At 35.1% G+C, this 72,089-nt stretch overlaps 3 protein-coding genes and 1 long non-coding RNA gene across 4 annotated transcripts; 2 read left to right on the top strand and 2 right to left on the bottom strand.

Moving 5' to 3' along the window:
* Positions 1 to 6,841: 6,841 nt before the first annotated feature.
* On the top strand, positions 6,842 to 19,679 carry LOC122277613 (actin-related protein 2/3 complex subunit 2A-like). Its single transcript, XM_043087689.1, has 10 exons — positions 6,842 to 7,091; positions 8,135 to 8,201; positions 8,396 to 8,603; positions 10,653 to 10,822; positions 12,978 to 13,055; positions 13,309 to 13,441; positions 13,520 to 13,611; positions 15,319 to 15,375; positions 19,105 to 19,176; positions 19,331 to 19,679. Exons 1-10 carry the CDS (start codon positions 7,030 to 7,032, stop codon positions 19,364 to 19,366), a joined length of 975 nt encoding a protein of 324 aa, XP_042943623.1. The 5' UTR covers positions 6,842 to 7,029; the 3' UTR covers positions 19,367 to 19,679.
* A 7,858-nt stretch (positions 19,680 to 27,537) lies between these two features.
* Positions 27,538 to 32,094, bottom strand: LOC122276607 (espin-like). The gene is made up of 5 exons (XM_043086457.1): positions 31,756 to 32,094; positions 30,013 to 30,624; positions 28,558 to 28,981; positions 28,297 to 28,374; positions 27,538 to 27,788 (listed from the first exon to the last, which is right to left on the bottom strand). Exons 1-5 carry the CDS (start codon positions 31,764 to 31,766, stop codon positions 27,735 to 27,737), a joined length of 1,179 nt encoding a protein of 392 aa, XP_042942391.1. The 5' UTR covers positions 31,767 to 32,094; the 3' UTR covers positions 27,538 to 27,734.
* A 14,907-nt stretch (positions 32,095 to 47,001) lies between these two features.
* LOC122277450 lies at positions 47,002 to 50,159 on the bottom strand. The gene is made up of 3 exons (XR_006229013.1): positions 49,827 to 50,159; positions 49,138 to 49,209; positions 47,002 to 48,810 (listed from the first exon to the last, which is right to left on the bottom strand). It is a non-coding gene; the product is annotated as an uncharacterized LOC122277450 (long non-coding RNA).
* Positions 50,160 to 64,954: 14,795 nt separating this feature from the next.
* On the top strand, positions 64,955 to 69,578 carry LOC122277585 (leucine-rich repeat receptor-like serine/threonine-protein kinase BAM3). The gene is made up of 2 exons (XM_043087620.1): positions 64,955 to 67,966; positions 68,810 to 69,578. Exons 1-2 carry the CDS (start codon positions 65,341 to 65,343, stop codon positions 69,145 to 69,147), a joined length of 2,964 nt encoding a protein of 987 aa, XP_042943554.1. The 5' UTR covers positions 64,955 to 65,340; the 3' UTR covers positions 69,148 to 69,578.
* Positions 69,579 to 72,089: the final 2,511 nt, after the last annotated feature.

Here is a 72,089-nt window from a genome sequence, read left to right as displayed (position 1 = left end):
GTGATAGAACACTGCCTCTGCGTTGACCTGTAAGTCAAGAAAGTACCCCAAAAATGGAGAAGTTTCAATGTGGAGAAATACCTAGAATGGCTCTCAAATGCTATGTTAGTGAAAAAGGCAAACAATTGGAGAATGTGTGTAGATTTCACCAACTTGAATAAGGCATGCCCAAAAGACAGATTTCCTCTTCCACGGATCAACCTCAAAGTAGACTTAATAGCGGACTACTAGATTTTGAGTTCTATGGATGCTTATTCTGTCTATAATCAGATATTGTATTACTATCAAGAGAAAACGTCCTTTATAATGGACAAGGGACTCTATTGCTCCCAAGTAATGCTATTCGGCCTGAAAAATGCTGGGGTGACATATTAAGGGCTAGAAAAATGCATTGCTGCCCATATGACTAACCCAAGATGGGGGGTAAATTGGGTTAGTCTAAAAAATAATAATAATTATAAATCAAATACACAATATAAATGTTAATAAAATATTAAGCATCAGTAAATATAAATAGTAAGGATAAGAGAGATGAAAATTCAATATTTTAACGAGCTTTAGTTCCACTGATTACGTCCTCGCCTCAAGCTGCCATTTGAGGATTTTCAAATTTACTATTCAACTCCCTTCAGGTGTAGATATAAACATATTACACATTTAAATGATATCGCTTCAAAGATTCTGTGTAGAATACTTTCTACACTTACAATCACCATATGAGTGGTGATTCAGCTATTCCCTATATAAAACTTCTACTACATTCTCAAGGGTTATACATACTATTTTACTATTTATACAATAGTTAATAGTGGATAGATTATCAGATTATATTCCTCAATGAGTGTAATGAAAAGTACAGTGTAAATTATATCTATCTCAAAATGAACATCGGTTTAGGGATGTTACAAAATGATGAACCGGTAAAACCGATCGAACACTAGTTTGAACCAAACCGAACCGGTTGCTATATATACTTTTGTATTTTTTATATTATATGCTAATTATATATTTATGTTTTATTATATATATTTTTTATATAAACCAAACTGTCCTATTTTTTCTTAGTAGGCTTAAAGAAACAATACATTTATTCTTGAGCTAGCCAATGGCAGAATATACCAAAATTTTGTTTAAAACGTTCTCAAAGAGGATGAAACTTATGTATTGTTGAACTTACAAATGAAAACAACCTCACAAATCGTTACATGTAGTGCTGCAAGCTTGAACACAAACTCTAATGACAAGACCAACAACTTTAAAAGCAAGCACACAAAATAACCAAAGCTAGAACCAAAGTGGACTCTTGGTTTGCTTTACTTTCTATTCTTTGGTTTGGAGATGTTATTGAGTCATAATCATGTATATTATATGTGTGTGTATATCTTTGTGCAGATGGTAGTACTCCTGCATATGATTTTGTGGTTTTATCCTAGGGGCATGACATGCATTAAGTTAAGGAACTACTCCTGTTGATCCTTTCCCTTTATCTTTGGCCTTATTATTGAAGGGTAATTTATCAGTGAAAGCCCATTAAAGAAGCTGAAATATGTGGTAGAACATTGTCACTGCTAAACCAGAAAAACTAAATTGAAATCGAAAAAATAAAAAATTTTGGTTTTAGTAATGAATTGGTTTGATATTGGTTCTTAAATTTTCAGACCAATATATTTAGTTCTATTACAAAATATATCCAAAACTAGAACCAGACTGGTTATACCCCTAACTAGGGAGACCATAGTGGGAGGAGAACTGCTACAACCACAAAGAGATCCTACAAAAGTAAACCCATAAACTAACGCGACTTAATATGATATGTCATATCTACTTTACAGTAAAAGTAACTTTACAATCTAACATATCATATTAAATTATGTGAATTTGTGAGTTTACTTTTATGTGATCTCTTCGTAGCTAAAATATTTCTCTAGCGAAAGATGCCCCGAGCTTGGCAAAGGAACCATGAGTTGATTCTTTATAAACTCAATAGAAGCATAGTCACTACCAACAACCATTAATGAGTGGCTGGGCTAACAGAAGCATAAGCTTCTAGAGCTTCATTGGCAAGATTAACGATGGGTAAGGACTCGTCCATGAGGGAGGAAGCCCATGGATCTTCCTTTCTAAAAGTAGCAGTGGATGAGGATTTGCCCATAGGAGAAGTGGTCACCTCTTAAACAATCTCAGGAGTTTTCCTATCGGAAACAATGGCTTGTTCTAATGAAGGCAAGGCTAACAAGTGCTTCAACATCCTCCCCATGGTCTCAAGGTCAGGATTTTTTCCACCAAACACCAACACTTTGATAGATCCACTCACCTTCGAAAAGGAGGACGACAACTCAAACCTTGCATATAAGGCATTGGGAAATGACCCCAAGAAGACATTGAATCCTGGACTCCTTGGTTGATCACATCCACAAGGCGAACAAGATTTGACAGTGGAGGGGAGTACTAAGTTTCTTAATGACTGCCAAATTAAAGGGCAGTTGATGGTTGTGGATGCTCTATACCCCTCTCTAGAGTAGGAGGGTCACTATAGACACATGACCTACCATTGGCCCTATCACTCTCTAGATAAGGCCTTTTTTCCTTTGGGATCCAATGGAGTAGAAGAAGCCCTCCTGTGCCCACGAGAAGGTTTTGGACCCATTGAACAAGGCATCTGGCAGCCTACAACTAGTGTGACCAATTTGATTACACTAAGAAACAATCAACATTCTCTCGAGTGAGGATCATGTTAGAGTTAACAAAGTTTGGGTTGTCTCTAATTCATGAATAAATGAGATCCCAACACTCTGTCTCCCCCTAGTGGGAGTAACTTCAAAATCATGATCATTGGGAACATGACCCTACAAGGCCCTCATAGGAAACTCATGATAGTTTGCCTCATCAATAGGAAACTTCCAGCCAACTCCAAGGATAAGAAAGAACTTCTTGTCCCAATCTTTGACGTGGGAGTAATGGGGTTTCAAATGTAAAACCTTGTAGCTTGTTCATGAACGAAAGCTATATTGGTTCCCATCATGACGCCTAAAGCCACGGATGTAGAAGAATTCATAGGCAGTGAGGTTAGGATTCTCTTCTCTCGTAGCCTCCAAGGCCTACCTCCAAACAATACAACATGATAACATTATCCTCTGAGCATTGAGTATGAGTTGGACAAGGGTCATGCCCAAGAAGTTTAAAGTGTTGCCAAATGGGTGACAGAAGGGGAGCCTTAACCCCATTAAAAACATGCTAATATATAGTTTGGCGTACTCGAAAACCCCTTTAGAGTTGACAATGCTGTTGCGAGAATCGATAAGGGTCAAATTACTAACTAAGGGATACCATATCAATCTTTCATAGAATCCAGCTCCATTGGTAGTGGTGATAGTCTGGCGACTTCCTTTGAAGGTGATAGGTCGCGAAGGGTCAACATCTTGGGATCCATTTGGAGAATGACATGGATGAGAAGACAGGGGAACACAACGGGAAGCATTTCTAGGAGCCATTTGTGTAAAAGAGTGAAATGATTTGAAGGTAGAAAGTGGTGTAAGCAGACATGAAGAACATGAAGACAAAATGAGGAAGATTAAATGGACACAGAAGACACTTAGAGCAAGATAGGAGAGCAATGGAGTTTAAGAAGAATAAGGTGATGAAGATTATGGGAAGGAGGAATGGCAAAAGGCGCAATGGATGGAGCAAGGAAGGAAGCTACGTATCAACAATAGAGAAAACATGTCAAACAAATCTTGAATGATATGCTGTGGAAGGAGATGTATATTAGACAAGTTAAAGGATTTCATGCTGCACGATGAAGTAAATCATAGGCGAACTGTCAGACAAAAGGAATGTATGAATTGCGTGCTCTACTCAGGAAAGAGATGTGTCTATAAGAAAAGGATAAGATTTGAAATGAATAATGTGAAAAGAAAAGATGAAAAAGAAGGAAATTTCCGCTAGCAAATTTGTGGCAAGAGTTTATGGGGTAGCTGTTGGATATAAATATGTTCAGTAGGTGAGGAGAAGTTCAGGTAGTTAAAAGCCACAGTCACATGAGACTCACGTGGTAGTGGATAGTTAAAGGGTTAAATTACACGTCGTAGGAGTTTAGGGATAAAGTCATCCACCTCTATCTCTCTAATGTTGGGATCAGTCCATAAAGATAAACTCTAGAAGATCTCAACCCATATGGAAACCTGACTAATTGTATCTCAACGAGAAATGAATCTTTGAAAATGAACCCAAGCAAGATATCTGCATTGGATAGGCGCCATCAGCGGTTGAATTGTGCTAGAGAGTATAACATATCAAACTGAGCATTGAGAGTTGTACCTATAGAAAGGTTTTGCCATATTAGGTCACCTTAACCTTGTAAATAGCCTATCATGTATGCATCATGGATTTAAAGACTCATTGCTTATTGGAAGAGCATAACTCTTCTCTAACTTAAGCATAAGAGGCATCTCCCATTGGTTCCTCAAGCTTTTCTTTATGGTTGCAGGTTGCCACAGGCATATTAGGAAATTGCATTAACAATTCCCATCTCTCTAGTTTTATTCCGGCATTTAGATGACATTCTTTCAATTCAAATATTTATTCCCTTCTAGTATCAATTATGTTTATAGAGAAGGTAGCGTCTCAGTGACAATCTTGCTTCCTTTGAGTTAAAGGGTAACACAGTTAGTTTCTCATCTCTCTTTGAATTACCTAAATATATGATTGTTCTTATCTTTATAGGTTGTGCTGGTATCCCTTACTTCTAACATTAGTTTTCTGATCTATTTTAATTTCATTTTCTTCTATTTGATTGTATCTAGATTTGAAGGGTTATTCATATTTTTTATAAGAGCTTGATTTGAGAAATTCCCTCCTTAACCTCAAGCTCTTATTTATATGAGCAAGGCATAGCAATAAAATCAGGACATCAAACTCCTCAGAAAAATAACTAAAGTGCTAAAATTGGAAACCAAGGTTCTTTTGCAAACCTGAGGAGAACTTAGGGACTGACGTTACCTTGAACCATTAATACTAATCCGAACCTTACTCTAATTTAATCTTAACTACGTATCATGACGTTTTACAATTCTTTCAACTATTTGCCCCCCCTCTCCCAAAAAAAAAAAAAAAACTAATGTTTTAAACTAGTTCTTTTTCCTTTCAACTTTCATGTTCTCTTTCTAAGTAGAATTTTAAAAAATAGGACTACATTTTAAAGATTCAGATCGTGACAGTTTGAGTAATATTAGACAAACTTTTAGAATGTCCAAGTTTCGTGCACTCTATTAAAAAAAAGTGGAGTCCACTATTAAAAAAATAAATTTTTATGTGAATTCAAGATTTATCCACTTTTTATAAAGGGAATATGCAAGACTTGTACACCTTAAAACTACAAACATAATTTTTTTTGGGCAGTTTTGGACCGTCAAATACTAGGGAGGGAGTTCTTTCATCTTTTATGGGGTGAAGATATTTGGATAGTAAGTTGAGATGAGATGAAATTTGAAAGTTAAATAAAATATTTTTAAAATATTATTTAAGTTTTGAAATTTGAAAAAGTTGAATTATTTATTATATTTTGTTTAAAAATTTAGATAAATTATAATGATTAGATAAGATGAGATGAGATAAATTGAGATGATTTCTAAATCCAAACAAGGCCAGAATCTGACCTAAGTTTCTAGGCTTTCCGGGCTTCTAGTAGACCATCTTCAACAATTACCGCTTGTTAATTTTTTTTTATTATTAAATTTTGTTTCACTTTTGAAGATGTTTATGAATACAAATGAGTTATCTACATTTTCCTTATTTAAAAAAACCTTCAAAAGGTGAAAACAAATAAAAAGAAATAAGTGGTTATTGATTGATAATGGAGCTTTTATGAAAAAAGAAAAAAGAGAAAATAGATAACTCATTTGTATTTATAAACATTTTCAAATATGAAAAATAGAAATTAAAAAAAAAAACAATTGAGCAATAATTAAAGGGACTAAAATAGTATTATCCTTGCTAGAAGTTGTAGATGATCTTATTTTAAAGAATGTACATTGTAGCATCTTGTGATTTAAATTACTTTAATACCACATCCTTTCTAAATGTGCACTCAATTATCATTATTTTGTGAATTTGACACCCAATTCATATTCATTTGAAGGAAAAAAGAGAAACGTTTTTGTATGTTTAAAAAAACAGTTGATGAAATTTTTCGAATTGTTGATCAAAATCATCTCAATCCAAATATGGGATTAATAATTAATTCTATAATATTTATTGAATTATATTTTAAAAAAATTCTATTCATCCTCATACACCACGTATTTTTTTTTTCTCTTTTCAAATGTGTTGTATATGGATAATAAGTATAAAAATTCAATCAGTTTAAGAAGAATAAAAATAAAAAATAAAAAAATGTATTGTGTGAAAATGATGATTAGCAAAATTTTATATTTTAAAATGGATGATATTCGGAAGCTTGACAAAACAAGCTGATTCCATGCTTTCTCTTATTTAAAAAAAAAATTTATATACAGTTAATTTTACATATTTCTTACACATTCTATTAATATAATTAGCTATATTTTTTTTAATATTAAATAATCTTTTTTAGGTATAAAATTTCTAATTAAATTTAAATATGAATAATGCTATATATAATCGTGAAGTGTGTAATATCATAATATTATGTAATTATTTTGAAAAAAAATACGAGTTATTATTAAAAATTTATTTATTTTTTATATAAATTTAATATTTATTTATTTTTTTAAAATTATTATATAGCCCTCGTATACTGACGAATTCAAGTATTGTTACTCTTTAAAAAAAGATTTCACTTTTCAAAATGCTACCTGTCGTTTGCGGACGTGGAAATGTCATACAAACTCTTCCCGTTTCTCTCTCCCCCCGATCAAAGCGGCATCAACCGTAAGACCAAGACTTCGGACAAGAAGCCAGGAATCGAAACCCATCACGATATTGCAGATCCCAGACCCTGGCAACACTGCCTTCCCCGACACACAGCGAGAGTGAGAGAGCGAGTTGGAATCGATGATACTTCTGCAATCTCATTCAAGATTTCTCCTTCAGACCTTGCAAAATCGAGTTCAGAAGTGGGTTTCCTCTCTCTTTCTCAAATCAAATTTTATACGGTTCTCTCATTTTAACTTTCGGAATTAGAAGAGTGATTTACTTACACCTGTAATTCTTTAATACACATCTTAGGTTGTCAATGTCTATGAAATCATTGTTGTGGCCATTGCTTACCATTTCCGAAAAGAATACCTCACTCCGGTTACTAGGACTTATAGTTGGTCATTACTTATGTTCATGAACCTATGTTTTATTACTTTCAGATATATGATTGGAGTCTTTTCTGGCATCCCTACATTTATTGATAGGCATAATTTTTTATCGCATGTAATGATATTGCCAACTTGTTTCTACTGCTTTGTTTTCATATCCGGCCTTCCATTTTCCAGTCAAGTGGATTATTTATTAATTCGAATGGTTTTCTTTTGAAAAGATTAGTTGCCAGAGGTTCAGTAAGTTAGGTTTGGTAAGTGAGAGGATTTTTAGTTTTAGATAAAAGTTTAAAATATTATTTTTCAATATTATTATTATTTTGGGATTTAAAAAAGTTGAATTGGGATTTGAAAAAATTGAATTATTTATTATATTTTATGTGAAAATTTGAAAAAATCGTAATGATGAGATGAGATGAGAATTTTATGTTTTATCTTAGTGGTTTGCTTAAGATGATCACAATCTTAACTATTAAAGGACAGTCACCAATAATCAAGATCTGGGGAAATTTTGGAACCTCGTAAACTAACGTGTGCATTGGTTTTCAGGAGAACAAGCATCTAATGCTTTAGCTCTCTTATTTTTATTTTGTGACAAATAGACCACACACATGCATGGATTTTTATTTTATTTTATTCTAATCGTAGTTTTTACTACCCAATTCGATTACTAATTGATAATTTCCTTAGTTTCTGTGATGATGCTGATGCTTGTTCCAGCACTCATTAATCTTTTAGCTTCTTATCTAGTGGTCACTTACAAAAAGAAAAAAGAAAAGAAGGAACTGAAACTTGATCTTTCTTTGCTTTATGGACTTGCACAGCATGCTCATTTCATTATTTTCCTGCAGTCTTGAAAAAGGAGTTGAATTGGATTACCACTGGGTCGAGTTTCATGATGTTCGCTACCATATTCAGGTAATTTAACGTTTGAGCCTTTCAGTTTAACATTTCTGTGAAAGAAAGTGCATAATTATGAGTAAACTTGTAATGAAGGATCTTATATTAATCAATTTGTTTATCTATCCTAATATTTATTTGAATCTGGTAGTTTGGTCATGTGGGGTATGAGTATCTGGTTTTTTCATCTGCGTGCCAAAAATATATTGTAGGTGTCAATGAAGAATTCACACGTCTTGCTGCTGTCAGTGTCATTACCTACCCCTCCCCCAGATGCCATCTTCTTTGGTGGACTTCCTTTTGGAGCTATTGAAGCAATAAAAGCTGCATATGGTGTGGTTGTACAAATTCTTGATCCTCCGAGGGATGGATTTAATCTCACTTTGAAACTGAATTTGTCCAAACTTCCTCCAGATGAAGGTTCAACGAGTTCCTTTTCTAAGGTCATTATTAGCTTGCTGTTGATATGCTGAAGCATTTAGGATCCCTTGTTAAACATCTCCATCATTGCTCGGATTTTTAAGATTATGCCTAAAATATTTCTTTTACATCCTGAAATTTTTTTTTTTTTTTTAACAAAAATTTTATACCATTCATTCAATACAAGGGTAATTTTTGTGTCAGTGATCAGTTACAACGAACTTATTAGTGAAATGTTTAGGAGTTGCAACTGAAATTTTATGACATGTGGGTAGAAGTTAAAAATGTTTGGAACTATGTCTGACTGTGCATATTGTAATATTATGCAGTCCAAGGAAATCAACATATGAATTAAAAAGACTATCACAGTTTGATCATATATGTTGTATCGACCTTATGCCTCTTGTATTATTTCTACGGGGGTTGATTAACTTGTATTATTCAGTTCTTTTGCTGCACTGATTCTGGATTGTGTTTCTTTTAGGCCTTATTAGATGTTTTCATTTTGATGGTTTTAGTGTGGTTTATGCAACATGTTTTGAAAAGTAAACTCCTCTCCCATTGGATTTGCCTCTAAACCTTGCCCCAGCAGAAGACTGGAAGAAATCAATGAGCAAGGATTTTCCTTAACTTGCATGACGGATTGAAATATCCAGCTGTACTTCTAGGCTTTGATGTATAGCTAAAAACTTAGATTAGGTTTAGGTGATTATCTGCAAATAGCAGTTCCTTTCTCAATTGAAGTAACATTTTTATGCAATATATACTCCTTACCATATTCAGGATTTCACTCCTCAAGTCAATGCTTTGTGAGCTATTATGCTTTCGTATAAATTTAATGTGCAACCAACTTGAAGACTAGGTGAATGCAAGAGAGTATTGTATAACCTGTGAATTTTGTTTTTTGGCCGTCTCTCATTGGCAAGTCACTGTGCCTTTTCTCCTGGGTTAAAGCCAATTTCTCAAGTTAAAAAATCATGCTTGAGGCTAGAACTCGGCACTTGTTAGAATTATCCTCCCCCTTTGGTTTTTAAGAGTGTAATACCTCATATTGAGAGAGCATAGGTAGTGAATGGGATCCCATATTACTTGAGAGGGAGAAGTTTTTATAATGATTCCAAGGAACTTCAATTATACCATTGACTAGCTCTGTTGGATTATGGCTCAGATCTGGCTTGGGCATTCATTGGGGTGTTACAAATGATATTAGAGTCCAACAGGAAATGTGGGACTTGAGCCATGTCATCTATATAATGGAATGACTTCATGAGGACATCGGGAATTTAAGGGGGAAGATCATAATACTCCATATTGAACGAGTATAGGTGGTGAATGAGATCTTACATTGCTTAAAAATGAGAAGTTCTTGGTGTTTATAATGATTTCAAGGGGATCCGGTTGTATCATTGACTACTTTTTTTGGAGTATGGCCTAGGTGTGGATTGGGCCTTCCTTGGGGAGCTACAAAGTGGTTGAAAGAATCTCTCTCTCTCTCTCTCTCTAGAAATGACATGAAAGGAAGAGGATTACCCTGTAGGACATTCCTTTTTAAAAGAAGATCTTAAGGGATTTTTTTCTTTGTACACTTGTTTTACCCTAAACACTTCCTTTTTCATTTTTTGGTTCTTAACCCCTTGTGAATGGACAAATGGAAAAAACCTATGTAAATATATATTAAAAGAAACAAAAGCAGAAAGTACAATGTATGAAAGTATTCCATAGGTTATCATGAACATATTATTTCTTTTGGTCAAGATGTAGGGTGTCTGAGCAGACAGAAATCCTTAACGATGCAATCAAACAAGCCATCATGTGAAAAATTTGAGCGTGCCTTCACCTTACATGTAGAAATAAGATATAACAGATTGTTTTATATAAATTCTGTTAATTATATTTTTGCATAAGATTGTTTTGAACCATAAAGGATAAAAAAATACCTTCCATTAATTCACTTATCTATTATCATTTGTGTATTCTGTCATTATGTGGCTGAGTTACCATTTTTTGTTTTTGATGTTATTGAACTTTTTCATTGTTGATGTTTTGCAGAGTACAGACATGCTCTTTTGGTTAAGATTGCATCTGTGAGGGAAACGGTCCTTGGTGCTCCGTTGAGAGTAATTCTAAAACAACTTGCTTCAAGGACTGTTGCTTCTAATATGGACCGGCTTGTTGCCATTCTGCATAGGCCAAATGAGTCTTTTTTCCTTCTTCCTCGGGTAAAAATATCATCTTAACAGGTCAACAAATTTTTGTTGCATAATTTTTTTTCATCTCTAGAAGTTTGAAGATATAATTTGATCTTCATGGTTTTATTTTTAGAGACGTAGCTTTAACTAGAAAATTATTCTTTACTCTCTTTCTCCCCTTGACAGTGAAGAAGGCATAGCCCTGTGTACTTGGGCAGTGCCCCCCCACCCCATGCTGTGGTAAGCCCTCTTCGTGAGGTAGGGAGAAGGGGACCCCCACCCTATGGATCTCTCCCGCCCTGTGGGCCCACATTGGGGCAGTGTGTGGGGGTGGGGAAACCCTTCCCCCTGCTCTGTGTGCCCATCCCGAGGGGTAGAGTGGGCCCTCTTCTTCCCTCAGCAGGGGAGAAATGCTCCCACCTCACTCCCCCACAACTAGCTAGGGGACTCCTCTCCCCAACAGAAACTTCTTCATTTATTATTGTACTTTTTTAAATTCCGTATGATTATCTTTGTTTTTTGACACGTGGTACACCACAAGTTAATCATTATCCATGTTGTATATCACATGACAAAAGCTTGGCAGGGTTTTTAGAATCAGCCAAAACTTTGTTTTTGCTTAGGAAGAAAGTCTTATTAATGAATAGATCTAAGTACATAGGGTCTATACAATAGATACATTTAATTAGAAAGAGCAAAAGTTTTATAGAAGTCTTGAAAACTAAAGTTGGAAGAACATATGTATGCTGAAAACCAGTGATAAGTTTCCAGGAATTAGTCACTTAAACGGTATTTGATGGTTTTAGGGGTATCCAAAATACTTAAGTCTTTTGCAATCAAGAACGAATCTAGGGTTCTTATATTGGGGGCCCAAATCATATATAAAATTTCGTCTAGAACAAAGATTATAACAGAACTCAAAAGTGTACATGAAAATATATCTGGTCAGCTACAAGCACAACCAACTTCAATTGGTCCTCGATATATTAATGAGTAGATCTAAGTACACAGGGTGTATACATAATAATATATCATCTTAACATGATTAGATCTAAGTACTTATAAAAAAAAAACTTGAGTAGATCTAAGTATACAGGGTCTATACAATAGATCCCCAATGTTTAGCCTAATCTCAAACATTAGTGGTCCACAATATCAAATTAAGCACAATCAAATCAAATTTAATATTTAAAACATGTGATAATCTGAGTTACACAACTTGAAGAACCAAAACTCACAGTATTCAAGTATGCACACTTTGAATTTTGATTCAAGTTTTCTCAATTTAATCATAATTAAATAAAATTACTCGGTTGAATGTTCAATTCCAACATCCTATATAACACAACCATCAATTTTGTTATCCACCCGAATCGTAAAAGTTTTTAATTTTGACTTCTTAGTAATCAAAGATTTATTTTAATTTTCTTTAAGTCAAAATTTCTAACTTTTTTTACTTATTGAAATCTTAAACTTTAAAGTTTTTTTTTTTTTTTTTTAAATGTAACTCAAATTAACTAAAGTTGACCCCATAAAATGAAATTACACATCAACATACCTCCATGTATTAAATTTGGAGAAAAAAATGTCAGTTGAATGAGGTTAGCTTAGGGGTCATGGGTTTCAGCTTTTTGGCTGGAATTCGTATTTGCCTTGATGAGTGTGGTGGTTGGGGTCTCCTTGCCAGAAAAGCTGGTCTCTGTTTTGGTTGGTCAGCATTGGCCTAAAATCATCTAGTTGGTGATCTTTTGACAAGGAAAGCCATATTCTTTCTTTCATCATCTGGAGTTAATTGTAGAGGAGGGGTGGCAGCTTCTTCTCTCTCGATGCAAGGGTTTTTTGCCTCTATCTGTAGCGTTTTATCTAGGTTGGGGTCTCCCCAAGAATTGCAAAGATACCTCTAACTATTCATAAATTAAATCTACTAACCTCATTATCTGGAGTATTACAAAGACCCCTTCTCCTTCCAAAGGTGATACACTCTAACTCTAGTTGCATCGATATATAAGTTTTGATAGAACATTTCTGAAATTCAGTGTTGTTGTTGTTTTTTTTTTTTTTTGGCATAACAGAGCATGTTCTAATTTTGGTGTCATTATGTATGTTTTCATCACGTCCAATATTCTGTGTGAAGGTCCATACTTAAAACTTGCTGACAGAATGTTATGATATTGATTTCTAACAGATAGAAAAGGTGACAGTGGTGTTTCCTATGAGATTTAAAGACTCCATAGATATTGTTCTTGCCACTTCCTTCCTGCAGGTACAATAATTTTTTAATCTAAATAACTGATTTCATGCAAATGCAGGTTTTGTTTTTTGGAAACTTATGAGTGGACACTCACTTTTTCGTTGATGGTCCTATGAGGGCCTTTCACATGTGGAATTTATTACAATTTACACGTGTATGGTGATTCTGTTGCTGACGCTTGCAAGCATATCTTTATGATATGTTTGCCTTAATCCACTTTTGTGTTATTTGTAGTTTTTCACTTCCAAGTTTGTTTATCATATAGGAGTTTGTGGAAGCAAGGCGTACAACTGGACTTCATAATGCTCCTTCTTGTTTGTGGTCTGCATCTGCTCCTCTAGAACTGAAGGGAGCTCCGGCTGAAGCATTATTGGCAAATGCAGGATTCGTTACATTTGGTAAATGTAGAAAAATGGACAGAGTTGGTTTTCCTTCACTTTCTCACCATAACAAAGTGCATTGTTTAAATAATGCAGTTATCTTCCCTCGACATGTAGAAGGCAAAAAGCTGGACCGTACAGTTTGGAGTTTATCTACGTTTCACGCTTATGTTAGTTATCATGTTAAAGTGAGATTTCTTTCACCTAATCTGCCTGAATCTTCCTTTATCTTTGATTTTTATTTTCACGTGCTTGGAAATTGTGAAATACATAAAAGAAAAATAATAAAAGTAATACATGTCCCTATATTATTTGCAATATTTATGGAAAAGAAAGCAGTAAAGCACCTTCTTACACAGTTTCCACTTGCATGTTCAAACTTTTTAAATGAGATACAAACTGTGAATCATTTTGGGTAAGGGTCCTGCGTGGGCCATCGATAGCGGCTCCTAGGATTCCTACAGATAAGTGTAAAATTTAATTATTTATTTATTTGTGTTTTTTTCAAGTATTTTTTAAATCTTTTTAATTTTTTTTAAAAAAAAGAACAAATTCACAAATTCATTTAAAAACACTTCCTTAACAATTAAGTAAAAAAAAATTATAAAATAAAAATAAAAATTGCTAGCTTTTGTCGTGCTGCATCCTCGGTGGATGCAGCATTTTCCTTGGGGTAAATGTAAATCTAGTGAGTAGCTTCAGCTGGAAACGGCACCTATGTGTTTGTAGCCAGAATTGTTTTGATAATTTTGGATTATTTTAGTTAATTATAAACATCATACAAGTTCTATACTTTGTGCTTTGGTATATGCATGTGCGTATGTACCACTTCAAATATGTCATGCTTAAGTTAGATTGTGATGTAGCCTGGTGTGGTGGGAAGCTTAATCTGCTAACATGAAAATCTCACGACTTTTTTTCTTGCAAACAAAGAACCAATCCCATGGTCATACGAATATAAAGAAATTTTTTCCAAGAGGATTCTATTGATTTAAAGTCAGAAAAATAACTCATGCTGCCAAAACCAGCCTTAGAGTACTTAAATAATGTAAAGAATTTTAACCAAATTGAAATTCTAGGAAATCGGGATTTTTAAAATTATTGCAAGTTTGTTCAAGCAACAGTATCAAGTGTGTCGCGCAAGTTTTAGTTGCGAATTTCATTCAACTGAATATCTTGTGAGAGTCTTGTGGAATTTCGAGAGGAGTCACTCAATAGGCCTTCAACTCACAGGAGTTGTGAGAAGTTTCAAAAAGGCTTGCTTGACAGATGCTTGTGCTTGTGCTTGTGCTTGTGTATTTTATTATTTTTACTCCATAATGGGTTTTACTTCTTTCTCTCAAACTTTACTTCTTTCTCTCAAACTTCTCCATGAACCCATTGGCAATTTGGTCCACAGCAGAGTGCTTGCTACTATGTTTGCTCTCACCTGTTAAATGCATGCAGCAGGTGCTCTGGCTAGGGATCGTACAACACTTTGATTGTGTAACATTGCATGTTCAATAGTAAATGACCTATATTTCACGATGATCTCAATTATTAGAAAAACTTTGGAGAGATTCACAAGCATGGGTGCTACAAAATATTGATTTATTTTCTCATTTATCTTGAAATCTGTTGTCTTGTTATCCATTTTAAAATCATTAAGATATGTTAATATGGTATGCATCCTTCTTCCTGAACCTTCTTCTGATATCAGCTTTCTGCTATTCATTAGGGAAAGAAACCTTGATCTGTTTGAATGTGTAAAATGGTGGTATGCGGATTTTATATGGTCCTATCAGCCCATATGGGCGTATTTTTGGCGTGCAAAGTCTTCACTTTATTTTAGCATGCTTCTTTTTTTTATATTTTTGGATATATTTGATATCTGTTCCATACATATTCCTCAACAGTGCTCTGAGGGTTTTATGCATACAAGGATGCGACGTCGCGTGGAATCTTTGATTCAGGTACTATTATCTCTTTGATCAGTATCTCTTTCTTATAGTATCTGAAAGTGGTCCTCTTAGATTGATTTTTTGTAAATGTTTAGTTGATTTTTTATAAAGGAGATAAATGTGAAAAAATCTTGCTGCCAATGATGGACTAGAAATTGACCGAAATTCATAAAAGCCATTACACCTCACCTCCTTCATGAAGGCCTCAGCTTGTTGGGAATAGCTCGTTAGTGAGTAAAGCTTGTAAATTTGCCTAATACTTGTTTTTCAATGAGCGATTCTAGCTGCTTTGGTCCAAATCCAGAACCACAATGGAAATTCACATGGCATTGATTGCTGTAGCAGTAGGAATTCTCTGTATACTGACAACCATAGAAATAGCTACAACAATTAGCTAACCTAGGAACTCTTACGTGTCTTCATCTCTTTCTACTTTTACAGACATTACATGTATGGTGCAGATTTGTTAAGGTCATTATTGTATTCTTCCCATGCCATGATTTTTTTTTTTTTTTGGTATGTGTGTTTTTGGGGGGGGTGTTCATTACTCCCTTTTTGTGCTTGTTAAGTCTGCATCGCACTCTTGTGGAGAGCTTTGGTCCTTGTTTCAATTATTATTATCAGCATCTATTGGGTTATCTGCTGTCAGTAGTAAAGTTGATGGCATTTGGGAGAGGCGCATTTGTGGTTAGGAGTATTTAGAGAGCAGTTCCCGTATTGTTGGTGTGCTGATTGGAGTGAGAGGAATAAAGGGTATTGACAATATTATGAGAAAGTTAGTTTGATTTTTTTTTTTTAATAAGCAATAATCTTTATTGAATAGAAAGAAACTAGGCAATGCCCAAGTACACAGGAAGTATACAAAGACACCTAATTACAAAGTGACACATTTATTATGAGAAAGTTTGATATGGAGCTTTTGGTCATCTAAAAACAGAAGATGCATTAGATGGAATATGAAGGCCTGAAATGTCCAACCAGTGTCATGTTTACTGCAAATGGTTAGCAATGTGCTTGGGTTGAAGGAAGTGAAGAGAAGTGGATGAATGATATGTGAAATAGATTAAACTCAGAAGCACTTCCCACATTTAGATGTTTATGTGAAATGTCCACCCTGCATCTTGTTAACCGCACATGGTTAACAGGGTGTTTGGATTGAAAGAAGTGGATGAAAGAGAAGGGAAACGTAATAAGATCAGAAACATTTCCCACGGTTACATGTTTAAGGGAAATGGGAAAGTATATGGAAACGGAAGTGAGCCTTCGTTGTTGTTGTAGGAGCTTAGTTGCCCCTCATCAATCAGGCAAACTAAAGGGTAAAAGATTATGCATTTAAGTGCAAGAATTTATGTTCTTTGATAATATATATTTTGTTTTTGATGAGTGATGTAAAGTTTTGTTAAGACAAAAAGGACCCTTTTCACAGGAAGCATACAAGAGATCCACCTAACTATTAAAAAGGAAAAAGACCATATCCAATTCTCAAATGCCTTAATTATTTGAAGACAAATTCTTGAATTGGTTCTTATTTCCAATGAGTGCCGGTAGGTTGAGATTGGGCCACCTGGGTGCATTGTAGATTGAATATGGAGAAGGATTACGATCATGTGAATTGGAGATCCTGGATCTATTTGCTGAAAAGCTGCGCATTTGGAGAGAAATTATATGCGTTGATCACCTAATGCATATCTGCAGTGTACTCCCATGGATTTCGTTAGTAGTACCTGAGATTTACACTGGGGAGAACCTTTGTCTCTTATGCTGTTTATAATTTTTTTTCCCCTACTTTTGACCTCTCGTAAAATTTTATCAGAGGTTAAAGGTTTATGTAGCTCCTATTGTGTGTGTGTGTGTGTGTGTGTGTGTGTGTGTGTGTGTGTGTGTGTGTGTGTGTGTGTTTTGGGAGAAGTTTTAGGTCCCCAATGAGGGAAATTTCCTAGTGGGTTGGTGGTTACTGTGAATCATTGTCAAGAAAGAGGTTGTCATCATGTCAGCTGAAGGAGAATACATCAGCACTAGAATGTGCGTTGGAGTTGTCCATTTTGAGGTAGGTGCTTGATGAGAGTATCATCTCCGTGAAAGAAAGCAGCAGGAGCAAGTGGCTCTTGCCAAAAAATGGGACAGTAGACTTTGCGATGATGTGAAGGAGCCATGTGGTTGTTGCATGTGCTAATCAAAAGGCAGATGTGCTCAATTGGATGGTAGAGCCTAACACCAGGTCCGAGTGGGGAGTGGTGTGTGATATGACGGCGTGGTGTGGTATATTTAAGATTGAAGTTCTTAAATAAAAGATTTGAGAAGAAAACTGAAAGTTATTGAATTAGCATACCTTGATTCATTTTTAGTTGAAGATGGGGGTCCATCCAGGGTCTTGAATACTTTGGAAGTAATAGTCGAGCCTCTTCTAGAAGATGCAAACGGGTTACAGAAGGTTGTGTTTCCCCTACATGTTCTGTGTCTCCTCAGTGAGTATTAGCGTCTGACAAAGTGGCACGGAAAGGATCATCGGGGAGTGGAGTACATACAAGCAATGTTGATGGAGGGGAGGAACCTGTAATGGTGACAGAAACAATAGACAACAACCATATTGTTGTCGAGCAATTATATGGCGGGAAGGAAAGTTTGTCATTGGTGTCTCGTGTGGAGGAAGGTTTAGAGTCGGGAGTGCAGTTGGATATTGTGTCTAGGGATAATGTCATTCCCTTGGTTTCTTTTCCTTCGTTAAACAATATAGCGTGGTCACCATCGGATTGGGTTCTTAATAAAGTTAACGGGTTTAAGCAAATTGTGGGGACTTCAAATGATGCATATGAAGACCAAATTAAAGCTCTATTCACTTCGATTGAGGTGAGCCATGCACTTGAAACCAAATCAAGTTTCAAGAAAAGCAAGGAGTTAAAGCGTCTTTCATGGGCATTTAACTACGATGCGATTGGAGGTAGTTCAAGTCGAGAGAAGACTAAAGGGAGGGCATTGTGAAGACAATCCTGTAGAGGGATTTGAATTAGTTGTACAAGAAACATTGGGCTGGGGTTGGGGAGGTGTGTTCCATTTCAAATCGGGTATGGTGTATTTTGGGTAGTTTTCACAGGCTTTTGGGTCATTCGGGGAACTCTAGTATGGGCTCGGTGTTTTCTTGTATACGTCTAGTGTACTTGGTTACTCCTATTGATATATATATATATTTATATAATATTTTTACTTATAAAAAAAAAAAAAGCATAACTTGATTGATAAGCAAGCTGATAGCCAGACATTAGTGGTTGGAATAAAAAAAATAAGCTAGAACCTGAGGAAGGTGGGTGGCATGTGGTAGCCAAGCACCAGTGACTGGGGAAGGATGAGCAAAGGGCAAATCTTCTAATGTTAGGGAGGCATGTAGAGACATCGTGGATCGAGAGCTCTAGATCTACCCTTTAATGACAAAGAAAGTGGGGGAAAAAAAATTGAGAAGAAAAAAGAGAGAGATCTTTGGATTTGTTATTGGAGGAGGGGCTTCTTTCTTCCTCTCTTTGATTTGGGAGTGGTGGATTCCGGTGGGGATAAGGATATCTGAGGGAAAGCAGTTCTTGAGATTTTTTTTTTTTTTACATATATTCTGTCCTTTAATTAAGTTGGTTGAAAGTATTTTGTACCCACATTCTTGTTTAGTTGTTTGTGCTTTGTTTTGTTTACGTAAACAAGAAGGCGCACAGGATATTCTCATGCGCTCATGGTAACTCACATTTATTAATTCTGTAGGCTCTTGATCGTGCCAAGCCCGAGTTGGAGAGTCCAAAGAAAAAAGTGCAAAGCAGATCCTTCAAACGACTGGTTTGTCTCGCTGATGCTTTTCTTATCTTAATGCCATAACAATATATAGACTTATAATTTTGAGCTGACTTTACTTTTTCTATGCTTTTCCTTTTCCTTTTACTTCATTTTTTTTTTTTAAAAAAAAAAAAAAAAAAATTTCTCCGAATTTTAGAGCCTCAATGAAGCAAGGACCAATTCAGAGTCATAGAGATATAGTTGGTACAAGATGGGTGCTTCTGTTTGGACAATGAGAAGCCCATGAGCCGAGGCATTACTTGCTATATGCAGGGAAGACTACTCCAAGTGCTTGTATTTTATTTCCCAATATAAATTAAAAAAAGAAAAAGGAAAGAAAAGCACATATTTATTCAGTTTGCTAATACGATACAATTTTGTTTGTAGTTGGATTTTTAGTGAACGGTACTTTGTTTAGGTCAATTTTGGGGCCCGTTATTTTCTTTCATTCCTGGTTGGAAACATTGATTTCACACCCTCTAATGCCTTAAATTTTGGACTTTATACTTGGTGGACTTGTCATGTCTACAACCCGCCTTGCTCTATTATTACCGATCCCCTTAAATTGGAAAACTCTATGCTTTTTGTGTCCTAACTTGGAAAGTCACTGGAGAAGAAACTACGCTCTATTTAGATGTTAAATTGAATTGAGATGAGTTGAGTTCTTTATTAGGAAAAGTCTAGTTGCAAGCACACTTGTGCACTAATATGTGAATCAATTTATCGTGATTGGTCAAAAAGTAAATTTTATTAAAAACAGTGCTAATTTAAATTTTAAGTATGAATGAATCAGTATTGGTATGCAAATTAGTACGCGGTTTTGTTTATATGTAGCAAAACTCTCTTTATTAATAGTAGTGAGTTGAGACTGTGAAGTTAGTTCTGGGGGATTTACCTAAGATAGTTTATATGTGTTTGGATGTTAAGATGAGTTTAGATATATTTATGAAAAATTGAAAAAAATTATAGATCCTGGGTTGTAAAAAAGTATTAAATTAAAAAATGTTATAAGTTTTATGTGCAAAGAGATTTTAAATTGAGATGAGTTTAATAATTTAAAAATTAGTTATTTAGATGCTAGATTCAGTTTAAAGTTAGACTGAACTTAGTTGATGAGTATAAGTTACAATCATCTCAATTGAGTCTACGTTAGAATTGAGGTTACAATGATATAAGTGCTGCATATGATTGCCGCGATATATGCTTGAACAATCGTTTTTTTATTTAAAAGTTGAATGGAAAGGCCAAAAATCTTGTAACGAGAGAAATTTTAATTGTTGGTTTACAGTGTTATTGCTAGGGGTGGGCTCTGACTCCATCGGAGTCGGAGGAAAATTTTTTTTTCTGACTCTGACTTCGAGAATGGAGTCGGACTCCGATTCCGATAGGAGTTCGGAATTTCGATCGGAGTGTGTTTGGGCTTTGGCCCACCTTTGACTCTGAAGGCCCAATTCTGACTTCGAAGGCCCACATTCGACTTTGAAGGCCCATTTTCGAAGGTCTACACGCAATACTAGGCCTAACTACCTAAATAACATAAATACAAATGTCATTGATTAAACAGTCATACATTATACAACCAAAGAGTAGTAAATTAGTAATTAAACAATAACAAAGTCTTAATTCTTGAACATCAAGAAAGGAAAAAAGTCTTGATTCTTGAAGTTGAAGTTAGTAGCTACTACCATTCGGCATTCGTTCTCATAATGTTTTATCTGCAAAATAATACATATGAAAATATTTTAAAAAAATATAGTATGAATTATGAAATGGTCAATAATTTTTTAAATGATTTAAAAATACTAATCTAGTACCTGAATAGTATCACTCATTCATGTAACTTCTAACTCATCTGCAATTATCACTCATCTGCAACTATGTTAGGGTTCACGAGTAGGTCTACAAAATCATAAAAATTAGAAGTTGAATAATTAAAACATTACAAATATTTAAATTATCATTTAAAAGCATATAAACTATAAATTTATCTGATTCAAGCCTATAGCTTTCGGGATTAATGATATCTACTCCAATGGGCATTTCACATAGCCAGTTCTGTGTACAAATGAGGGCCTCCATAGTTGAAGCTGATAATGAACTCCAATAAGCATCTAACACACGACCTCCAGTGCTAAACGTCGACTCAGAGGCAACTGTAGTGATAGAAATAACTAACAAATCTCAGGCTATTCGGGAAAGAATAGGAAACTTGGTGGAATGAACCTTCCACCAAGTTAATAACTGAAATGCATCATTAGGTACCTTGACATCTTCCATCAAATAGTGTTCAACCTCAGATCTACACTGCATAATATTCCTCGATGCATGCCTTTGATGATATTGCTGCACCAATGGTGATGAAAGAGTTGCAGTAAAATCAGTGTAATCACTGGAAGATGTCGAACTGGTCGGGTGTGAGGAGCTACGGCTACCGCTTGTTGGAGTAGGATGACTATTATTGTTGTAGTGGTTATATAAGTCATCAATATCCTTTCTCAGCTCTCTAATAAACTCTTCTGCCTTCTCTTCCCCAAGGATGTCAGTAAAGAAAAATTATATAATTTCCAACTTATATCGGGGGTCAAGGATTGCAGCCACAAGTAATAATCTATTTATCTTCACAATATCTCCCCAATATTTTTCATATTTTGATTTCATCCACATAGCCGTAACAAATAACAATCCCTCACTATTATCATAACTCTGTTGCAAGTGTTCATGAATCCTCGAAAGCTCGTCGAAATACAAGTTTGCAGTACAATATTTGGATCCAGATATTCGCATAGTTGTATCATAAAATAATTTCAAAAAATCAACGAAAGAATTCATACGATCCCAATCAACTGCATCCGGCGCACCGAGTCCCATTCTCCCCCTAGTAGACTCCATCAAAGCATACCTCAGACCTCCATCCTTGACCTCCATTTGCTGGAACACTCTTTCGTACTTCTGCGCTACCACCAACATCATATATGTGGAGTTTTATCGAGTCGGAACGTCCAAACACAATATGACGGAACATGGAATCTAAAGCTGTTCTGCTATCGCCTTAAACTTGCTAAGCCTTTGGGGGGAAGTCCTCACATATCTCACAATGTTGCAGACTTTGGTAATTGAATCATCAACCTCCTTCAACCCCTCTGAAACAATGAAGTTGATGATATGAACACAACATCGAACATGTATAAACTCATGTCCACGAATGATATCTTCTTTTACCGTTATATTCCTCTTGAACCACTTAATTGCAGTATCATTGGCACTGGCAGTGTCAACTGTGATACAAAAGACTTTTTTAATTCCCCAGTCTTGAATACAATCATCCATCATTGCACCAATGGATACACCATTGTGATCAACAATCTCTTTAAATCCAATTATCCGTTTATGCAGTGTCCACTCATTGTCAATAAAGTGGGCTGTGATACACATGTAGCCCACATTTTGTATGGACGTCCATGTATCAGTGGTGAATGACACTCTCTGGCCAGTCCGAGAAAACATCTCATTCAAATGCCTCTTTAAACAATCACGCATAACCGTATACCATGAAGGCATGGGAAAACGTGACTCAAGACAGCGCACAAATTGTTAAAGCCTTTCTTGTCAACTGTGGTAAAAGGTATCTTATCAGTAATGATCATCTCTGCAAGTAATTTCCGCAACATCTTCTCACTATATTGAGGGATTATAAGATTATTAACATGTGATCCGCCAGCATTAGTTGTCATTTGAGTTTTGTAACTCAACTTGGTTTGATCAGTGCCAGTGGCCGCCAATCCCTTCGCAATTTTATACCGTTGGCAACCAATAAGATGTGCTATCAATACACTGGTGTCTTACTTCTTCGAATGGCAACTACAAAGTTTCCCACAATGGTTACATCTTGCTTGAGGGTTCACATGATCACCAGGAATTTTAGTGAAATGTTCTCACGTCCATGATCGTTTTTTAGAAGACCATGGTGGTCGATCTTGCTCAATGGGCACATCTGTCATCTCCTCCTCTTCATTAAACATATCTTCATCTTCTCCTTCTATATCTACTGGGAGTCGACTGGATGCACGGGAAGTAGCTGCTCTAGATGTTGGTCTAGATGCGGCCTTAGATGGGGCTTTAGGGGTGGAAGTACATGCCGTCATCGGGGAGGCAGCCTCTGCCGGTGTAGGAGCACTGGCCTTGTCTCCACAATCTCTACTTCCACTAGCAGTAGAATCCATACTATTTGAAATCAAAGAACCTGAAAAATTAAATTAAAAGCAGGAAGTTAGTTACTAAAATAAAAAATGTAAATACTGTAAATATAATAAAATTAAAGCAAGTAAGTAAATGCCACGGTCATTTCCATAAAGTTTGTGTGTATGTATAGATTGCATATGTACAATATATAAAGTTTGGCCTATTAATTAACACACATACATATATGTGTGTTATATATGATATATAAATATATAAAATTTATTTTTATCATTAGCTTAGTAAAAAAAAAAAAAAAATCATGCTTAAACATAATACTGAAAATTCATGCTCAAGAAATCATGCAAGTCCATAATACTGAAAATTCATCATCTTGACCTAAATATTTTATCTTCTTGAAATTTATCATTTCCTCAAACATACATTCATTTAAAAAAAATAAAAAATAAAAATAAAAACTCTAACTTGACTCCACTAACCTAATGGCCTAATAGAATATGACTCATTCTCCAAATTGAAAATTGGATGCCTTTGGCCCTCTTATATCAAAAAATTAAATAAAAAAATAAAAAGACCCGACATTACCTTTGATTTGTAACCACCTTTGATTTACAAGAGTACTTGGAGAATTTCATAATTTATGCATGGGATTCTGTGTACGTACTCAACCTATATATATATATATATATGGTGTAGGTCTCTAGTAGCATCGATGATAAACACCAATTGAATTTGAACCTTTTTAAGGCATAATATATAGTCAATATTTCACTGTTTAATTTGTATTTGCGATGAGGCTAATGACATGATGATCATCAAAACTTTGTAGTTTGTGCTAGCTGCATGCACTACCACTCGTACTACTGGTCATGAGCAATATTAATTTTATATTTCATTTCTAATTGACTTTTGATGGTCATTGATCATGATCACTGTTGCTTCTAGTTTGATCTAGAAACATTAATATTTCATTGTGAGGATAACAATCCAATCTGAATCATGCACAGTACACCACCCAATCTGAGAAATAAATACTGCTTGGTCCTATCAAACCGATGAATGAATGTTCTTTTCTACGTGCCAAAGTGATCATGCAATAGAATATATACATATACATATATATATATATATATATACAATTCATCCTAATTTTATTAAACTCTAAAATCACCTTAAATCCTAATTTTATGTGTATATATATTAGTTAGTATGTGTGTGTATATACCCACTCAGTGTCAGTATGTGTGTGTATATAAACAAATCAAAATTGATTTTTGTTTAAGAAACTAGTTTTGAAACAAAAGCTAAATGACCCTAGATTGAATTTAGAAGTGATTTAAGTCTTGTTTGAAGTGATTCTGAATAGAAAATTATTGATTTTTTCTCAGGGACATTTTCATAAACACATTCCGTTTACTGTCTAACCACAAACACCATGATAAAATTTAACACATATTCGCACAATGATACAAACATATTCCTAATTTCCTACAATCTACACAATCCAAAATCAATAGCCATATAGTTATACAAATTCACAGAATATAAATCAAGGCATGAATTTAAATCCCAAACTTACCGGTTGATGGCGGCGTGAACTGTGAATACGGCAACGTGACGACGGCAACCTGGTGGCTGGTTGGGCCGTTAGGCGTGCAAGTCTATGACGGTGCACCGTGAGTCGTGCGAGTCAGTGACGGTGTGTGCTAGAGACGAAGAGAGTGCTGTGGACTGTGAGAGTGTGAGTGCCTGAGTGTCGACTGCTGAGTGGGTGCGGGGGTGATGCAAGAAGAAAGGGCTCAAGCAGTTTGGCCCTCATGGAGCAAAACGACGTCGTTCCTATTTAATTGGAACGGCGTCGTTTAGTAAAATAAACATTAAACACAGATGCAAAACAACGTCGTTTTGTATCTGTGTAAAATTATTAAAAAATAATCAAAGTTCAAATTTTAGAGTTCGGAGTCATTTTTTACTCCGACTCCGAATTTTGCTCGACTTGCGGAATCCATTCCAATTTCCGACTCCGATTTCTGAAACTCTGACTCCGATATAGTGAGAGTTGGAGCGGAAGTCGGCTAGAGTCGGAAGTTTTGAAAATCTGCCTACCTATATCAGAGTCGGAGCGAAGGTTGGCTGGAGTCGAAAATTTCGAAAATCTGTCCACCCTAGTTATTGCTATTATATTTGACTTCTCTATCTAATTGATTGATAACTTGCTATACGCACAAATATTTAAGGAAAAATATAGTTGCAAGTATAATTGTATATTAATTTGTGCATTAATGTGATGTGATTGGTCAAAAAGTAAATTTTATTAAAAATAGTATTAATTTAAATTTTAAATATGAATAAATTAATATTAATATACAGATTAATAAACGACTATATTTATATATAATAAAACTCAATATAAAACTGGTAATGAAGAGTGTTTAACCTCGGGCTTAAAAAAATAAAATAAAATAAGGGAATGACGTCCATACATCTATTCATTACTATTTTCCAATACTTTCGTTGAATGGTGGCAGGCTTCCATCTCATTTAAGCCCAATTTAAGCCCTGGACGATGGGCATGATTGATTAGGTGAAGTGAATATAGGCAGCGGTTGATGATTGCTATTGGCAAGTGAGATAACAGCTGTATTAAGTTTACTTTCCCCAGAGAGAGAGAGAGTTATTATTTTCTCACAATAGTGTTAATGGGTAATTGAGAATAAGGATGTGGTCATCTAGGTTTCGATTTTTAGATCAAATGGGCTGAATACAAGAAATTAAGAAAGTTTATTTATTTATGTTATTTACTTATGGCTATATTTATGTTTTAAATTCATAATTCAAATGTATTTGTTGGAGAAAAAACGTCAGAATTCAAATTCATATCAAGCACCTCAAAGCACTTTCCTTTTTTCTTGTTTCAAAAAATAATTATAAAATAATATTTTTTTTTTTTTATCAGAAATTGCCTTCTTTGGTTTCACAATCAAAATGAAATGAGATATTTTGTTAAAAATTAAATAAAATATTATTTTAAAATTTTTTAATATTAATTTTGTTTTAAATCTTGAAAAAATTAAATTATTTCTTATATTTTATGCAGAAATTTAAAAAAATTATAATAATTATATAAAATGAGATAATTTAATTTTGTGTAACCAAATTAGCTCTTAGCCTTGTTAAGATGTTTATCAAGCCCATTCTACAGTCTACACATAGTTACCCTCATAAATGGAAGGAGTGGCAGGACAAACAGCCAAGCAACTCAGACAAATTTTTAGGTAGTTCCTTTATCCCATGGGGGGAAAGAACATTAAATCAGCAGTACATAAGTCTTTACAACTACGAGTGAAAACAGGTCATTCATTTGTCATTGATGGGGAAGAAACTGCTGCAGGAAGGGTGGAGGGCAGCTCTTTCTTAACACGGGATGAGCATGAACAACAGCAAAGAATTCCACGCAAAACAAATGACAAGCAACCAAAAAAAACCAAGCACTTACATAAAAAAACAGAACCCCACCTTGGAGGGTTCCTCACGTGATTGATTTAGGTGTTTTCATATCTTACATTAAAAAACTTGGCTGAGTAAAAGCTCTTCTGGTTGTCAGTCTCTCTCTCTGAGAGAAGGCTTGGCTTGGCTTGGCTTGGCTTGGATGGGCCCTGAGTACCTCTGGATTTTTCAGTCACACCTGCCTCCATCTCTCTCTCGTGTGTTTTTGCAGATCGAGCTCTGATATATCAACCTCAAATTGATATCTTTAAGAGCATTCACATCCCATTCCCTATAAAATTCCCTATAATTTAACTAAAAAGTACATTTCCTCAAAATTTTCTCTAAATTTTACTCATCTTTCAAAAACCTCCTACATCCCATTCCCTATATTTTCTCTATTCTATTAAAATAACATTTCTTTATTATTTCTTTATTACATTTTTCTCTCACCTCCTTTTAGAAACTTAACTACAAATATTTTTATCAATATAAAAATGGTTTGGGGACAAACAGTAAGTCCCCATATTTGGGGACCTACTGTAGCAACCCCATCCCTAAACCCCAAAATGGGGAATGGGATGGGGGGTGGTTTGGGATGAAATCCCTAAATATTTCCTCAAATTATAGGGAATTTGGTGTTTGGGGAACCGGATGGGGATGCTCTAACAGTAGTAGAAATGATACATTGTAAATGGCCAAATATATTAATTGCAAAAGGTTGTTGGTGGCCCCTACCCCCCACCTACTATGAACCAACATAATATAATTTAGGCTCGGACTTCTGGTCTGGGAGAAGGGTTGAGAGAGAGTGATCTTTACACTTTTTAAAAAAAAGAAAAAAATCAATCTTGAAGCGGAATTGACTGGAAAATTTGCTACTCAGATTCACTGTCCAAGCTCTCCATTCCTTTCAGACCCCTTCGCTTTTGCTGCATATTCCATCAACAACAAGCAACAAACATGCAGATCGTTTTAGTCTTGCTGCAAATATTTTACAAATCATAATCAAATCTACAATAATGCCCGAAAGACCACTATTTCCAGGCGATGTTTCTACAAGTCAAGATGAAGGGTTGATTTGCAAAGGAATTGTCAGAAACTCGAGAAGAAATATGTAGGAGTCTAAGTTGTAACTTCCATCAAGGAAAGTAGATGGAAACACACCCAAAGTCAATCACATGATTGTGGAGAACGGGTCAATGAAAAACAGATGAGAATCTAAAGATGTCCCTGAAGGAGCTTGGGCAGTAACTGCACAAGTACTAAAAGGTATCCCTTACGACTATGAAACTCTGAAGAATGGAATTTGAAAACGCATGTCCACTGTTTCTTTTTCTTTTGGTAAATAACTGTGGGCGTATTAAACAATGTTGTGGGCACCCTATCTCTCTCCACAATCCTAAAAGGCAAAGAAAAGAGGAAAACAAGCATCAATACCTTCTTCACACATTTCTTCTCCCTAACCTCATATCGATTCCTTGTCAAGTCAGACAGCCACATCCCTGGAAAACAATACTGCCAAAAAACACATAACCCACAATTTTATTTTTTCTTTATCTGTATGGAACAATTCGGAATAGTCAGCACCAGACAAGAGACAGCATTTTTTTTTTGGAAAAAAAAGAGCCACTAAATAAAGCAGATTATTATTATTATTATTTATGGTTTTTTTCCCCTTAATAGTTAATTGTAGTATACCTGGAGAGCTTTATCAATGTTCTTGGCTCTTTTCTTGGGTCTCTGAGAGAGTTTTGTGCCTTTCATTGCAAGGAAATCATCTTCTTTCTCCTTTCTCGACAGAGCAAGGTAAATCCTGGGCCACTCAGTCACTTCAGCATTCACCTTTTCTCCTCCTCCTCCAATCAATGGAGCAGCAGTGTTAGTAGGCCCAGCTTCCTGCTCTGAGTGTGCTTGATTAGCAGAATCAAGATGATCACAGGATCCATTTGGCTTCTCCTTCTCATCTTTTGCAGACCCAGAATAAGGATGCATCTTTCTGTCAAGTTTCTCCGGAGGAGGAGATCGTTTTCCGGCCATAGATCTCGGCAACACTCGGCCACCGCTGCCACCGTTTCTGGATGGTGACCCGTTTGCTCCAGAACCAGATCGCTCCTCCAAATTCCTGGGCATCATGGCCAACTAATATTATGTAATAGATGATAAAAAGATTCTTGCTTTAGGGATAATGGAAGAGTAGATCAAGTTTAAAAGCTTTTTCTAAGACCGGAAAAAAATCGAAAAAGACACGATTTTTCTTAATGCCCACCCAAAACAAAAAATGCATTCAACATACTTTATCTATAGCTGCATATCATATCATGATAAGAAATAAGTTGAAGAAAGGAGATAATGAAAGAAACATGGTTACATATATATATATTTAAGTACAAATTACTATGGGGAAAAGAGAATAAGGAAAACGGTTTTCTAAGAAATTTCTCAAGTTTCAAGATCGGGACCGGACGGGAACTCAAAGCTGCGTTCTGTCACAAACAAGAGACAAGGGTATAAGAGCATTAATGGGTGATACCCGATGACCCCAACGCACATTTGTGACACACGGAACTGGAAAGCAGAAATTAAAAACTAGAGAGGGAGGAGGACTGGAGATTGGACTTCTTGGATACCCACTACAGGAAGAAAAGCTTGTTTTTAGGTCTTAGAATTTCCCAAGCCCATCTTTTCGAGGGGCACAAAAGTAAATTAGTGAGAATATGCTGTTTTCAGATTGAACAGAAACAACTAAAACATAAAAACAATGATAACCATGGCAACAACCTTACATGGTTCAGTCTTCAGATTTTGGACCGCTATGAGTAAATCAAGCAAAAATATGATTCTTTTGAAACTCAGGAATTTATCAAACAAAGCAAATACGAAGATCCAGATCGATATGTGAGTGAAATTATCTACATCTAGACTAAATTAAAAAGTCACAGATGAGATCATAAGGTTTATAAGGAAAATAATGAAAAGAACACGAAGACGAGCCCAGTAGAAATAGAAGAGAAGACTTTCGATTTAGAAGAAGAAAATAGGGCATAAAGAAGATCAACATAAAATCTTAGAAAATAAAGACGCATATATGCGTATTAAAAGGAAAATAATGGGCAGAGAGAGAAGACACAAAAAGAAGAGAGAGACGAAAGAAACCTGTTGGAAAGAAAGGCAGAAGCTTCCCTTCTGGGTCTGGTAGGGGCGTTAGGAGTAGAAGCGGAAGAAAAGGGCAGTGGCGGAGGCGGCGGGGGCGGCATCGTTGTGACGGGTGCGAGTCTCCTTTGGGCCTTGATAGCAGCAGACGACGACGACGATGATGCCGAGTCATCAGTTAGCACCCGGATCTCGGTTCTTGAGACTCTTGCTTTCTTTCTCTGGCCCCACTGCAGTAACATGTCTCCATTAACACCGCCGGCACCCCGGCCCGGGCAGGGACTCGCACTCGCACAGGGACTTGGACTCCTGTCGCGCTTCGGGTTCTGGGTCTGGTGGTTCTTCGCTGCTGATGGGGGATCATGGAGCTGCTGGTGGTGGTGGTGGTTATCAGACTGGGGAGAAGTGGGTGCAGCTTCGAAAGTGTTGATATGGTCTTGGGTTGTTCTAGATGGGGATCTGAACCTGAAGCCTTTGGTTTCCAAAGTAGAACAACTGGTGCCATTCACATTTGTTCTGGTGGTATTGGTAGTCGGGTTGAGAATTCTGCCATTGATGTTGGGCTTCTTCCCATTGCTCAAAGCAACGCCATCTGGGCTGCTTACTCTCTGATATCTGTGAAACCAAACCAAATACACATTCGCTTCCATTAGCAGCCGAATCAGTATATATTGCAGAAACGAAGCATTTGACTCTTCTGATTCAATTCGGAAAAAACAATCAAAAACAAAATAATGAGAGGCCGAGATGTTTGGTTATGACAAGATCTGACAAATAGGACAGATTCCCTTTATCAGCTCCACGCTCCAATTGCTCTAAGGTGTATTTGGCATTACATGAAGAACACATTCAACACCCATAAAAAGAAAGCACACAACAGCTAGAGTGCGAAAAAAATAGACAGACATTCAACTATTATGGTGAAAATGAATGCAAATATCATCCTTTTTTAGAATGGAAATTCATGTTAGGGACACAAGGCCACAAGTGAATCCGCCAGCAACAGAATGGGGTTTTGACTTGCACCGAATTCTAGCAGAGAGCAAAGGGAGCTACGGTAATTAGGATAAGAAGCTCAGCGAATCCCTGGAAGAGGATTATAGGAAAGAACTTCAGGAACTTGGTTGGCCTTGATGCTTTTCCAAATTTATTATTAAGTATATGCAGGTTCACAAACGTCAATCGGTGTAGAGAAGGAATCATCTCAAGACCAGAATCAGCCTGCGAGATTTGTAGCCGGAATAGGATGTAGAGGCTCCCCAGCAGCCGAATCTCAAGGATGATGACCGATCGGAATTCACCGCAACAAAGTTGCGAATCTCAATCTCAATCTGATGGTTATCTCAACGAATCTACACTCCCAAAGAGAGAGAGCGAGAAATAGAGAATTTTCTGTGACATTTTCATCCGTTCAAGTAAAAAAAAAAAAAAAAAAACAACCGAAAGAAGAATCAAATTGAGGTGAGGAGCTAAGTTTTCAAAGAAGCTGAGACATTGCTGCTTCGCCTACAATTTCACCATAAAAAACGGCTGATCTCAGACAGCAGTAACAAAGAAAAACCAAAAACAAGTTAATCAATTGTCGGTAACAACAGGATCCAGGAACCCATTGCGCCATCAGATAAAGCCACAGAAGGGAAGGAAAAAGAAAATCATCTCAAGGCCTGAAGCAATGGGGTAGACCTCATTGTAATCACAACAGACAGACAGACAGACAGAGCAAGAAAGGGTTATATAGAGGCAGACCTCATCGACATGTATATATTCCAAAGGATTAAAATCGCTGGAACAAATTCTGGTTTGATCCCTCAAATCACCTCACTCAATCAGCTTTCTGTGACATATATTTACACATATGTTTTGGTAATGAAAATCACCTCTCAAAATGACTTCTTTTCTCTGCATAAATCTAAGAACAATGAGTGGAATACAGAGAGAGCCAAGAAAAAAAGAGACCAAGGGAACAGAAGGGGAGTACGACAGAGGAGGAGGAGGAGGAGGAAGAAGAAGAAGAAGAAGAAGAAGCAGCTACAGAAGATGGGCAACGAAACGAAGGGATAGTACAAATAATATAGAAGTAGGGATATGGGAGTGAGTGGGGAGACTCTAAACAGGTGATTCCTTTGTTTATTATTCGATTTCTCTAAAACACCCCTTAATTCTTCCTTTAATCTCCACCTCTGCCACCACTACCTTGCAATAATAGTTCAATTTCCCACACTATTGGTAAATTACCTCTCAATTTTCTAACAAAAAATAAAAAATAAAATAAAAAAATCATTACCTTCAGTTGTAACATAATGATTATGCTCCATGCATCAACATAAATATTGGATATAATATATTTTTAAAGCCATTTTAATGGTAAGATTAAATGAAATTACTCTTTAGTAACGCTCAAGATATTAATTAATAGGTATTAAATGTCGAGAATAATAATTTGAAACTATTTTAAAAAAAAAAAAATTGGTAAAAATCGTACAGTAAATGATGTATCTAAAGCAATATATATATATTTTTTTTGTGTTAAAAAAAGCTTTCAAAACCTTTTTTAAAATGATCATTTGAAAACCAAATGCTAATCATTACGTCTTTGAATTCTTTTTCGTATAATTAATATGAGAAACCTTAATTATAATATTCAATATTCAAATCAATAAGTAAAAATATATATATTTTTTAATTTTTTTTTTATATTTGATATAATTTCATAAAATACAGTATATTGTAAGGTTAGAACAAAATTTTAATAAAGATTTGAGTTACATCTTATTAAAAGTGTATTGAATATATCTTATTAAAAAGTGAATGAATAAGATTGAAAATATAAAAAAATATTCTAACTTATTTTTTGATTCAAAACAATTTTTTCTGTTTATATTTTTAATTGATGTAAGCCAAAATCTTTTGAATAGATAAGTTTTGTATAAATCTTTTATAAAAAAGTGAGTCTCACTAATAAAGAATAATTTTTTTTAATATTTTATTAAGGTGAAATCTACTTTTTTATAAAGATTTATATAAAGTTTATTTATTTAAAATTTGTATAAATTATTTCTCTTTAAAAATATAAGATAAGTTAAAAGAAATTAACTAGTGAGCATAGTTAAAAGAAGGTTTTAAAAAAAAAAAACAACTATTAAGGATCAGCCATGGATGTCGATCCATCCTAGCCACTCTTGTGTGTGTGACCAACCACCCTTTTAGGATGAATGGCGGCTTCTTCTTGAAGTCATTTGGGGATGGTGGTCTGGTTGTGTTGTTCTTCGTGTGTCTAGAGTGTATCTCATGACTTTAGGGCTCTTTTTGAATGTTAAAAGAATATCTCAGATGGTATAGTAAAATAATTTATGAATAATAATAAATAATAATAAATTATTTTTAAATAGTAATAAAGTAACTTAATTGAGAAAATTTGATACTAGTTGTGTTCCCAAATACAATCTAGACAAGCAATGGTTTTTTTTTCTTTTATTTTTATGAAAAATGCTTGGATCCCGCTTTAATTTTTTTTTTTACTTAATAATTAAAAAAGTGTTATTTAATAATATTTTAAATTTTTTTAAAATATTTAAAAATGTTAAAAAATAATATAAAAAACACTTTAAAAAAGAAACTAGCAGGATGGACAGCAAGATCTCCTAACAGAATCCATAGCATTGTCCTTTTTTAATTACAGGGAGCCATGGCTAGATTGTGGGTTAGGTGACAAATAAGCCATCCCTTTGTTGGAGGGACCGCCTTTCAACAATAAGCTACCTCCTTATTGGCAAGCCATCGTTGATAAATTTCATATATATATATATATATATATTGCAAGCAAGTGTCATGCATAGAGATTAAAAGGAAAAACAATACAAAAGTGTTGTAGCAGTTTAATTATATAATAATAAGTGGAGCTTTGCCACTTGGGAAATCTAATACATTGAGAAATCCAAATTAGAGGAATACTTCCATACACTTGACTGGAAGTTGTCTATTGCGCTAAATTGTGCGTATATCGATAATTTTTTTTTTTTTTCAATCCACTTCTCCAACTTGCGTAGCAGATATTGAATGTCTCTAGTGGTTGTTTTCATTGCCCAGTCTATTGCAGCTTTTGACTCAGTGATGGCTTGCGTTGTCTATGCTGAGTCTCATTCAGTGATATTTTTTTAGCCTTCTATTTACTCCCTCTTGGATTGCCAGTAGTGCAACTAATGCTTCGCCTATATTGAGATTTGTGTTGTGGATGAATTCTGCTTGTGTAAAAACTAGAGTGCCCTTATCTATTCTGCATATGGCAGTTATGGTGCTTCTGTTATATCTGACTGCTACATGGAAGGAGAGTGAGTAAACTCCTATTGGAGAGGGTTCCTAGTTGAGGTCCTGCTGGACTGATTTTATGCTCTAAGCTGTGAGGTGTTCATTGGATTTTTTGGAGACTTTTGAAATAAACCAATTGATGGAGGGATATGGAGCACCATGAGTGATTTGATTTCTAAGGAACCATATGTTGTCCATGGTAAGGAGTCTAAGGACAGCAAATATTTGAAATAGATGGGTGTCCTCCTCGAGTATCCTTAGCTCCTTTAAGGGATTTAGAATGACTAAAATTCAGCTAGAGATGGGTTGTCTTGCAAAGATTGTTATGTTTATCGGCCATCTAAAATGTCTTAACAGAATTCTCAAAAAAGGACAGTTGAAAAGGAAGTGGGACAAGTTTTTTGTTTTTTTTTCTTTTTTTCGGTATTGCACAGGGGCAAAGATCTTGGTTTTCTTTAAAATGGATGAATCTTTTTAGGTTAGCTTTAGTGGAGAGAATTTGATGCATGACCTTCTAAGGAAAATATTTTAATCTATCCTAAATTTTGATTTTCCATAATTCTTTCCAAACATCAGCAGAGAATTGCATGTGGGACAAGTGCCGCATAGGTGGATTTAACATAGAAGTTTCCCAGAGAGTGGTGAATCCATTTGATCTTGTTCTCAATAGAAGAGTAATTATAAAAAAAGAGAGATTGTGAGAATGACATTGACTGAGTCAAAGGTGAAGATGGCCTGTATGAGGATAGTGTTCAATCTTCTGGGCTCTTTTAGAGTTAATTCTAGGTTTGTACACCAAACCAAAAAATCGACCTCCACCAACAGAAATCGGCCACCGAACGCCAGTCTGTCCAAAATTGGCCAAGAATCGGTCGGCGGGCGAGTTAGATAGATAGGAACTGATGTCGGTTGGTTTGGTTTCGATTCTCCAGTGCGAAAGCAGCTAAACCGACTAACCGGTTATTATATATATTTTTTCTTTTTATACATATATAGAAATAGCTTCGTATTAGAGTAAAAACTAATCCTCCCATTCCTACTTCGCCACCTCCCAATTGCCAGTTCCCATTCATTTTGAGTCTAGGTTTCCCACTTTCCCTAAGCCTCTCCCTTTCCTAGCTCCCGCCTCCCAACCTCCACTCCCACTTCGAGTCTTGATGGCGTCATTGTGTCCCTATGGCAGTGACTGTGAACCCATCATCTCGAACTCTCGGCGCCGCTGTCTCGACGAACCACTATTCCCTTTCTCCGTTTCTTACAGTGTGGGGCCGTCACTCTCATCTTCGATTCTTCAGAGAGTCTCTCTCTCTCTCTCTCTCTCAAATGCTCTATTCTTTCAACTCTTGCACTCGTAGTCTCACAAGCTGGCTGTAGCCACCATCTCCTCTCCCTTCTCTCTCACCCCTTATTTTTGTTCATTTATTTATTGATTGATTTATTTATTTTGAGTTTTGTTGGTTGTTTAGTGAATCTGTGAGTGAGTTTTGTGAATTTGATGGAGTGTTTTGTGGATTTGATTAGTGAATCTAGAATGAGGAAACTGATTCTTAGATCGTCGAACCGATCGACACTAGTCGATTCTCTTTCCCCCTATCGATAGGTTTCGATCAAGCATATGGGTTTTTTCATGTGTCGGTGGGGTTTCGGTTTGGGACCAAAACTGACACCGACCCCTTCGGTGTTCACCCCTTGTTAATTCTGTCACTTTCATTTCAAACTCCAAGTTGGTGATGTTTGGATTAGGGAGTGGTGAATTGTAGAGTTTTTTTTCCTAACAGTTTTATAAATATTAATTTTTTAAATTAGTAGAAATAATATTTGTAGTCGTAAAGTGTGTAGATATCGCACAATTCTTTTAAAATAAATAAATAAATATAGAATTCATATAAAAAATTAATTTTTAATAATAAATCTTACATTTTTTAAAAAAAATTTATATAACACTTACACATTCAATGACTTTAACATTACTCGTTTTAAATGATGAAGAAACCAAAGTCTTAAAAAGCCGAGGAGGCAATATCCATGTAGGTGCCACATCATTTCGTAAAATAAAGATGGCAATATCTCTACCATTTTCCTATCATTTTCATTTGATTAAAAAAGTGAAAACCAAAGCACACGTCTAAGGTTGCTGCAACTTTTCCACCGAGACTCAAAGACATTAAAAAGGACCAGACATAATTGAATAGTAGCTGGCTTATGAACATGGTCGATCATGCATGGTTTTAAATACCGTACCGTACCGGCCGATACGGCTGGAATATTCCGTACCGGTCACCGGTCCGGTACAGATATTGCACCTGTTTCGTACCGGTCTGAATACCGGCCGTACCGGCCGGTACCGATCGTACCGGTCGATATTTCGGCCTGTACCGGCCTACGTACCGGCCCGTACCGGCCGGTATTTCGGCCTTCTATTTTTTTTTTTTTTTTTTTCATTTTTTCAAACTACAAGTTTATTTTTTGACCTCTAATTTATACCAGACTATTTATAATTTTTATATATATGTATTTATGTATAAATTATTCATATATAAACTATTATTTTAGAATATAATTTATTTATTTATATTTATACATATAATTTATTTATATATCGACTATCCCGAAACGGTACACGAAACGGTACCGGTATCGAAATATTTCGTTCCAATGCCTTGACCGGTACGCCATCCGGTACGGTATTCAAAACATTGCGATCATGAAAAAATGGGGCTTCATTACATGTGTAGAGATATATTTCGTTAGAACTTTGTGGAAGCAATTACCACAAAAAGATAAAAAGAGAATATTTTAATCCCGAATAAATTTTATAAAAATAAATTTATAAATTAATATAATTTAATGTGATATATTAAATTGTACAGTTATTTTTATTATAAAATAAATATAATAAATTATATAAATTCACGTCAATTTATAAATTTACTTTTTATAAAATCTTTCCTTCACTATAATACTTTTAAAAAATATAATCCCCTTACACGGTAATCTTCTAAAATAAAAATACATTATCTTGTTGAAACTTTATTTTAGTAAATGAAATTTAGTTATTTATGGAAACTTTAAATACGTTTTAAACCTCATTTTGACTAATGAGAATGTAGATTCTCATTTTTTGATCGCTTTAAACCTCGTTTTAAACTTAACATACAGTCATAAAGTGTGTAAATATCGCATAATCGCTTTAAAAAAGAATGAAATTTACGATTAAAAAAAGTTAATTTTTTTTGCACGTGGGTATCGTATTAATTCACTTTTTTCAAAGAGATTGCGTAGCGCTTGCACAACCACAACTACAAATATCATTTCTCTTTCTTATTATATTATTTTAGTATTTTTTATTTGCAGCCATGTACTCAAAATAAATGTTGGTGTATTCTTTTTTTTTTCCTCTCTCTTTTATTTGTTGATATTGTCATGGCTATAGAAGAAAAGTTGTTTTTCTAATCGAGTTTTATTATGGTTACTTTTTTATGCTACTTCTTTCTTACATTTGACAATTTATGAAATCTATATTATTCCACAGAAAAAACGTATACAAATATATTTTATTTGTTTATAGATAAAAAAAAAATCAAAATATTTCAAACAATACTGTTAGAAAACACAGTGGAATACCTCAAATACAACTTATTGAATTACTCCACAAGTCTATCCAGCATGAACAAATAATCCAGCAAGCCTCAAACGTATCATCTCGGTAGTGAAGTGTACTACATAGAATAAACTAGAGTAACACTCAACAAATCTACAGTTTAAATATTTTTTCAAGAGAGAACAAAAAAGAGACAAATTCTGTGTTTTTTTTAGATAACCAAGAATCATCTGGGGGGCTATATATAGCCCTCACTGTGCATCTCATATGGCTGGCCTTTATGCACTGCAATTAAACGGCAACTTTAATTCATAAGCATGTAATGCATGGCTTAATAGCTATTGTTACATGTCGTGGCCCGTTACGGTTTTGAGAGGGGTTTGCTCATGTGAGTACCCCTTAATCTTACATCTCACACTCGCACACATTGGGCATGACCCTAGGCCTTGTATCCCTCTAACGTTCTCAATTTTGTTCATACAAACAAATAGGCTATACGATCACCAAGCACACTTGCAAAAAGAAAAGTGGGAGTACTATGCCAAATCTCTCACAAAGAATACCAGTATAGCAACATCCCTAAAGTGTCTTGCTGTATCCTTAACCCATTCGATCGCATCAAATCAAATATTTTCGAACCATCTTGAGTAAAAAATTCAGAATAATGTTTGAATACCTCTAAATCATTTCGATGTGTTCACAACTTTAGTCACTACCATTGTGTAACGTCATAGTTTGACATTGGCAAACACCATTGAAGATATGATGTCGAATAGTCTTCCGTTTGCTCTCATATCATTCAATATTAGTTGAACCGCTTTCCCAACAATATCTATTTAGACCGTATCAATCATAGCCATAAATAGCACGTCAAAATATCATACGTCACAACCTTCATCTTATGACATAGTCAAAGGCAAATAAATGACACTTTAATAAAGTATGAGATTCACATAGTGAGAAAGAAGGGAAACATTTACTCGTTTACTCATTTGGTCGAATAAGCACATGTAGTATAAAATATATGCTATGGTAGATATCTCTTTCTCAAAGAGTTTTTGTCTATTTCAATACTGTATAGATCTTAATCTATCCGCTCCTTAAGCGTCTAACCCGAGTTACTGTATTAGCTCACCTCCATGGCGTCAAAGATGGTCTTGCATTTGGCTAACCACAGGCTACATAGATTGTGGGGTACTAATACATAGTCCTTTTAATACAATAAACCTCATCTTAGCTCTCACTAAGGCGACATATCTTTGTGTCAACCATCTTATCCCCTTGGACAAGTATCTAGGGACACAATATCTTATATTCACTCGCTACTCGAGTGCCAGAGGTGATCGTTCGTTTGAGGAAGTCGATCTAAACCTGTTGACATAACTTGTGTGTGTATTCGGAAAAACAATACGATAAAGACAACAACTGAATAATATCATATTGCATTAATATCTCAAAAGAAATTTTACATCTCATTTTCAACTAAAATACAAATTACATTCACAATCTATGCAATCCTAGATTTCTAATATGAGCCTAAAAAAATTTCATGCTGGAGGCTTTGTTAGAGGATCAACAACCATGTGACTCATAGAAAGGTGTTTCAGGACCACTTCATTTTGCTCTATTATGTTTCTAATGTAGTGATATATGATATCTATATGTTTGATTTTTCTATGATACTTTGAGTCCTTAGCATATGCGAGAGCTGTGACATACTATCGTAGAATATTGTCACTAAATCTGAAGTATCCGTGCCAATGTCTAGATGCTCAAAGAACCTTTGTAACCAAACAACTTCTTAAATTGCTACTAAACAAAATATATACTCTGACTCCATGGTGGATAAGGCTATACATGGTTGTTTCTTGTTGCTCCATGTAATGGCGGCATTATTGAGTAGAAAGACATACCTAGTGGTTGATTTGCGCTCATCTAGGTCACTGTCTCAATCAGCATCACTGTAACCTCTCAGCTGCAAGTCCAAACCTTGATAACATAACACATAGTCTGCAGTTCTCTTGAGATATCTCATAATCCTCTTGACTACTTTCCAATGGACCAGTTCGAGGTTAGATTGGAATTTATTCACCAAGCCAACTGTATAGCATATGTCTGACCGAGTATACATCATTGCGTACATTAGGCTGCCCACAACATTAGCATAAATGACATGAGCTATCTTTTTCATTTATTTTATTTTTTAGTCTTAGGACACATATCTTTGGACAAGCTTTTGCCTCTAGCAATATGAGTGTCAATGTGTTTACATTCATTCATTTGGAAGCGCTCAAGAACTTTATTTATTTAAGTCTATTGGGACAAACACATAAGTTTCTTTGCGATCTCTGTAGATCTTAAATCCTAAAATGTACTTTGGCTCACCCATATCCTTTATCTCAAAATTCAAGGATAACCATTCATATGTATTGACTATCAACCTTTTGTTATTTCCAGCCAGTAGTATGTAATCAACATATAATGACAACATAATGAAACTCTTCTTGGACCTTTTGACATAGACATAATGGTTATTCGTGATCATCGTAAACCTCGAGAGAATGGCTCGATGGAATCTAAGATACCATTATCTATATTATTGCTATAGGTCATATATAGATTATTTGAGCGTGTAGACCTTGCGCTCTTAACCTTTTATCACAAAACCCGTGGGTTAATCTATATAAATCTCCCCATCTAATTCTCCATTGAGAAATATTGTCTTAACGTCCATTTGATAGAGTTTCAAATTCATGTATGCTACAATAGTTAGAATCAGGCAAATTGAGGCAAACCTCATCACTGGTGAAAAAGTTTCCTCATAGTCTATACCCTCATATTGGGTATATCCTTTCACTACTAAGCGGGTTTTGTACCTTTATATTGCTCCATCCGACTTGCACTTCACCTTTAGAACCCATTTGTTTCTAATAACTTTGAGCCTTGACGGTAGATCTGCCAAATTCCAGACCTCGTTAGTTCTCACAGACTCTATCTCATCATTTAATTCTTTCATCCACTCATCTTTAGTATAAGATGAAAGAGCCTCATGAATTGTTCTAAGCTCATCATCACCTTGCGGAGCTACCGTGAAGACTTCCTTTTCAATTTAAAAATGACGACGAGGAACACTTTCATGCTTGTTTCCACGTTGCTAAGGTTGTTGTGGTTAATTTACAAGTGGTGTACTCCCACTCAAAGAAGAGTCACTCTCATAATTTGTAGGAGTTTGAGGAATTTCTGCCTCATTCTCAACTAAACCTCTTGAAGCGCCTTCCTCTTCATCAACAATCTCATGGAGTTTCAAACTCCTATCAACCTCACTCCTATTTGGAAACTCATCATGTAACAACCCACTAAAAATTCAATTGTGAAATTTCTATTGATTTTAGGAATCTCGTGAAAACCTTATAAGTTTTCACGAATCCATTAATCATATAGGTTTTAGTCTAACTGCATAGGTAGTGTTATTACTCATTATGGTATCAGAAGTGTGTTTTTGATTATTGGAGATAGTTAGAAGTGTCTAAATGTATTATAGTCTGTGCCATTAGACTCGGTGGGTTATTTAAGATCTTATGGCGCAATAACTCTTTTTCATATTTTTGGACGAAACGTCTGTTCAAAACTATAGATATTATTGGATAAAAATATCTTGAACTAATTTTTATGGATATTATTGGATATAAATATCTTAAACTAATTTTGTGGATATTATTAGATAAAAATATTTTAAGCTAATTTCGTGGATATTATTGGGTAAAAATATCTTTAGTTGATTTTTGTAGATATTATTAGGTAAGAGAGTCCTACACTTAACTCTCACTCTAGGTAGGAGAGACCTACACTTAACTCTCACTCCGGGTAAGAGAGACCTACACTCAACTCTCACTCCAGCCTCATCTCTTCCATATCTCGTCTATAAGTATCTCCAGCCACCCCCCACGAAATTATCTTCATTTACACTTTCCATTGAAAGAATACCAAATACTCTCTCTTGGACAGCTTTTAGGTGTTCTTTTGCACACTCATTTCGAAGCTTTTGTAAGTGTTTTATCATAAAGTATCCTTCATATAAGTTGTTTTTTTTTTTAGTCTAGTTTACGTAGATATCTTATTTGTCCCATTTGAAGATCATTTGGTCAGTAAAATATTGTGTAAACTATGAAAATGTCATTCTAGGAGATAAACTGGAGAATATGTTATAGTTTGAAGTTTTTGACCAAGCTAATGGATAGATATTGGTCCAAAATTTTTATGGAATATTGTTAACATGTGTATATGATTATTGGTTGAGAATTTTTGCATGATTAAAGGTTTTGATGAAATATTTTCTTAGATTAAGAAACTTAGAAACTGGAAGAGGAAAAACAGTTTCTGTTTTGAGAAATTTTAACTCTTTGGTAGTCTAAACCTATTCCAATGATTTTGATAATTTTATTGGAAGATCTTAAGCATCTTATATACATGTTATATTATTATTTTGAAGATATTTGATGTTAGTTTCAAAGATATGAAATTTTATGCAAAGAGATATTCAGATAAGCCAAAGTGTGGATGTTCTTGGCTAAATTTATGTTTTGGTTAATTTTTAACCATGTGATCTTGAATTAGAAGCTTATATATGTTTTAGGACATCTTTTTAAACCATGTGATGGTTTGGTTTGAAGATCACATTTTTATAAGTCGTAGATCAAAAGGTTAATCAAAACAAATTAGAAACAAAAATCAATAGAAATAGCATATAGGAATTTCGACCCTATGGAGTTTTAATAGTTGTGATTAGTTTTAAATTTTTCTAAATTGATATTTGAGTTGAGGATAAAATTTACATGAGAGACATGTAAATTTTGGTGACTTTTGGAGTTAGTATGCAAAATCCTTTAAGTTATGGGTAAAACAGTCATTTTCCTACATGTAGAGAGTAAAATAGAAATTTTACTCTTTAAGTTAGTATTTTCCATATTTTAAATTATTAATGACTTAGTGCTAACTTTTAAAATCACTAATTACAGTTCCTCGTGATCGCGCTTGAGGTTTTATAAGAAACGCGGAGATCGAGGTAAGTTAGTTTTTAACTTACTAGCAGTCTACTGTATATGTGTGCTAAGTAAAGGAACCATAGTGTATGTATGTGTGTTATCATATATGTCATGCCATGCCAAGTTATCACGTAATTGTCTGTTATATAGAACTTATTCTGTCATTAGTTTTTATCTGTTACATAATATATTATGTCATGTATTACTATACATTACAAATACGTCATGCTAAGTATGTCATCTATTACATGTATATCAAGTCATGTAATATTCACTGTTGCAAGTATGTCATGTTAAATATATTGTCCATTATATGTTATGCCATATTACGAAATGTTTCTATCTCAAGTTGGTCATGTATTTTAAGTTATGTTCAAGTTACGTTATGTTACGTCAGGGCTTCAGTCCTTTCGTATTCCAGTCACGTTTCATCTTAAGTTACATTCAGTTTCGTGGGGTCCACAACAACTGTGGCACACGAAATATGGGGTCATAGCAATTGTGACGCATACACTACGTGAGACACAGCAATTGTGACACGTAGAATACATGGGGCTACAACAACTGTGGAGTATGTATTTAACTACATTGTGACGCGTATAATACATGGGGCCACAACAACTGTGGAGTATGTATTTAACTGCATTGTGATGTATAGAATACATGGGGCCACAACAACTGTGGAGTGTGTATTTACACGTAGAATACATGGGGCCACAATAACTGTGGAGTATGTATTTTTCATGTTAAGTCAAGTTTCAGAACAAGTTCATGATAAGTCAAGTTTCAAATCAAGTTCATGTCAAGTCAAGTTCAGTTCACATTTCAATTTAAGTTATGTCAATTATGCTATATTGTACATCAAGTTATGCTTTAATTACTTATGAATTTGATTATGCATTCATGCTTTTACTGTCATCCATGCATCATTAGCCTGTGTAAAATTTTTTTGTAATCAAATCTCACTGTGGTAGTCCCAACTATCATTCCTCCCGAATGGTAAATTTTGTTACAAGACCTGAAGGAGAATCAGGAGTTGACTAACTAGACACAGTTGACTGAGCGATGATACGATATCAATGTTAATATAGTAGTTAACGTAAATTACTACTTGTACTATGGAATTACATCTCCAGTACTTTTTGGATCATAAGCATTTTAGACTAGTGTTGTGATCTTAGTTGTTCAATGAGTCTTTATATTAGGGGTGTACAAGAAACCGGAAAACCGGCCGTGACCGACTCAGACCTGCCGCCGGAGGCCGGAACCGACCGAAACCGCCAAGGAACCGGTCGGCGGGCGGCAGCGTTTTAGCAAAATCGCCTATCATCGGTTCAGTCGCCGTTTGAGGCCGGCTCAAACCGCTGAACCGGCCGATGTAATATTCCTCTTTTTTTTTTTAAAAAATTTTATCAATATGAAACGACGCCGTTCCACTTAAGTTTAAGTAGAACGGCGTCGTTTTACTTTTAGTTCTGTGTTTTACACACAGATTAAACGACGCAGTTTGTTATTAAACCAAACGGCGTCGTTTTGTCTATAAGGTGAGTAAAAAATTAGAACGGCGTCGTCTGGTATTAAACCAAACGGCGCCGTTTAGATATAACCCATCATCTTCTTCCTTTCTCCTTTCCGTTTCTGCGTTTATAACCCTCTCTCTCTCCTCTGCAGCTCTCTCTCTCTACTCTCTCAGATGAACGACGTCGCCGGAGGGAAACCGAGAACCGACTGTAAACCGCTAGAGAACCGCCGGAGTCGATACGGCTGGTTGTTCTCCTCCCCGTCGACCGGTTACGGTCGGTCCATCCACCGTTTTCCCTCTCATCGGTCGGCGGCGGGTCTGCCCAAAAACCGCGCCGAAGGGGTCAGTTTTCACCCCTGCTTTATATATGAAGTATGTTTTAAACATTTGAGATATTTTCAGTTTGGTGCATAGTATTGCTAAAGAAAAAATTTATCCGCTACGAATATTGCATAATGTTAGATACATGTTAGGAACATTGCATCTTATATGTCATGAACGGGGGCAGGTAACCTTGTGTTGCATGTCTCGACGCTTCAAATGTCCGTCCGATCCCAAACGAAATTTGGGGGCGTCACACATCCTCTATGAAATCCACATTTCGTGACTCAATCTCAGAAATAGTTCCATTAGATTGTTCACCTATTAGCACATACTCTTTTAAGTGTTCTGAGTACCTTATAAAGAAGATATACTTCTTTCCTCTAGGGCTTAACTTCCCATATTTGTGAGAAATATCGTGAACAAAACTCGTCTCATCTTCAATCTTCAACGAGGGTACTGTTCACATGAACAATGCCATTTTCGAAAAATAGCAGTTGCCTCCCACAGAAGAGCCACAACCACAGCCTCCTAATGGTGGTGCTCGCTGCACCACCTCTTTGGTGTGCGCTGGACCTTTGTGGTGCACCCAGCGCCCTGGCTGCCACCACGATGCATGCAGCACCTTGCGCTGGACTTGTGGTGCGCATAGCACCCTAGCTACGCCATCACAATTAAAAAAAAATATGTCACTTTTTGCTACGCACAAGTGCATGTAGCACTGATGTGGCAGTTCCGCTAGTACTAGCAACGGCTCTGCCTCAAACATGAAATAAATAAATAAAAAAATGGCACCCATGTACAGTTAAAAAAAAAACTACGTTAAAAATAGGCTTGATAAACTAGAAGCAATTTAAATAAATTGCTCTGATACCAATGTTAGAATACATAGCAGAATACCTCAAATACAGCTTGTTGAATTGCTCCACAAGTCTAGCCAATATGAACAAATAACCCAATAAGCCTCAACTATATCCTCTCGTTGGTGAAGTATACTATATAGAATAAACTACAGTAATATTCAATAAATCTACCGCCTAAATACTTTTTTAAAAGAAAATAAAAAAGTGAGAGATTATATGCTATTTTAAGATAACTAAGAATCATTTGAGAAGGGGTTATATATAGCCCTCCCTATGCATCTCATAGGGCTGCCCAGCCTTTATGCATTGCAATTAAGAAGCATGTAATGCATGACTTAATACATGTTGTGCACGTTGCGGCTTTGGGAGGGGTTTGCCGATGTTCCCTCCATCTTATAAATACATACCATTTTCATTTTAAATAATTATTTTTATATCTTGTAATTTTTATTTAATTTTTAAATAATGCGTATATGCATTCCAAGAAAAAACAAAAGGATATTTTGAGAAAGATAAATAAATTTCATAACAAGCATATATATATATATATATATCGTGCATATCAAAATAATAAATGCGAGGACAAGCTCGAATGGCTTCGTATTTTCATTAATTTTTTAGAGTATTATATCTATATTTATAATAATAATAATAATTTTTTTAATATTTAAAGAGGTTATAGGAAATGTTCCTAATACTAAATACGTTGTTTTAATCCTTATATGTATAATCACTTATATGTATACATAAACTTTATAAAGATATTAGTCAAAGGTGAAATTTGTTTGTCAAAATGCACAAATAAAGTTTATTCATCAAAACGAAATAGCTAATGAATAAGCTCAAACTTGCTCAAATATTAAATAAGTTGTTCGTAAACAAAAAACCAACTCGTTGAAAAACTCTAACTTGACAGGTATTTGAATAAAAATTAAATGAACGAGACAACCACCCTCTATTCACTCGAACTAGACTCAAGTATATAGCCTTAAGCCAACGTTAGGATATTGAGGTGATCTCAAATGATCTGTAAATAATAGTAAAAAAGGTAATACATAGTAATAAAAAAATAGTGAACATATAATACCTTCCCACCTTAATTCTATTTTTCTAGACATGCAAATAACCTCAACTATTTAACCTCGTTAGAAGAGATTCAATTATGATCATCAAGTACTTATTAAGGTTGTATCTGGATAGAAGCATTTGTATTTGTATTTGGAATTCAAATCGACCAAGATTTCAAATTCAAGATTTTGAAAAGCTTAAAAACTTATTTGGCTTTTGATGTAAATTTTAATTTTAATTTAAATATAGGATCCAAACAAGGGATTTGAATTTTAAAGAACAAAATCCAAATCCTCCTCCAAACACACCATAATGGAATTATTCTCTCCACTCAGTAAAGACTCTCTCTTATTTCCCATGCATAACAGATACAGGTCTACAGCTATCGGAATTCTTCTCTCCACTGCGTAAAGGTTTTTCTCTTTCCATTGCATAAAAGCTACCAGGAATTAGTTCAGCACAAGTTCCTCAAACCTCATATTTTTACTTATAAACTTTCCATTTCACCGACCCTAGTCTCGAGAGTGTATATGCTCCTCCATTGATCTTCTTCAAGACTAATTCGGGCGTTTTACATTCCAAAGGTGAATGAGTAAACAGCTGAGATAGCAAATGTACCTGAATAGAAAGAACAATAGTTCTCAACTAAATAAATTCAACTTTTAGGCCATCAACTTGCACACACGACAAAGATCCATACGGGAACTATACAAGCGATGGAAGTAGGGACTAGGGAACATGGAATGAAGTTACATTTCAAGTACCAATGCAACGCCCCATTACATCCATCCTGCTGAGGAAAAACGAAAAATAAAAGATAACAAAAAAAAAAAAAAAAACATGCCACGATGACATAAGCTGGTTTTATTGCATCCGTGGGCAAAACAGTAAAAACCAGTCAGGCATTGCAGCTTCAAGCCCAAAAAACAAGGGGAGAAAATGAAAAACTATGCTCATGTGTAGCTTTTTGTATCACAAAAGTGAAGTTTAGCCTTTGTACCCACGGGTTTCTACACAACATTAAAGCAGAAGTAAATGCAAGCTCTTGATATTACCTGTGTATGATCTTCATTTTGGGAGGGGAGATACCCCCCGGAATGCTGATTAAATGTAGGTTCAGGCCTCTGACATATACGACTAAGAGAAGTGCTATAGCCACGTCAGTTTATGGGTTTACTTTGTGAGATCTCTGTGTCTAAAGTATTTCTCTACAACTAATGTACTGCATCCCAATTCTGCAGCCAAATTGAATTAACATCTGGAAGGCTTAAGGATATATCATCTGAGCAGGATAAAGATTAAACACTCATGAAAGCAATGTGCTGCCAAATATTTAAGAATGTCACCATTCAAACCAAAAAGGAGAAGATAAAAGAGCCGAAAAGAGCCGAGCTTCAGAGTCGAAATGAAACTGTAATATATTAAGTCTGAAGAGCCTAAAACAAAAAGAGAAACAACTGTACACCCTATCATATATGGAACATAACTGCTTGGCTTTCTCCTGTTTCAGAAATGGCCAAGGGTCCGAATTCCCATCTTCTGGATTATTGCTCCTGAACTATTGAATAATTATCCTCCTGTCAGGCACAGTGGAGAAGGTTCTACCACAAATACCATGGCGGCAATTAAACTATTTACTGTTTAATTCTTTCTTGACATCATCAACTTACAACTCAAAACATCACGTATTTGGATAGTAAGTCAGGAAAATGTTTTTTTTCGTGTCTGTGGTCTTTCTATTAGTTAGTTTTTGAGGAGTTCAAGTTCTATTAGAAATATTTGCAATAGAAATTTACTATTTGAGAAGACAGATGAACTTTGCCCTGCACTATATTTTATCTTTGTTACTCAGGTTTCATGCAATCTCATCTGTCTTCCAATGCTCATTTATTCTTTCCTTTGTATGAATAACCAAAAGGCGAACAATCGTCGTTCCTGAAATGAGTTCTCAGCATAATTCAAGTGGACAGTAGGCATACCTGTTTCGACAAGTTCACCAACAAACCTTTTTGCCATTCCTGACACCATGATTGTCATTGGCACAGGAATCTTCTGGGTTCCAGTGATGCTTTCTAGCAACTGCATCCACACCATAGGAAACAATTATGAACTTCAATGCAAATGTGAAAATGAATATGACACATCACTACAAAGTCACACCAAAAGCACCAAGTAAACTGTAATGGAAAGTTCAGAAAAAAGTACATGAGACGAAATGAATATTTGGCAATACACGAGACCAATCGTAACGATAAATCCCCTACAACACCTTAAATAAAACAAAGCAGAAAATGAAAAATTTGTGGGAATTAGAACGCTAATCCTCAACACATTGAACCCAAGAAATAGATCCGAGCTACAAGGAAAGAAGGGATGTGAAAAAAAACAATCAAACAGGAAGCATACCCTTTTCATGTTAGAATTTTGAAATCCAGCTCTCCTTTAGGATTCTTATCTACTCATCTGTTCCTCTGTGAACTGCGACGAAATAGCCGTCAAGTTGTCAAGATGTAATCGATCAAAGCAAGTTGTCAAGATGTAATAGTTTAGCGGACATGTCTAGTGGTATAACTCATTACATGATGTCCCAATACAGATTACGGCTTCCGCATAAAGAGGCAGAAGTAAAAAAAATAAAGCTTTAAACTGAAGATTTTTGAGAAACGTGGTTTTTATATAAAGTGGGACTATAACAGAAATTTCTGTTGGTAAATTCCAACTCGATTTGAAAAACAAAATGCTGTTATTGATGAAAACATACTGAGTGAGCTCATTCACCTTAATAAATACCAAAGCCTGCTTGAAAACACTATTTGAGGATTGATTCTGTCATAGATTGTTATCTGAAGCCTTCAAAAGCTCATCTTACAGACGACTTAGCATAATCAACAAGTTTCTCCATAAAGGCATTATGCTTCTTTCTTTGCTTTGTTTAAATCATGATTTTATTTTCAAATCCAGAGAAACACTTCTTGATAATTTTAAGTGTAAATGGGTTGTCAGAATTGCATTTTTCCAACCTGATGAGTCATGACAAGTATTGGAGTATGCCAATAAAAGAGGGTGCAATAATAAGAGGAAAAAGAAGAGCATACTGCATCTTGGTCATTTTAGCAGGGTCGCAGTGGAGGATAACTTGGAGAGCTCAACATTCATGTTGTCCTCCCTCCTCATTGTCCTTGTTTCTCGCATTGGGTTTGGCCACAGAGTGCTGCTGTTGTAGCGGTTGATGCTGGTGTTGATGTGGAAGCGGAAGGGTCAGCAGCAGGGGAATGAATATCCAAACTGTCATTGTCGTCTTGTTGTTGTGCATAAAAAGCTACGGAAGCTGAGCCATCCTCTCTTCCTTCAAACGCTGGCTGCTTCGAACTTGCCCTTCGATGCCTGCCTCTCCCTCACTCTCGTGTCCCACGCACACCCCCCCAGAAACACGGAGATCACGAAGGGAAAACAAACGGCTATCGTTGCGTTTCGTCTGGAATAAGACGACGTGTCGTTAATTGAAGTCACTAAAAACATCGTTACACTTCCCTCTGTACCTTTTTAGCGCCATGAAGTGTAGAAAGGTACCTAAAACTACTGATACACGCAGGATGGTGGCTTGATTTCCAGTTGAAAATATTGTTCCATAAATTTGGCTTGATTGTGGCTCGATCTTAGCTAGAACGAATTTTAAACAGATTTTTTACTCAATATCCGCTTGACAATCTACTTGGGCAAATATTCAAAAAACCTAATTTTTGCACGGTTTTATATGTTAATATATTTTTGAGGAGGTAAGTGCGGCTAGTATATAGAAAAGATAAAGAACTCTTTTTGTGAGATTCTTGAGAACTCATTTAGTGTATTGGGGCTTTGAAATTGAGGAGTGATTTGTGATAGCTTTCTTGTACTCCATCTTTATTAGTAAATTTCTTTGAAGATCTACTCCGCTAGTGGACGCATGCTATCGTTTGAAGTCAAACCACTTAAATCTTGGTATCTTTGTGTGATTGCTAATTTTCGTTTCTATTTTTACTCTGATTTGCTTCCACTATTACTTTCTTTGCATCTAGTTTGTCTCTAAATCTCCACTCGTTTCTAACAAACTAGTATCAAAGCGGGTAGGCTCTATGGAAGATCTTTGCTCTTGAGAGATGGTTTCGGTGAAATTTGATGCAGAGAAGTTCGATGATCAAAATAGTTTCAGCTTGTAGCACATCAAGAGAAGGGCCTTGTTATGACAACAAGGGTTGCCTAAAGTTTTGGAAGAGAATGTGTCGGATGAACTTTCTACATCAACAAAGGAAGAAAAAGATAAAGTGCATAGTGTGATTTTGTTATCTCTTTCTGATGGAGTTTTACGTGAAGTGGTCATGAAGAGACTGCTGCGAGTCTTTGGAGGAAATTGAAGAGTTTGTATTTGAAGAAGTTACTCACTAACTGTTTGTATTTGAAGCAACGATTGTACACGCTCCGAATAAATCAAGGTATTCTTATGTCCGATAATTTAGATGAATTTAACAAAATTATTAAGGATCTAGGGAATATTGACATTAAACTTGAAGAGGAAGATCAAGCTTTAATTTTGTTATGTTCATTGCCCATGTTGTTTGATAACTTTGTGAACTCGATGTTACATGATAGAGATACCATCTACTTAGCAGATGTAAAATTTGCTTTAAATTCTAGAGAATTGAGAACAAAATTGAGTGTACAAGGCACGGATAATCAAGCCGATGGCTTGTTTGCGAAATCTTCCTCTAGTAGTAGATCTGGTGAATGAGGTTTGGATCATGGTGAGGATAATTCTAATGGAAGCTCTAAATCTAAGGTAATTCCAGTGGAAGCTCTAAATCTAAAAAAGAGGGGGGAAATATCACTATTGAAAAAGGAGGAAGCAAATTCCTCTAATGTTGTTAGTTTTGTTGAGAATACTATCAACTATAATATTGTCATAGCACCCAATAGTCTTTTGATGACAAGTAGGTCATGGACTCAGCTTCTATGTTCCATGACCTAATTCATATGCCGTTTTATATATAAACGTATTTTAGGAGATGAGTGCATCCAATATATAGAAAAGAGAGAACTCCTTTTGAGAGATTCTTGAGAGCTCATCTGTGTATTGGAGGTTTCAAATTGAGGAGTGGTTTATGATACCTCTGTTGTACTCCATATTTGTTAGTGAATTTCTTTGAAAATCGACTCTGCCAGTAGACGTAGGCTATCGTTTGAAGCCAAACCACTTAAATCTTGGTGTTTTTGTGGGATTGCTGATTTTCGTTTCTGTTTTGACTCTTATTTGCTTCCACTATTAGTTTTTCTGCATCTAGTTTGTCTCTAAATCTCAACTCAATCCCAACAATACAAAACTTCTGACATAGAAAAGACGAGAAGGAAACAAGGAAACTCAGCAACACATTGGGCATGCACTCAATTCATGTATGAACTATATACTGCAGTCTGCCTGAAACTAAAGGACCTTGCTACCAACACTTTTCAAACATAATTGAGATGTTTTAAAGCAATAAAACTTGCCAAACGCAAGCAGATAACAGTACCACTAGAGTTCAAGCTGATCGATGATGTCACGGCTTGATCACTCTTTTAACTTCTGACACACACACTCATAACAAGTCGACATCTTCCTATGAGTGTGTGTACAAGCATTCCAACACATGAAAATGCTCAAGTATTCCAACTCTAAGCTATGCTTAATTTGTATGTACAAGGTCTTAATGCTAGCATGGTGAAAGGAAAACGAGTTTTTACTATAGGGAAAGTCCCTTCATATTTCACCTTCCAAAGAGAAAACATTTACTCAAGGATATGATATAAACAAAGCAAGGGCAAGCATCTGCTAAAGTAATTTTGGAACTACTTATTCATACCCCATTTTAGATTAAACCACAGAACATAGATGTCAATGCCAAAACCTTGTGAAGGACTTGAAGATGGAGCATAAGCAAGCTAAGTTTTTGATATTATTGTTAGTAAAGGACGTGATTGTAAAGCACGGCTATTCCCCTGCTGCACAATCGTAATTTCAAATGGATCCTTGGATTGTTCGTTTATTTCTTCCCTGCTTCTCAATGATTATTTTATATAACTGAGTTATCAAACCAAAACTTTCATTGTAATCAATCGAAGATGCACACACTAATCAGCTACACGATCACAGAAGAAAATGGGCATGTTCTCTCCCTAAGTTGAACCTGCCATCTAATCTCCAGTGATAGGGCTTTAGATCTGGAGAATTAGATAACAAGAAGCTGAAGATTAAATCAAAGTGACATCAGATTAGCTTTTTACTAGATGGAAAAATACCCTTTGTTTCCTCCAAGTACCAAGGGTTTTGCATTTTGTACCTCAAACTATTAAAATTGACACATTGTGCCTGCAAACTACTTAAAACTAACACTTTGCACCATTCATTAAGATTTGATGGTCAGTGTTGAACCTAAAGTTTCAAGTTTCATGTGATTATAAATCTACACATAGATTTTGATGATAACAAATGAATTCAAAGAATAAAGGAGTTTCAAACTCAAGTTGTCCACACAATGGAGTCAAGCACATCAAAGAACCAAGCATGAGCAAGAAGGAAACAAGTTCACATTAAAGTCATAGAGTAATGTTGTAAATCTCTTAAAATTCGAAATTAGGATTAATGTTCAAAATTAATATTTTATCATAAAGCATTAAAATACATTTTCCACATGTGCATGAATATTTTTGAAAATTAAATTGAAAAATTTTGAAAGATGATTGATTGTCATCTTTTACATGTGCATGCCTTGATTAAAGGGTTGAACTTTGAAAATATTAAAGATGATTGATTGTCATCTTTTACATGTGCATGCCTTGATTAAAGGGTTGAACTTTGAAAATATTAAAGATGATTGATTGTCATCTTTCACATGTGCATGTTTTATTTGAATATTTTCAAAAGTGATTGATGCTTTTTTAGACTTATACAAAAGGTAGATGATTTTGTTTGAAAATTTTGAAAAGTAAAGTGTGCTCCTTTTGTCATATGCAAAAAGTAAAAGATTAGGTTTGAATTTTTTGAAAAGGAAAATGTGCTCCTTTTGTCATATGCCAAAAGTAAAATATTAGGTTTGATTTTTTTGAAAAAGTAAATGATATTGTCATTGACAATTGAAAAAGAAGAACCTTTTATTTGAATTTTTTGAAAAAGTGAATGATGTTGTTTTTGACATGTGAATCTTTTTTAATTTGAATATGAAGTCTCATATGCCTATAAATAGATCATTTGAGAGCTTCACATTCATAACACCAAGAGCATACAACATTCATTCAAAACTTTCATTCTCTCTTCTTTAAGCGTTGAGCCTTAATCCTTATTCATTTTGAGAGATATAGTTTGCGCTGTATTGTTCTTATTTCACTCATTGAGGAGTGTTTTCTGATAACCTACCCACTATCAGCTCTTGTATCATAAAAAGGGTGTGTATAACCCTTGTGCGTGTAGAAAGTATTCTACACAAGGAATAGTTGAATCATAACGTGTAAGGTGATTGCAAGTGTAGAGGGTGTTCTACACGGATCCTTTGTAGCGGTGTTGTTCAAAGGTGTAATAGGTTTCTATCTCCACCTAAAAAAGGTTGAATAGTGAATTTGAGAATCCTCAAGGGGTAGCTTGAGGCGAGGATGTAAGCAGTGGGGCCGAACCTCGTTAACATACTGAGTTTGCTTCTCTCTTACCCTTACTCTTTATATTTATTGTTATTTCATATTTTGTTTATATTTTATATTATATATTTGATTTATAATTGTTATTTTTTTTAATACAACTCAATTCACCCCCCCTCTTGTGTTAGTCATCTGGGCAACAATTGGTATCAGAGCTAAGAGCTCTATTATAAGATTAACTATCTTTTGAGTTAAGAGCTTATGCCTAACATTTCAGCTTCATTTGGTAAAGGTCAATTTAGCAGTCGGCCTCCACTCTTTTGTGGAGATAATTACTCATTCTGGAAAGTTAGAATGAGAATATTCCTTCAGGCTCAAGGTCGAGAAATCTGGAAATATATTGTAAATGGACCTTATATTCCAACAAAAGTGGTTGATGGAGTAAAGGTCAAAAAGGAAGAAGAAGAGTTTGATCGTGAAAACGATAGGCTTTATACTTTGAATTTAACTGCTATGAATTTATTATTTAATGCTCTCAATGGAAATGAGTTTAATAGAATAATGACTTGTGCTACGGCAAAAGAAATTTGGGATAACTTGGAAGTTACTTATGAAGGAATTTCGCAAGTCAAGGAATCAAAAATTTATATTCTTACTCATGAATATGAAATGTTTAAGATGAATGATGATGAATCTATTTCTAGTATGCACACTCGTTTTACTAACATCATAAACAACTTGACAGCTCTTGGCAAAGTTTATTCTAAGGTGGAGATAATAAGAAAAATTCTCAACTCTCTACCAAAACGCTGGGAATCAAAAGTGACAGCGATTCTTGAAGCTAGAGACCTTAAGAAGCTCGAAGTGAATGAACTCATCGGGTCACTTATCACCCATGAGTACACATTGAAAAGAGGAAAAGAAGAAAGAAAGCTAAAGAAGAGCTTGTCACTTAAAGTTGTTCCTCATGAAAGTGAAAGTGATGAAAATGAAGAAAATGAAGACAAAGATGAAGAAGTTGCGATGATAACAAGAAGAATTCAGAGGTTCTTAAAGAAAAATAAAATTCCTCCGAGGAAATCCTTCAAAAAGTTTTCCAAAAAAGATTCAGGTAAAATTGACACTTTAATTTGTTATAAATGTAATAAGCCTGGTCATATCAAGCCAGATTGTCATCTGCTAAAGAAAGATCGAAACAAGGGCAAGAAAGCAATGAAAGATACATGGGATGATGATTCAAATAGCTCAGATAGTGAAGCAAGCAATGGAGAATCAGCAAATCTTTGTCTTATGGCTAAAGATGACATTGAGGTAACAAATCTTGATAATATTGAAGATCCTTCATATGAAGAATTGCAAAAAATTTTAGAAGAGGTTTATGAGGAATTTGAAAAATTAGGTGTCAAATATACTGCTTTGAAAAAGAAAAATTTTCTTTAACAAATGAAATTGATATTTTAAGAAAAGAAAATATCATTTTGAAAGATGAAAATCTTGAATTGAAAAAGAAGAAAATCGATTTAGAAAATATTGTTGAAAACTTTACGAATGGAAAAAGAAATTTTGAAAAACTTCTTGGTAGTCAAAGATATGTTTTTGACAAGACAGGCTTGGGATATATGCCAAAACAAAAATATAAATCTTATAACAATTTCTTTAATAATCTTTCTATATCAAAGACCAATAATCAAAATTCTTTTCATAAAAATAATTTTGTCAAAAAAATATATTATTATAATCATTCAAGTTCTTCATATATGTCACATGCTATTTGCAATTTTTGTAATAGAAATGGTCATAATTATCATACTTGTCCTATTAGAAGAAATCATACAATGACTGTTAGGGCCATATGAGTACCTAAAAATCTTGTTTATTCTAATACTAATAAATAAATGACCCAAAGAACTTGGGTACCAAGAAAAATCATTTTAATTATTTTTATAGGTATGCATGAAGTCATCCACAAGTAAAAACAAGTGGTTTTTAGATAGTGGATGTTCAAGACACATGACGGGAGACAAGACTAAGTTATTTGATCTTAGATCTAAAAAAGAAGGACACGTGACATTTGGAGACAACTCAAAAGGGAAGATCGTGGAATAGGTAAAATTGGTAATGAATCTTCTCTCATAATTGAAGATGTTCTACTTGTTGAAAGTCTAAAACATAATCTTTTGAGCATAAGTCAATTATGTGATAAATGATTTACAGTTACTTTCAAAATGGATAAATGCATTATTTTGAATGATCATGATTGTAATATTTGTTTTATTGCTTTTAGAAGTAACAATATTTATACAATCGATTTTGAAGAAATTACCCCACAAGATGCAATTTATTTTTCAGCTCAAAATGAAACTAGTTGGTTATGACATAGAAGACTAGGTCATGCCAACATGGAACTTATTTCCAAACTTTCAAAAAATGATCTTGTAAGAGGTTTACCAAAAACATATTTTCTTAAAGACAAAATTTGTGATGCATGCCAATTTGGTAAACAAACAAAAACTTCTTTTAAAACTAAGAAACATATTTCCACTACTAGACAATTGCAACTGATACACATGGATCTTTTTGGACCAAATAGAGTTGCAAGTTTAGGAGGAAAATATTATGCATTTGTTATTGTTGTTGATTTCTCTAGATATACTTGGGTCATCTTTCTTGCTCATAAAGATGAGGCACATAATACATTTACCAAGTTATGCAAGAGAATTCAAAATGAAAATGGCTATACTATTTCAAGTATCCGAAGTGATAGGGGAAAAGAGTTTGTTAATAAAAATATTGAAACATTTTGTGATGAAAACAGTTTTGTGCATAATTTTTCTGCTCCTCGAACTCCTCAACAAAATGGGGTAGTAGAGAGGAAAAATAGATCTCTTCAAGAGATGGCAAGAACAATGCTCAATGAGAACAACTTGCCTAGTTATTTTTGGGCTGAAGCGGTAAGTACTGCATGTTATGTTATAAATAGAGTTATGCTAAGGTCGAAATTAGATAAAACCCCCTATGAGCTTTGGAATGAGAAAAAGCTCAATATTTGTTACTTTCATGTATTTGGATGCAAAAATTTTATTTTGAATGACAAGGATAATTTAGGCAAGTTTGATGCAAAATCTGATGAAGGTATCTTTTTCGGGTATTCTACTAATAATAAAGCTTATAAAGTATTCAATAAAAAGATTTTGACTGTACAAGAATCTATGCATGTAGTATTTGATGAATCTAATTCTTCACTCTCCAAGAAATCTATTGATGAAGAAACATGAGATATAAATAACACGGAAAGTCTCAATCTCAACAAAGAGAAAATAATAGAGGAAGTTCAACATGGAGCCATCAGAAAAGATCATCAAAATTTAATACAAGATGCAACCAAACAGTGGAAATTTGTGAAAGATCATCCAGTGGAACAAATTTTGGGAGAACCTTCACAAGGTGTAAGTACTCGATCATCTCTTAGAAATATTTGCAATCATACTGCTTTTCTATCTCAAATTGAACCCAAAAATATTGATGACGCACTTCTTGATGAATTTTGGATTCTAGCTATGCAAGAAGAGTTGAATCAATTTGAAAGAAATGATGTTTGGACACTTGTTCATAGACCTAAAAATCATACTATTATTGGAACAAAATGGGTTTTTAGAAACAAGAAAGATGAGTCCAGAGTCATTACTAGAAATAAGTCTCAACTTGAGCCCAAGATTTTAATTAAGAAGAAGGAATTGATTACGATGAGACATATGCACCTGTCGCAAGATTAGAAGCTATTCGAATGCTACTTGCATATGCTTGTTATAAAGATTTCAAACTTTTTCAAATGGATGTTAAAGTGCTTTCTTAAATGGTTTTATAAATGAAGAGGTATATGTTGAGCAACGTCCAGGTTTTGAAAATCATATTTCTCCAAATCATGTTTTCAAACTCACAAAAGCACTATATGGACTTAAACAAGCTCCTAGAGCTTGGTACGAGAGATTCAGTCGTTTCTTGATTGAAAAATATTTTTTAAGAGGAAAAATCGACACAACTCTTTTAATTAAATATGAAAATGATAATATTCTTTTGATTCAGATTTATGTTGATGATATAATATTCGGTGCTACTAATGAAAATATGTGTCAAATTTTTGCTAAGACTATGCAAGAAGAATTTGAGATGAGCATGATGAGAGAACTTACATTCTTTCTCGGATTGCAAATTAAGCAAGCAAAAAATGGGACATTCATCAATTAATCAAAATATATTAAGGAATTACTAAAGAAGTTTGGGATAGAAAATGCTAAGGAAATTGGAACACCAATGAGCCCATCAACTAAATTTGATAAAGATGAATCCGGGAAGCCAGTTGACTCGAAAATATATCGAGGTATGATTGGTAGCTTATTATATTTAACAGCTAGTAGACTAGATATTATGTTTAGTGTATGCTTATGTGCACGCTTTCAATCATCTCCAAAAGAATCACATTTAATTGCAGTTAAGCGCATTCTTAGATATCTTAGTGGTACAATTAACCTAGCGTTATGGTACCCTAAGCACACATCTTTCGATATAATCAACTACATAGATGCAGATTATGCTGGCTGTAAAATAAATCGAAAAAGCACTAGTAGAGCATGCCATTTCTTAGGTCATGCACTAGTTTCCTGGTTTAGTAAAAAATAAAATTCTGTTGCACTATCTACTGCTGAGGTAGAATATGTTGCTGCGGGTAGTTGTTATGCTCAAGTTCTCTACATGAAGCAACAACTTGAAGATTTTAAATTCATGTATAATCACATTCCAATCAAATGTAATAATACAAGTGCTATAAATCTTTCAAAGAACCCAATACAACATTCTAGAACTAAGCATATTGAAATAAGATATCATTTTCTTCGAGATCATGTGCAGAAAGGCGATATAGTACTAGAATTCACAAACACACACGATCAATTAGCAGATATTTTCACAAAGCCTTTACCAGAAGATAGATTATGTATGATCAGAAGAGAAATAGGTATAATGCATGCTATGAATATCTCTTAAAAGATAGACTAGAGTCAATAAAAATAGAGATAGATTTTTTAAATACTTTTACATAAACTTGAAATTCTTAGTCTCATGTTTGAGACGCTCATTCTCTTCATACAATATCATGTCATTCTTATCTATGGGAATCGGCAAGCGGAATGAAGAATCTAATAAAGATTTCAACTGTTTATTCTTCTGCCGAATGATTCCTTCCCTTATGTGAGACTCTTGAACAATTCGTTGAAATACAATAATTTGTTCTTTGAGCTTTTCAACTTCATGATTTTTGGCTTGTAGCCGCTGAGAAAAAGTAACAATAGAGGAAGAGTAGCAAGTCCCAAGACTCACCAAGTCATAAATAGCATCAGAATCTGACTTATTAGTCAGATTATTATTTTCCTACTGCAACATGGCACCAATGGCAGCTGCAGAAAGGACAGGAGGTTGAGATGCAGAATGCCTCATGGATGGATCTAGAGAAATGTTAGAAGAATGAGCCATTGAAAAAAGAATAGAAGGCTTAAAACGAGAATGTTAAAGGAATGCAGATGAGTTATAGAGATGAGAAGAAACCTTGATGCGAATTGGATGAACTTCAGGACTGATTTTATAGAGATAGCATAAAGAATAAGACAAACTATTGTCTCTTCAAATCTTATTTAGTAAAAAAAATACAAAATATGTTGGACACACATTGTCAAAAGTTTTCTTACTAAGCCAGCGAGATTAACAGTAGATTGTCCCTATTTTTCTAGTCAACGATGAACCTCTGCTGTTATCTGTCGATGTTGACCTTGTATCTGAACCCTTTCTCGTTCCAGCTCCTCTATTCGTGGTTGCAGATCATGAGCATACCAATCTGTAAATTTTTTCAACTCTTAGTTTTCTTGCTTTAGCCTTTTATTCTCACTATCCTTATTAGCAAGTTTCTGTCGTAACTCAGATATTTGCATGTTAAGATGATCAATCTCACTCACCCTCGCCATTAACTTTCGAGACATGATCGTAACAGAGGCAGAATATTAACTACTGAGCATTCTTGATTCTGCAATAATCTCAGAATCAGCCTTATTAGAAAAACGGTTCTCTGCTCCTATCATGGTATTGACAGCCTCAGGAGAGAAGATTGATGATTGATGCGTCAAGGGTTCCTGATTTAAGTCTGGAACATTAGTGGAAGAGAATTGCTCAGCCATTCTATCGTTGTGGAAAAACAGAACTCAGGTCAAGAAGCGATGTATTTTTTTGGCATCTGATAGATGAAAATGCTCATTTTTTTTATAGAAACTCAGAGCCTTTAATCACGTTTGTCAACAACATCAGACGATTGTTTAAATCTCCAGCCGCACTAATTCATAGAGTTAGGCCTTGAGACTTTGCAGCATTTGTCGGGTCACGGATGACTCCTTTTTCAACTATCTACAGTGACTATTAAACGCATCGTTTTCTTCGGTCCATTTACTTGCTGCCGATCCTTTTTAATGATGCCAAAAGGGGGAGAAGTTTTATACTAGAACATTAACATTGTTTAAATTGTTAAACTTGTTATATATGCTTGGAATTATATTTATACTTTTGCTTGAAAAACTAACGCATATTTTCAGGGGGAGCTTAAGTATTAATACAGGTTTCAAATTCTATCAAGTATTTGTCATCATCAAAAAGGGGGAGATTGTTGAACCCAAGGTTTTAAGTTTCATGTGATTATAAATCTACACATGGATTTTGATGATAACAAATGAATTCAAAGAATAAAGGAGTTTCAAGCTCAAGTTGTCCACACAATGGAGTCAAGCACATCAAAGAACCAAGTATGAGCAAGAAGGAAACAAATTCACATTAAAGTCATAGAGTAATGTTGTAAATCTCTTAAAATTCGAAATTAGGATTAATGCTCAAAATTAATATTTTATCATAAAGCATTAAAATACATTTTCCACATGTGCTCCTTTTGTCATATGCCAAAAGTAAAATATTAGGTTTGATTTTTTTGAAAAAGTGAATGATGTTGTCTTTGACAATTGAAAAAGAAGAACTTTTTATTTGAATTTTTTGAAAAAGTGAATGATGTTGTTTTTGACATGTGAATCTTTTTTAATTTGAATATGAAGTCTCATATGCCTATAAATAGATCATTTGAGAGCTTCACATTCATAACGCCAAGAGCATACAACATTCATTCAAAGCTTTCATTCTCTCTTCTCTAAGCATTGAGCCTTAATCCTTGTTCATTTTGAGAGATATAGTTTGCGTTGTATTGTTCTTATTTCACTTATTGAGGAGTGTTTTCTGATAACCTACCCACTATCAGCTCTTGTATCATAAAAAAGGTGTGTATAACCCTTGTGCGTGTAGAAAGTATTCTACACGGGGAATAGTTGAATCATAATGCGTAAGGTGATTGCAAGTATAGATGGTGTTTTACACGGATTCTTTGTAGCGGTGTTGTTCAAAGGTGTAATAGGTTTCTATCTCTACCTAAAGGAGGTTGAATAGTGAATTTGAGAATTCTCAAGGGGTAGCTTGAGGCGAGGACGTAGGCAGTGGGGCCGAACCTCGTTAACATACTGAGTTTGCTTCTCTTTTACCCTTACTCTTTATATTTATTGTTATTTCATATTTTGTTTATATTTTATATTATATATTTGATTTATAATTGTTATTTTTTTAATACAACTCAATTCACCTCCTCACTTGTGCTAGTCATCTGGGCAACAGTCAGGATTATGTCACATCACGTATTTGTCTTTTTTCATCTCAACGACCATGATTCAGTTGATTTGCATAGTGTCAGTTTTTAGTAATTTGAGGGTACAACGTGTTAGTTTTAATAGTTTGGAGTGTAAAGCAGAAAATCTCTCATAATTTGAGGGTTCAAAGTGTAGTTTTTCCTCATTAAATGTTAAGTGAATGGGAGAGCTTCAACAAATGTTGAAGCTTCAAAAATTATTTTTGGAGTCTGGAGATTCAAGAATCCAGACACTCACCTCCCATGTAATATGTCAGTATAGCGTCACATTTCACATTTGCACTTTAAAGGTCGCACATTGGTTTGTTAACTAAAGTAAAAGAAACACCGAAGCCACTTTAATAAAGATGTGCATGATTCGAGGAATTTTGTTTTTTCTGATACAATTTTGTTTCTTCCTCTTCCGGAATCAAGAGTGGATACCCAACTTCTCCAAGAATATATTTTTTCAAAGTATCAAGAAAGAAAATGTTGGTCAAGTTTCTTTTCTGAGATGGGACTAACATGTCAAATGATAAATGTTTCTCAATTAAGTCAACGGAACTTTGTCTGCATTCGCTACTCTCCTTTACTATAATTAACCACTTCTGACACCTAAAATTCCCCCTTCATGAGATGCTGAGCAGAATCTAGGACTTTTGTTGCATCTGATTGCTTGAAAAAATGTGCAGTCTTGTGGAATCAATATGATTTTGTTTTTTGTTTTCTTAGTTGAAGCTATCCATTAAGTGGACTTCTGAAGCATATCTGAACTAATCACTCTTCATGACTACAATTTTGTATACTGCTTCTGTTCTCACCAGCTTACATATCAGTCTCGAGACTGCTAAATGCATTTCCTCATTTTGTTTCATTTCATTTCATTTTTCCATTCATCTTGTGGGTTGAATCATTATGCTTTTATCATGTCATAGCTCTCATGCTTGGTACTGACTGCAGGTTTGTATAAACAAGAACAAGGAAATGGGGAGAGATAATCGAGAGGGAGAGGAAGAGACAGAAAGTTACAGTGTGTGTTTTGAGAATTAGAAATGAGAGAAAATGGAGAGGGGGGAGGAAGAGAAAGAGAGAGGGTTGCTTTTTGCCTGTTAATTTCTCTCATTAATTAGCTTGATGCCTTTAATTTTCACTTGCTTGCCTTAGCACCCACCATCACAATTTCGAAGGAAAAGCTTTGCCCTACGGAGCCAAGTCATTCATTACTACTTTAAATGATTACAAACAAGTTAAAAAAAATGATTTAAGATGTCATATTAATTAATATTAAGCATTGTGAAATTTGAAAGAATTAGGATTTTCTCTTCTTTTTTTCTATAACACTTGGTTCACACAATTTTATCAGAATATAAATAGGATAAGATATGAAAATATAATAAAAAGTGACAATTTTCCGTACTTTATAATTATATTGATGATTTTTTTTTCCAAGTGGAGAACTGGCCGGTATCCAGTCAAATGATCCGGATAACAGGGTTAAAAGGGGGAGAAGGGAAGATTCAATAGGTTATGACATTGATGATGATGATGATGATGATGATGGACCATTATTGCTAAGACAGCATCATCAAATGTATGGAAATAGAGAGCCCTACATGGACTTAAAAAAGTACCATTTGTGGAAGATGGATGATGCTTTGTGTTTTTTAAATGCATTCATTCAATGAAGCGTTTTGGACATCATTTCTCCATGGTCAAAGGGCTCCATGGCAGCATGGCCAATTATTACAAGGAAACCACTCTACTGACAAAGTTTTCAACTACAATCAGAAAAACTATAACGAATCAGCCATATAACCAAGAGTCTTCCTCATCTTCAGGCACAAGAAATATCAGACAAGTGTATGTATGACTGTATTCAAGCACAAACTGAGCTATGCTTATACTTCCATGGATGGATTGACCCAAAAAGGGAAAAAAGGGGGGGATTCATGCATGCGTGTTCACAAAATTTGAGAAGCAGAAATTGAAGTGATGAATCCCAACATACTCCAAAATCAAGCTTCATGCCTTTTTTTTTAACCCCTTTTTTTTCACCTTGCGGTCTAAGTCTAAAAGTGAGGGGCGTGGAGGCTCCAGGTGACCACTACTTATTCCTATGCAAATAACAAAGAAAAAGATGGACCCCGAGACCCAAGGCATCAACTTTCCACCTAAAAAGACACCGAATGTAATCTGCATGCTCTAAGTTGTTATCATTCTTGGATGATCCTCATTATTAAACTTTGACTTACAACTTGAAAAATCCTCAGAAGTTTGGGTGTGTGTATCTTTAACAACTTGGCTAATTATCAGGGACAGGGATGCTCTTAGTGTAAAACAGGGCTATTTTAGTGATCCAAGCTACTATGATGAGCAACACACAGAGCACCAAGAAAAAATAGGGAAACAGGAGAGAAAATTGGAAAATTATATCAACTCAAGCTGGATGTCATAATGGAAGGGGGTGGAACATTCCCCAAGCAAAAAGGAAATGCCCTTTATATTTTAATAATAATAATAATAATCTAACTCGTGCAAATTATACACTTGGGAACTTATCATCACTGATGCAGAAGAATTATGTAAAAAAAAGTGGATGCCATGATCGATCGACCTGCTTTACTTTTTCCATCCGGTTCAGTTCAATTCAAGCATGAATGTTTATTAGCTCTCTAAAGAGTGGATCACTGAGGGTTAATGATTTTTGTGCATTTCCAATTCCTGCCTATGGTTGCTGCATTTACATTTTCATTTTGGGCCAAAAATCTCAAATGCAGAAGATTCAAAATCCGACTTCTCTCTTCATTTGGATTCAATATATGAGAAGGAAAAGTAGGGCCACCTTTGTAATTTGGCTTCAAAAGTAACGGAATTCTGGATACTGGGATCATCAAACGGTCCGTAGTAATATTCATCTTTATGCAAACATTGCTTTTTTGCTCTCTCTTTTTATAAAGTGAAAGATAAAACTGAACTATACTCTCTCAGAGATGGAGAGGACATTGCCTTGCAATTCATTTGCTCGCCTTCCACTGTTTGTCTTCGTTGCCTTTTTCTATCCTTCTCCCCTTAGCTCTGTGTGCGTGTCTAGGAGCTGTTGCTATACTCGAGTAAGCTCAATAGAAGTCTCTGAACTTTGATATTGCTTTTCTTCAATTTGATAGAAAGAATTAATTGGTTTCTTTTGAAACCATTTACTGTAAACCAGAGAGTTTAGCATGGCTGCTGCTAATATGAGGTCTGTCTTTCTTTCTTTTATGATTCTTGTGTTTCTCACATCTTCTCATCCTGTTTCTTCACATAATTCATCTCTCAAAAGGCAAGCTTCAATCCTGGTTTCTCTCAAACAAGCTTTTGAGTCCTTCAGTCCTTCTCTAAATATCTGGAATGAATCGAACTACTTGTCCCTTTGTTCTTGGACAGGCGTCCTTTGTGACAGAAACAATAGATTAGTAGTTTCACTAGACATATCCTGTTCGAACATCTCCGGCTCTCTGTCATCTGTAATCACAGAACTTGGAAGCCTTGTTAATCTTTCGGTCGCTGGTAACAGTTTATCAGGTTCTTTTCCCCCGGATATTCACAAGCTACAAAGACTTCAGCTCCTAAACATATCCAACAATATGTTCAGTGGAGACTTGAAGTGGGAGTTCTCTCCGTTGAAAGAGCTTGTGGTGCTAGATGCTTATGATAACAATTTCAATGGCTCACTTCCTTTGGGTGTCACTCAACTTCCCAAACTGCAACACTTGGACTTTGGGGGGAACTTCTTTACTGGGAAAATACCTCCGAGCTATGGAGGTATGAAGCAGCTCAATTATCTTTCACTTGCAGGGAATTCATTGGGCGGGTTCATACCCAGTGAACTTGGCAATCTTACTAATCTCAAGCAGCTTCTTTTGGGCTATTACAACGAATTCGATGGTGGGATCCCACTAGAAATGGGTAAGCTGATCAATCTGTTTCATCTAGACCTTGCAAATTGTAGCCTGGAAGGTCCAATTCCTCCAGAGTTGGGCAACCTAAAAAACTTGGACACTGTTTTCATGCAAGTAAATCAGCTCAGCGGTTGGATTCCTCCTCAACTCGGGAATCTGAGTAACCTGAAAACTCTAGATCTTTCAGATAACGCGCTAACAGGAGCTATCCCGGTTGAGTTCTCAGGCCTTCATGAACTTACCCTCTTGAACCTATTCATCAACAAATTTCATGGTGAGATCCCTCATGCCATTGCAGAGCTACCCAAATTAGAAGTCCTAAAAATGTGGCAGAATAACTTCACTGGAGCCATTCCTTCCAAGCTTGGGCAGAATGGTAGGCTACTTGACCTCGATTTGTCAACAAATAAGCTCACTGGATTGATCCCTAAATCTCTATGCTTAGGAAGGAAGTTGAAGATCTTGATTTTACAACACAATTTTCTGTTTGGACCTCTGCCTGATGATCTTGGCCAATGTGACACACTCCAAAGAGTCCGAATTGGGTATAATTATTTAAGTGGGTCGATACGAAGTGGTTTTCTTCACTTGCCTGAGCTATCACTCATGGAGTTATATAACAATTATCTTAGTGGGCCACTTCCTCAAGACACGAGCAAGGTACCCTCAAAACTCGTGCAGCTAAATCTTTCAAATAATCGCTTATCTGGACCTCTTCCTACTTCCATTGGCAATTTTCCCAGCTTGCAGATTCTTCTACTAAACGGAAACCGATTCACAGGAGAAATTCCATCCTCGATAGGCCAGTTGAAAAACGTCCTAAATTTGGATCTGAGTAGAAACAACTTTTCAGGCAGAATCCCTCCTGATATTGGAAATTGCCTCTTGCTGACTTCCTTAGATTTGAGCCAAAACCAGCTCTCAGGCCCAATCCCAATGCAAATTGCAGAAATTCACATATTGAATTATCTAAATATCTCATGGAACCACCTGAACCAGAGTCTCCCCAAGGAACTTGGGTCCATGAAGAGTTTGACTTCCGCGGATTTCTCCTACAATAACTTCTCTGGTCCAATACCTGAAACTGGGCAATATTCAGTCTTCAACTCTACATCTTTTGCTGGTAATCCTGACCTTTGTGGTGCATACTTGAGCCCCTGCAACTATCTATCAGGCTCACCAATAGAATCACATTACCACAATGGCAGCATGTCTCAAGTCCCCGGAAGATTTAAGCTTATTTTTGCATTGGGACTCTTATTATGCTCATTGGTATTTGCTCTTCTAGCAGTCATAAAAGCCAGAAAGATGAGGAGGAATCCAAATTCGTGGAAGCTCACAGCATTCCAAAAGCTAGAATTTGGAAGTGAAGACATTCTAGAATGCATAAAGGACAACAATATTATAGGAAGAGGTGGAGCTGGGATTGTGTACAGGGGAATTTTGCCAAACGGAGAGCAAGTAGCTGTGAAAAAGCTGTTGGGAATAAGCAAAGGCTCTTCTCATGATAATGGCCTCTCTGCAGAAGTGGGCACACTGGGTAAAATCAGGCACAGGAATATTGTGCGGTTGCTGGCATTTTGTTCAAATAAAGAGATCAATTTGCTTGTGTATGAGTACATGCCAAATGGAAGTCTAGGTCAAGTTCTGCATGGCAAAAGAGGTGGGTATCTCCAGTGGGATACAAGGCTCAAAATAGCCATTGAAGCAGCAAAAGGCCTGTGCTACTTGCACCATGATTGTTCCCCGCTGATAATCCATCGAGATGTCAAGTCCAACAACATTTTACTCAACTCCGATTTCGAAGCTCATGTTGCAGACTTTGGACTCGCCAAGTTCTTACAAGACACTGGAACATCAGAGTGCATGTCTGCAATTGCCGGCTCTTATGGCTATATAGCTCCAGGTACGTTTATTTTTCCCCCTTCACATCTGTTTGAGACATAACTCAAAGCTTTAGCTTCATCAGTTTCAATTTCGGGGAATCACAGGAAAGAGGTTACATTCTTTCATTCGGAACCTTGTTTGTTTTCTTCAATTCTGGGATCAAAATAACAAAGAGATCAATAGGATATACTTCTCCACACTCTCCATAAAAATATAGCAAGGATATACTGTTCTTAGGACCAAGGTGGAAAGTAGAATCCTGTGCATTTCATCAAGGGTAAAGGCTCCACTAACACAGGAACAAATTCTCCTTTTAACTTTTTCTTTCGCGAGCAGTCACACTAACCGGCTATGTGCATTGCATGTCTTGAGAGTTGAAGCCATTAGCCCATGCATGTTCGTTCAGAATCAGACCAATTACAGTCAACCTTTTTTACCAGCACCCAATTCTAAAACCATAACAAAATGCACACATTTCCAAATAATTTTCCCTTAAGAATCCAGTTTGGGATCTAAGCTTTACTTTCCCCGAACCACACAGAGAGTAGCACCATCTCTGTAGTTCTCAGACATAAACCATAAAATAAATACCTTTATTTTTTTCACAACTTAGTTCCTTTACCTGTGGAGACGAGCTGAGGCTTATTCTTTGTGTAAAAGAACAGTGGGATGAGTAAGAAAACATTGAAATTCCACCCAAACTTCACAACATTGAAAAGACCCTCTACCCTTCTTTAAAATAAACCACTGCATAATAAAAAGGCCAAGCATTTTTCTTTCTTCCTTTCGACATAGATATTGAGCAACTCAGCTATAAAAACCTTCTTATTTTCCATGTTTTCCCCTCCGCCTCCTTCGACAGAGTACGCATACACATTAAAAGTTGACGAAAAGAGTGATGTCTACAGCTTCGGGGTGGTACTGCTAGAACTCTTAACAGGGAGAAGGCCAGTTGGCAATTTTGGGGAAGAAGGATTAGACATTGTTCAATGGACAAAGATGCAAACCAACTCATACAAAGGACGAGTGGGGAAAATCTTAGACGAACGGTTGGGGAACATTCCTCTAGATGAAGCCATGCAGGTGTTCTTCGTCTCAATGCTATGTGTTGAAGAGCAAAGCGTGGAGCGCCCCACCATGAGAGAAGTTGTTCAAATGCTTGCACAAGCTAAACAACCAAATACATTTCCAATGCAATGACCATTCCCTCCCCCCCCAAAAAAAGAGTTTGCCAACGTAATCTGTTGATACATACAAGTGAAGTTGCCCTTTTTTTTTTCAAAAAACTGGGGTTTTAAAAGCATATATATGGTCTGTCTTGTTGGTTGTTGTAGTTAGATTTGTGGGATGCTGTGGTCAAAAGAGTGCAAGAAAACATGAAGGGTATTGCAAAAGTGATGTATTATTGTGTCATCATTTAGGTGGTAACACCAAATGATGTGAGGCTGCTTTTTCTTAATTTAGATTCTGTACTCAGAAATTGAAGAATGCTGGTGGATGCATACATGCATGCATGCATGCGAGCAGTCAGAACACAATTTCTGAGGCCTGGCTTGTTACAACCATCACAGTGGGTGGAAATATTGTAAAGAGAGTGTATATGTGAGCAGTCAGACCCTTGCTTTATGTCTTATCCCTTGGCAAGTTATTCTCCTGTATCTCCCCTCTCTGCTCTCTCTCGCATGGTGGACCTTTATGGGCTTTTGATTGGGCCTACCAACATTACATATTTTTATTTTGAGAAATGCTGTTTATAAAAGCGTTATATAATTTTTTTAAAAAAAAAAAAGTAAATATAGGACACATAACAAAATTAATTTTTTAATAATAGATCCTATTCTTTTTTAAAAGAATTATCTGGCATTTGCATACTTCTCAATTGTATGTAGTATTACTCTTTTATTTTTTTACTCTAAAGTGATGTTTTGATAATAAGTTGAGATGAAAGTTAAAAGTTGAATAAAATATTATTAGAATATTATTTTTTAATATTATTATTATTTAAAAATTTAAAAATGTTAAATTATATATTATATTTTATGTATAAATTTGAAAAATTTATAATGATGAGATAATTTTAAGACTCTCCCTTGGACCCTTAATTAACCATATAAAGCATGTTACGTCTCGTCTTTGAACAAAAAGATAATGATTTCACAAGAGTCTAATTTGGTAATTCCTCACTGAAAAATGATAGAGACCTTGCTGGGAGATTCCCCTCCAAGTTTTTTTTTTCTTATACTCAGTGATTAAGAAAATAATATTTAATAATATTGTAAATTTTTTTCTTTTTCTAAAATATTTAAAAATATTAAAAAATAATTAAAATAAATAAACAACAACACTAACAGAAAGGGCAACGGGATCCGCGGCGAAATCCCTAGCATTTTCCTTTCCCATTTGCCCACTAGCATTCAACACAAACCATTTATATAAATTTTTTTTTTTTGGCCAACTTTTTGAGTTTTCTTAAATAAAATGACTTTTCATCTGACTTTTAGTTAAGTCTTTTATTTAAAAAATTAAAAATAAATTAATAAAATAAAAAGTTAAAAACTGATTTTCATCAATGATTGTCAAACGAGATACATACAACTTTAAATAATTGAATGGGGCAACATGACTCCGTATACACGGTAGGCATGCATACATATTACATATATATGTGTGTGTATTTTGAATGAAAAAAATATTATTCTAATACTTCTACCCACACATGACCAACATAATTTGACTTATAAGATTTAAATTTTAAAATTTTAATTTTAAATTAAATTATGTCTTATAAATAGTATGTGATACAAAAATCTTATAATGAAGTTATTCATTTTAACTAGGTGCTTATTCACATAATATATATTGAAAGTTACATACACATAGAAATTATATAAAAATAAATTCACAAATTGATATAATTTTATAGGATCCGTTAGATATATTTTATAATAAAAATAATTTTATAATTTAACACATATAAATTTATTTTATATAATTTCTTTGTATCTAAAATATTTTCTAATACAGATTATATGAATATAGAAATGAGTTTTTTCATAAGGTTGATTGATCAGCACTTAAACTTTAGGTGTTGGAATAAGTATTATTTTGGTGGGGAAGGGCAGGCTGGATTCTGTTTGAATTGTCCCCACACTGGACACCAAATTGGCAAATTGCTCTCTTAATTACTAATTAATACAAGCTCTCTAATTACAAAGAATTGTCTTTTTCCTTCCATTTCTTTCTTACTTACCCTACAAAAATGACACCTCGATTGCGTGATTACTGATCATTCTTTGACATGGGACAGACAACTTTATATTATACTGATCATTTTTTTTTTTTAATTCAATATCATTTATTTCCTAGATCAGACCAAATTTATTGTCTCTCTTTTTGGCTCTCTACATATTGTCTTTGTGTTTGCTTTGTTGTAAGGAGAAGGACTTATATACACTTTTGAGTCACCTCCAAGGATTCACTACCTCCTTCCCTACATTCCCTCTCTTTCTACAACCACTGCGACTGCCGCTGCCGCCGCCGCCATCCCCAACATCACCCTTTACATATTTAACTTTTCTGTATCTTCAATGTTAGAATGAATGCATCTAGGTTCTTGAAAATCCAGGAGATCATAGCTAGTCTCCCCTAATGCCAGCATTGGTAAATAAAAAAGAGTTCTAGTTTTGCTTACAAAGATGTAGTGGGATCTTTTGCTGTTGTTATAGACCCATTGTTTGCAAAATTTTAACCCATTTTGGAATTGTATTAGGATTAACAAAAATTAGTTGCATAAATTTCTGTTATTAATTCCAAATTTTGTTAGTTTAGTTGTAAAAATTGTTAGTCAGACTTAGCTCTTCTATAATTAGAGCTTATCTGATATACCAAAGTATAAACTACAACAATAATTTTAACTTCATCTCTCTCCTCTCTCGTGGCAGCATCTCTCGTCTCTTCAACTCTATTTTAGACATGACATTAGATATTTTCTATTAAAAGCTCAGTTGTTTCAAAATTTTAAGATTGTTGGATACCAATTTAATTAAAACCTGACTGTTAAGGTGCTAATATTTTCTAACAAAAACTTCCCAATCTTCATCCTCTCCAACCATATCTATCCACTGAAACACATTCCCTAACTT

The sequence above is a fragment of the Carya illinoinensis genome, chromosome 9 (genome assembly GCF_018687715.1).
Source record: "Carya illinoinensis cultivar Pawnee chromosome 9, C.illinoinensisPawnee_v1, whole genome shotgun sequence".
NCBI lineage: Eukaryota > Viridiplantae > Streptophyta > Magnoliopsida > Fagales > Juglandaceae > Carya > Carya illinoinensis.
Note: the sequence above shows the minus strand (reverse complement) of the source record. Positions and strands in the feature narration are given on the sequence as shown.

What these genes read in the sequence shown, in the direction of transcription:
- LOC122277585 (XM_043087620.1), top strand. Translation starts at nt 65,341, where the DNA reads ATGGCTGCTGCTAATATGAGGTCTGTCTTTCTTTCTTTTATGATTCTT. An exon ending in TTATGGCTATATAGCTCCAG is followed by an intron (nt 67,967 to 68,809) that starts GTACGTTTATTT and finishes CTCCTTCGACAG; the next exon opens with AGTACGCATACACATTAAAA.
- LOC122276607 (XM_043086457.1), bottom strand. An exon ending in ACATTGATAAAGCTCTCCAG is followed by an intron (nt 28,375 to 28,557) that starts GTATACTACAAT and finishes GTTTTTTGGCAG; the next exon opens with TATTGTTTTCCAGGGATGTG. An exon ending in AGAAGAAATGTGTGAAGAAG is followed by an intron (nt 27,789 to 28,296) that starts GTATTGATGCTT and finishes TGGAATATGCAG; the next exon opens with CAAAAGCGAAGGGGTCTGAA.
- LOC122277613 (XM_043087689.1), top strand. Translation starts at nt 7,030, where the DNA reads ATGATACTTCTGCAATCTCATTCAAGATTTCTCCTTCAGACCTTGCAA. An exon ending in CAAACTTCCTCCAGATGAAG is followed by an intron (nt 8,604 to 10,652) that starts GTTCAACGAGTT and finishes GATGTTTTGCAG; the next exon opens with AGTACAGACATGCTCTTTTG. An exon ending in TTGCCACTTCCTTCCTGCAG is followed by an intron (nt 13,056 to 13,308) that starts GTACAATAATTT and finishes TTTATCATATAG; the next exon opens with GAGTTTGTGGAAGCAAGGCG.